This window comes from Carassius gibelio, chromosome A14 (genome assembly GCF_023724105.1).
Source record: "Carassius gibelio isolate Cgi1373 ecotype wild population from Czech Republic chromosome A14, carGib1.2-hapl.c, whole genome shotgun sequence".
In the NCBI taxonomy this organism is placed as follows: Eukaryota; Metazoa; Chordata; class Actinopteri; order Cypriniformes; family Cyprinidae; genus Carassius; species Carassius gibelio.
Genome location: NC_068384.1, coordinates 5,336,349 through 5,396,069, shown reverse-complemented (window position 1 = coordinate 5,396,069; position 59,721 = coordinate 5,336,349). Strand labels below are relative to the sequence as shown.

General features: G+C 37.5%; 2 protein-coding genes across 3 annotated transcripts; one reads left to right on the top strand and one right to left on the bottom strand.

Moving 5' to 3' along the window:
* Positions 1-690: 690 nt before the first annotated feature.
* Positions 691-33,141, top strand: LOC128027318 (arf-GAP with Rho-GAP domain, ANK repeat and PH domain-containing protein 3). 2 transcript variants are annotated; one of them, XM_052614845.1, is made up of 34 exons: positions 691-836; positions 9,647-10,635; positions 10,732-10,778; positions 13,491-13,573; positions 13,677-13,738; positions 15,508-15,723; positions 15,983-16,052; positions 17,056-17,176; positions 17,488-17,672; positions 17,885-17,991; positions 19,053-19,252; positions 19,553-19,638; positions 19,769-19,951; positions 21,032-21,173; positions 21,440-21,544; positions 22,575-22,731; positions 23,116-23,218; positions 23,314-23,512; positions 23,619-23,682; positions 24,457-24,620; positions 24,719-24,931; positions 25,647-25,752; positions 25,861-26,008; positions 26,276-26,344; positions 26,423-26,497; positions 26,795-26,912; positions 27,047-27,175; positions 27,934-28,070; positions 28,171-28,253; positions 28,335-28,370; positions 28,822-28,885; positions 28,959-29,102; positions 29,198-29,236; positions 31,936-33,141. In XM_052614845.1, the coding sequence occupies exons 2-34, from the start codon at positions 9,719-9,721 to the stop codon at positions 32,335-32,337; spliced, it is 4,974 nt and encodes a 1,657-aa protein (XP_052470805.1). In that variant the 5' UTR covers positions 691-836; positions 9,647-9,718; the 3' UTR covers positions 32,338-33,141. The 2 variants fall into 2 exon arrangements, with proteins under 2 accessions (XP_052470805.1, XP_052470804.1); XM_052614844.1 differs by having other exon boundaries at positions 707-836; positions 22,578-22,731.
* Positions 33,142-39,618: 6,477 nt separating this feature from the next.
* Positions 39,619-51,160, bottom strand: LOC128026838 (uncharacterized). Its single transcript, XM_052614072.1, has 9 exons — positions 50,926-51,160; positions 47,314-47,357; positions 44,106-44,293; positions 43,685-43,796; positions 43,406-43,524; positions 42,937-43,107; positions 42,592-42,815; positions 42,296-42,455; positions 39,619-39,821 (listed from the first exon to the last, which is right to left on the bottom strand). The coding sequence occupies exons 3-9, from the start codon at positions 44,290-44,292 to the stop codon at positions 39,673-39,675; spliced, it is 1,122 nt and encodes a 373-aa protein (XP_052470032.1). The 5' UTR covers position 44,293; positions 47,314-47,357; positions 50,926-51,160; the 3' UTR covers positions 39,619-39,672.
* Positions 51,161-59,721: the final 8,561 nt, after the last annotated feature.

Sequence of the window (59,721 nt, the reverse complement as noted above, 5' to 3'; positions counted from 1 at the left end):
TTTATAGCTATGAAGTTAGTGTAGATTTGTTTGCAAGGTGATCTCTCAATGAATACATGCCAGTTAAAGCATGCTTTGGATGATATATGAGATATCCTCTGCATGTGATGTGCCACATTTCAAGCCTTAAATTAAGCAAAATACGCACAAATAGTGTTAAAAGATTAAATATTATTTAGAATATGCAAGACAGCTGAAACTAGCATTTATAGAGGATTAAAATGATTACCAAACACTACCATAAAGACTTTGTGGTGAAAATACTCACTTCATGAAAACAAAAAATGACAAATACGATTTTTAAAAATAGCCATCTTTATCTGGAAAGCCTTTGTTGTGTACAGATGTCTGACAGACGTCTTTAAGACGTCAGTTTTACATACATGCCGTGTCATAAACATCTTAAAGACATCTTCTAAACGTCTATTTGACCTAATAGGAAACATTATATGGTGGTATCGCAAAAAACATCCTGCAGATGTAAATGTAGATGTTAAATAGACATCTCCAAGATGTGTGTTTGCTATCAGGAGGCTGCTAATTTAAAGCGTAGGCTACTTCTTTATTGAAGATTATTTTAAACCATTCTTAACATGGTTAATTGCGTGTGTGCTTTTTTATATAACTGCTATAGTTAGGTTTTTGTGGTCTGACCAGCGCTATGACTGAATGGAGATCAGTTAAACTCTCGACACTCGTCTCTGTCCCTTTAAGAGGTCATTCAGTGCTCCGCAGCAGAGAAACCTCCGGCACAACAAACACAGCCATCAGCAGCTCAACACTCATCTCACATTACTGCAGTTTAAAACTGGAATGTGTGACGCGAATCAATTACGGTAAGATGCGGTTTTTACATTCAAACTGACATTTGATGACATCTAACATGCGGTTGAATCAGTAGTGTGCAGTTGTATTATATATCCGAAGGCTGTTTAGTTTGTAAAGTGTATAAAGTTTAATGCTCCATCGGTTATTATTATAGCTCGTTTTTATTAATGGTCTGAAATTGTCCCAGACCTTGTGAAAAAGGTTGAAGCGCTGTCAGGTAAAGCTTACTTTTTAGTTAAGGTCGTGAGTTGAACTATTACCCAGCAGAGTGTTGACTGTTCAGAAGAATTCCATTGAGTCTCAGTCAGGATCAGCAGCAGTGCACTGAATCTGTAACATGTAAGATCTGCTCTGTCATGTGTTACTCACTGAGGAATCCCATATCCACAGGATTTACAGTTTAGTTTGAACTGACTCAGAGATAATTTGCCAGTTCCTTACAGACACAACAACTGTGGGAGTCACTGGGGAATTTGCAAGAATAACATACCATTTTGGAGGCCTTTTCTTTCAGCAAGTTTAGCCTGATAGGCAGAGGCTCAACAATTTGTAGAAATCATTACTTTTAAAGTATAAAAGCATGTACTTTTAAAATTTTTCTTAGACCCGTGTGTATGCCATATGTCTAACTGAGCAGATTCCTAAATGCAGCTTAAGTTCTCACAACACGGGCGAGTGTATTAATTGTGATAAATCTCTTGTTGCATAATCTGACCTGTATTTCCCTCGCTGCTCTTCACGACACTTGGGAGGATGGGACATATTTTCAGATCTGGCAGGGATTCGATCTTTGGAAAGATGCGTGTGTAAGGGTTCTGGATGTGGTTTTTAATTCTGAGTTTACAATCTAATCCCGTGTTTTTATTTTTGTACAGTTATTCTTGAAATATTGCAGACATTTAGTTAATCTATTTATTCTGATTCTGAAGCTCTGCTCATATCCTGTACAGTTTAATTTTATTTTATCGGTTTATAACAGAAACACTCTTGCTACATAATATAATATAATATAATATAATATAATATAATATAATATTACATAACATTCAAAAGTTTGGGGTTGTTAATTTTTTTTAATTAAAATAAAAAAAATGCATTTATTTGATTAAAAAAATACAATAAAAAACACTAATATTATGAAATTTAAAAGCAAATGGTTTCCTATTTTTAATATATTTCAAAATATAAATTATTATTGTAAGGGCAAAGCTGTTTTTTTTTGTCTTCATAACTCAGTCCTCAGTGTCCCATGATCCTATAGAGATCTTTCTATGATTTTAATATGCTTATTATTATTGTCAATGTTAAAAAAAGTTGCGCTTCTTAATATTTATGTGGAAACGGTCATACATTTCAGGATTCTTTAATGAATGTAATTAAAATAGAATAAAATATAATATAACATAATATAATATAATATACAAGTAGAGCAAGCAAAACTAAATAATATTACCAATAGGCCTGTCGCAATAGTCAATGTATCGACTTTTCGCGCAATTTATGTTCATGACCTCAATAATTTTTGTTGACACAATATATTGCCCATTATATTCACTTAAAAATCAATGTAACCATGTTTTTTACATTTATTTTGTGCCTGTGTCTTTTGCAGCTTCTCGTAAATAACATGTAGTCATGAGGTGCTAGTTCAAATGTAAAAAAAAAAAAAAAGTTTTATCTGCAGATATGATCTTGTTTAGGGTTCTGTGCCTTAGTGCATACGGACTGCTAAGTAGTGATTGTGTTTTTTAGCAATTGTGTGCAGCCTCAATTTGGAGAAGTATCTGCAGATAGAAAAATCTCCATAGGAGTTCTTTGTGCATTTTTCTTTTTTTGGACTTTACTTTGCACTTTTTGTTAGAAAGTGTTTCTTTACTATTTGTTGAAGTTTTTTAAGGTATCTAGTATTTTGATACTTAATTTCCACGATCTAAATATTCTTGCAAATTAAAAGCTTGTTGTCATTTGGAAGTGTGAAGGCCTTCTTGCATTATTATGCTGTTACATTATGATTATATATTCATGGGCATAAAATGGTCTTTAAAGTGTCAATAATATCCCTGATCGCAATTATTTCTGGAGCAATTTATCGCACAACAAAAAGTTGTTATCGTGACAGGCCTAATTACCCATATCAAATATACTGCAATGCAGGAAAGTTTTTGTTGAAATTTATGTTCTCATGTGTTTTTATGTGTGCATGCATTGGCTGCTTCAATATTTGTGCTTTAGTTTCAATTCTCTCTCTTTTATTAGCCGGTTTTTTTTTTTTTGGCATTAAGTGATCAGATTAAATGTGAAAGCGTAGGTTATCTTGCAGCAGTGTGTTTTCAATCCAGCTCTGAGATCTCAATATGTGTTTGAGAAAGCATCCAGCATATTAATACACAAGTGTGTTCTGTCATCTCAGCTACGCGGCCGCCACCAGTTGTGAACAATGATGTATTGTGTCACACAATAGTGCTTCACTGTTATTTATACACCCCCCAACCCCCCGCCCCCAGCACACTGCATCCCAGAAGCCTCCTTGATTCCTGCGTTTTACAAATTGCTTTTGACTCGTCAGCTTCCACTAATTGTTCGTTCTGGTTGCCCAGGGATGTTTGAGTAGGATATGAGAGGGAAAGATGTTTAGAGATGTTTTTCTCCTTTGGCTCCATCACAAACCACAGAGCAGTGCGATCAATAGGTCATGAAGCATGCTTTTCTATTAATAAATAAAAGGTAGAAATAATCAATGAAAAAATAACAACAAACAAAGAAATAAAAAAAATGTAAATAAAGTTACTCATTTAAACTGCGTTCTCACTGTCCTCCCATGAGACTGAATTACATTAGCCAAGGCTTGATTTAATTTATGTGTACACTAAGTCTGTGCCTGTGCAATTTATTGAATGCTCTGCTAATGTCTTCACTTCCTGTTGCATGTACTGCCTAGAAGTACAGAACCTTCCAAGTTGTGCTGTTTGAATCTCTTGAGAGTATGAAACATCATTTCTTGCAAGCTATTTTCCTGCTAACAAGTAATTTTCCTGCTGATACAGATTACTGTTCAGATAGCAATGCAAAATCACTTGGGGATCATTCTGTTACAGAAGTGTTTTCCTTCCCATTAAGTTCTGGGGAACTATAGTTCATTTCATTCCATTACGGTTTGAGATAGTGTTGTTTTTCACATGAATTATAGCAGGAATTGACAGCTTTTTAGGTTGTTGCCAAAAAGGTCTCAAAGCATGATTTCTATCACAGTTGACTAATGGACTATCCAATATAAAAAAATGTAAATAAGCAAGCATGAACAACGTAAGTAATTGAAAATTCAAAACATGTTTTGCTCGAGTTACTTGATATTTGGGAGACCTGACAAAAAAGGTTGCGAAAATACCAGATTATGTGAGCTTCAAGTGTTAGTTCACCCAAAAATGAATCTTCTGTCATCAACTATCATTGTGTCATTCCAAACCAAGACATTTGTTCATTTTTAAAACACAAATTAGGGTGTTTTTAGAAGGAACTTGAAAGATTTCTGCCCATTGAAAAGCCATGCAAACCAAAACTTTGATAGAAAAAACATCACAAAAGTAATCCTATATGAATGGAACGGTTTGATTGAAGTCTTCTGATAATAATAATAATGATATTTATTGCATGTTTGATATGCTCTTTTTATTTGCATTGATCTGTGTCTATAAATGCTTAAATTTAATGTTCATAAAGTGATCCTTTCTCTTCAGAAGACTTGGATTGATTCATATCGGCTTACTCTTACAATGTCTTTTTGTACTTTTTTAGAAGCATGAAAATTTAGGCTGTCTTGACTTTAAATACAAAAATGATGGAAGAATATTACAAATATTTTCCAAAGATGAACAAAAGCCTCATTGGTTAGAAATGACACGAGGGTGAGTAAGTGAAGATAGAATTAACATTTTTGGGTGAGTGTCCCTTTAAAAAGGAAGTATCACAGGAAGGACACTCTAAGCGCTGAAAAAGTGTATGTGTGTCCTGGTTTAACTGCTTTTCATTTTTACATTTTAAACAAAACTGTGAATTGCATGCAAAGGAAACAGTTGTACTGCAAATGAAAAATGTGTGGTAATATGCACGTCGTTTTCTATAACTACAGAGTGCTTGGTTAGTATGACGTTATGAGTTCATATTAACGCAAGTCTTGTTTACTAACTTCATTGCTAATAAACATGCATCACCATTGGCTTCGTTTGGTAATCCGGTTGTGAAAGGTACAGGAAATGTGTGTGAAGACACAGCCAGTTGGCTCTTTAAAATGAGTGGCTCTTTTATTGTGTAAACTCAATGTGATTGACCATGAAAGACTTATTCTGTTAGTTGCATTTACATTTAGTTATTTTAGAAATTGAATTGTTTTATGGCAGTTTAAAAAAATCAGAGGAGCTTGAAAAGGGCACAGCTTATAGACTGTGTGAACGTGCTTTTTTGAGGTTTTATGTGTGCCACCTCATTCAAATCAGTTTGATTTTATGCAACATTATCAATGTGTCAACCCTCTTTGTGGTTTTCAGATCTGCAGTTCATCTGTGTATCTTGCACCGTATCTCTTTTCCTCTAGCGCGGGAGAGGAGGAGGGTTTTGTTTGAGGGACAGCTGTATCCTGTGTATTCAGTTCGGAGAAAACCCAGATCGGCCATCAAGATAAATATAGTCGGGGCGGAGCAGACAGAGCAGAGCAGGGCACAGTTTTCCCAGCAAAATACATGCTGATTGTTGTTTGAGATGGTCAGCATCTTGATCTGTGATTGAAGATGTGGAGGATGATTTGAAGATGCTGCTTTTTTTAAGTGTCCTGCTGGTTCCAGCCACCATCTTTACCTTGTCTAGACCTTCATCTGCGAGAACAGACCTGCCTGAGACCTTATCTGCAAGTGTCCCTTCCCCTGGGGGGATCCCTAGAGGGAATGCGCTCATTAGACAAACACAACCCCGTCTGTAGTATATCATTCCAATTCATCTATTGTTTGCATGGTTTGAGGTATTGGTAATTGGTAATAACACACTGTGCAGGTTAAGTTGAATATTTAGGCTTGTTAGTTGGTGCAAATTCTTAACCCTGAATAAAGGCTATAATATTAATATCAATAAAGATAATAAACAGATGGAGGTTTACTGTGCTGTCTGTTGTTGAGTAGTAAATCAGTTGACTAATGCACTGTGTGCTGTAAAATGTAGAAATTGTGGTTTTGACCTTTCTTGGCTTCCATTTTCTTTGCAAAATAGTTGCTGAATTAGCCACAAAATTATAACTGTGGTGCATGTGGTGGCAAACTGAAACAAACTCTGGGAGTCTGCATGTCAACCTGATCAAATGTAAATGCAGTAATGTGAGAAAAGTGAGAAATCATACAGTCAGTTTAGAAAGGCAGATCCACAGTTAGATGAAGAGAAAGCCATAAATGAATAGAAAGTTCAGAAGTACAGCATTTATTTGAAATAGAATATTTTGTAACATCATAAGTGTCTTTACTGCAGCCTTCGATCAGTTTAATACATCTTTGGAGGAAATGTTTTTCTGTTTTATTGCTTCAGTGTACTAAAGAGTGTTCTTTAGGATATCTCAGTTTGCTTCAGTATGCTTGAGTTTTCAATGAACTGAGAGATAACAGGAAATGTATGTGTGTGTGTGTGTGTGTGTGTGCAAGACAAGTGTTAGAGACAGAAATTACATTTTAGTTTCTTAATGTCCTAGATACTTAGAAAATGATTTGCATTCAATTCTTAGAAATGCATCTGGAGGACATAGTTAGGTATCTTAAATGGACATATATGTTGAATATGCATCATGATTGGATGAGATCAAAGCATCCACATTTGATGAAGGCATAAATATATAATATTTCCTGCCTTTTGTCTCACTGAAATTGCCACGACAACACCCTTTCCTGAATAAAAGTGTTCATTTCTTTCAAAGAACACATTTTCAGCTGTAGTGTAAATGCTGATTCAGAGTCATTTTGTCATTTACTGCATTTTGTCATTACTGTGCAAACAGATGTAGGAGAGAAGACTAGTTGCAATACAGTCAGCAAATATTACCATGACATCTTCACTACCAGTGAAGTTACAAGCTCTTGGTGCATGAAGAAGATCTGTAAAGTTGCAAAGATTAAAGTCTCAAATCCAAAGAGACATTCTTTATCAAAGTTAAGACTCTGCCACGCCCCCACATGTTTATGTCACTATGTGGAAATATTTGCGTAATGCCACCCAAATGTTCACGCAAAGGAATAAGGTGTGGTTTCAGTAACCTCAGTTAGTGTTGAAGCAGACATGTCAGAGAGATCCAGTGTGTATCTAGGATTTATTTGGCCTTTCTGGAAGTAGATGCATTTAGGAATCTTTAAGATTAACGTTACTTACAACAGTTAAATTTCCGACGAGTGCTTGCAGTGTTCGGCCAATCACAATGCACTGGGTCAGTTGGCCAAATACACAAAATAACGATCTTTAAAAAAGCATCATATGACCCCTTTGATTCAAAATGTAAACATTTACAAGAAGCAAAAACAGGCACAATACTCGAGACTGCAATTATCTACAGAACAAATCTGAATTGAGTCTGTAAATTAAGGGCTTCAGGGTGAATTCTTTGACGGTGAAGGGAGCTTTTTTTTGCATTGCTGCTGGGGGAAAAAGACAACACCCGGACCCGTTTCTCTCCTTTCCTCAGGTCACATTTTATCAGTCCGCCTCACAAGCTTCCTGCCTCCCCCTCACCGTGGGATCCAGTGAAACAGAGTGGTCAAACCAAAGGTTAGCATCCAGAGTCCAGACAAAGGATATGACTCATCAGCCCTTTTTTAACGGCCTTCCAGCGTCTGCTTTTCTACTCAGACCGAGTGTTGTGGAGTGCAACAGACCCTGTTGACATCATCATAGCTTTATAACACATTTCTGACTTTTTGTTGTGATTCATGATTGCTGTGGAGCAATTGTGATGTCTGCCGCAAATAGAAAGTGTGCTCATAATTACCTCCAATTTGAGATGTCCTTGAGAGAGAACACTGTTTATCTTTTGTGGGTTTGAGATGTACACCCTGAGATGAGCGTTTATCCAATCATCACTCGCACCCGTCAGGCTCCGCCCCTCCTGGAGGTCATGAAAACTACCAGCTCTGTTCCTGGGTTTGGCCGTATGCCGCTCGTAGCCTTGAGATTCCTCTTAGTCCACGGTTCACAAGTTCTGTCAGTCTTTTGGACAGGCAGTCAGGAAAGTGTCAGGAATGTTTGTTTATAGAAAGCGTTCACACTGGGTCGCTCCCAAAGTCATGCCATCCCCACCCATGTGGATTTTCTCCCAGGCCCACCCTAGCGGAGTCTTTTTTTCTCGGCTAGTTCTCTCATGTTTTCAACAGCTTTCCTTCAACGAACGTAGGGTACTAAAACTAGTTTGAAGAAATATGGCCGTATTATCATTCCTTGCATGTTCACAGCTTATGATGCTTTGTGATATTGTAATATTCCCATTTGTGTCCACTCTGAATGCTCTTTTTCAAAAAGAACAAAGATTTGTTTTTTTGTTCGGTCAGTGACTGTTTTGTTCCAATTCGGTGGTTTTAAGTGTCATAAATGGGGTCATGCCGTCATCTGCAAATGTCTGGGTGATTCAGTCTCAGTTGGAAAATGCTCTCTGTCATAAATGACCATTAACCTCCCTGCAACTATCAGCCATGTCTTTTGTTTGTCAAATTTAGAAGTGGACAATACCATTTTTTTTAAGATTTGTCTTTGCATTTAGGCACAATTCTAGTATAATAGCTAAATAAATAAATACAATTATTATTATTAATATTAAATGCATTATGAATAAAATAGTTTGTCGTTTTTATTATTGTTGTTGTGTTTTTTTTATTTTATTAAATTGCTAATTGTACAACACAGGGAACATCCAACAACACAAGACACAACCAATGTGATGAACACAAAGTAAATAATAATAAATAAAAAAAAAATGTTACCATCACCACCCTAAATACCATCAAATATCTTACATGTCACTTAAAATATAAGTTTTCTTTTCCATTGACATATTTGTAACCATTTCTTTCAGGCAAAGTCATATAATTGGTGCATAAATGCATTTTCATTTTAAAGTGATAAGCTGTTTTACTTGCAGGATGTACGTTTAGAAATATACATTTTCTACTTTTTAAAAATAATCTCCTGATAAATGAACTAAAAAAGTAAAAGTGAAATGTTAACATCAAGGAATCATTAACTTCTTTACACTCTCATATGTTATGATATAGCGTGCCTTTAAATGTACAACATTTTAAACGAGTATCATGGACATTTATTATATGCAATATATTTATGCAAGACAGTTGGAGTTATGCAAGTTCACATATTAACTATGTGTATTAAAGCAATTTCAGTGTTCATTGTTACTAACTGTGTTTTTTTTTTTACAAACTTCCATTAGTCTGTTTGTATAATGTAGTGTATTTACATATTATTATTTATTTACTGCACTGAGGGCAGATTGAATTATTGGTGGATTAAAGGAATAGTTCACACAAAAAATGGAAATTCTTTGATTATTTACTCACAGTTTTTCCAAAACTATATGAGTTTCTTTCTTCTGTTGTTGAAGAATAATGAATAATATTGGTAACCAAACAGTTGACTGTAGCCATTGACCTCCGTAATATCAAAAAAAAAAAAATACAATGGAAATCAATGACTACTGTCAACTATTTGATGCAAATGATGACAGAATTTTCATTTTTGTGGTATAGATGTCTCTTTATTGCAATGAAACCTATTTTCTTTGTTGTTTTCTCAGATGAATGACTGGTGTCGTCTTTTACTCTTGGCTGGAACTGCTGCTGTTTTGCATGCAGCCGAATGAGCACCCATGCACACTATGGCAACAATCGGTCCATGCTCAGATGCAGAGGACCTGTTGGCTTCCGTCCACCTCGAGAGGTATCTGGACCATTTCCGTCAGGCAGGCTTTCTCCTCGCCCGAGACTTCTGCCATGTGGACAATGTGGCTCTGAACAGGGTGGGAGTCACTGCCACCGGCCACAGGAAGCGTATCCTCAAACTAGTCGAGCACATTCAGCTGATCTGTCAACAGCCCTCGCTAGATCGCTGTAATTCAGACTCTGCTATTCAGGAAGTGACCCCTGTCAAAGCTCAGCCTCATTCTCCTTCAAAAAGTCCTGGCAGTTCCTTAGAAGCCTTACGTAACAGCTCGGCCCCGAATCTTTGTTCACAAGTGAAGCGCTCGCTCTCAGAGCGTAGCAACAGTGTTGTAAAGCCGGTACCAAAACCAAGAACTGTCTTCCACAGACTGAGAGCAGAGGAAACTTCTTTACCAATGCAACATGATGCACAACTTCATCAGAAATCATCTCAGGATTCACTTTTAAAAGTTTCAGAGGGTTCCAGTACAGACACTGTTGAGATATCTACTGAATCAAAAAAGGACCATTGTGAACCAGGTTTGAGGAATAGTTATCCGTTACCCCCAGTGCCCCCTAGGTTAAATCGAGGAATTCCCCCATCCACATGCAGGAGTATGTCACAGCAGGAGCGTCTGAGCACCCCACCCCTCTGCACCCCTCCTGAGTCCCCCTCGAGTTATCAGTGCTCTCCCTTCACTAACCCACCCGGTTCACCTCCAAGTCCACCCTGCTCAGGGCTAGAGATGGTCTCTAATGAAATCTACTGTGGCACTTTACCAGACACTCCACATGTGTTTTGGAGTCGCTCTGTACCTGTCCCCCCTCCACGCCAGAAGGTCAGCCCATCCACTGATAATCACAGGTAAACTCTTGTCATTCTGCTGCATTGTGGTTCTTCGACTATGGCAAAGTTTTTTGTTTATCCCCATACAACTAACTAAAGTTTCTCCTCCTATAGCACTTTAGAAAAGTCCAACTCAACTGAATCACCTAAAAGAACATCTGGTAAGTTTATAACCACCACTTATCTTAAACTTTGTTGTGGAAAATGATATTATTTACTCACCCTAATACGCCTCCTAATATTTATAACTTTATTTTTTTACATTGAATGAATAATGTAAAATATTCTCTGCAAGGAAACTGTGCAATATAATGGGAATGGGTTTATATTCTGTATTCTCTAGTGCTTTAATGTATGGGGTCAGGACAATTTATTTTTTGAAAGAAATTAATATTTTTATTCCACAAGGATGCATTAAATTGATCAAAAAGACATTTGTCATGTTACAAATAAAAGCTGTGCTTTTGAGATTTCTATTTGTCAAGGAAACTTCACAATTTCCTGTTTTTAACATTGATAATGATAAGAAATCAGCATATTAGAATGATTGTTGAAGATTATTGATGCTGAAAATTCAGCTTTGCGTCAAATGCCTTTTAACAATAAATTCAAATAGAACTAGTTATTTTAAATTGTAATAATATTTAACAGAACTATTTATTTTACTGCACTTTCTATAAATGCAGCATTGTTCAGCAAAAGAGACTTAGGGCCCTATCTTGCACCCAGCGCAATTGACTTTGTACACCGACGCATGTGTCATTCCTATTTTGCACCTGCGCAAAGCGCGCTTTTCCCTCCACAGAAGCACGTCGCTAAACTAGTGAATGAACTTGCGCTCCCTGGGCGGTTCAGCGCAAAAAAGGAGGCGTGTTCCGGCGCAAACAATCCCTGGTGCTATTTTGCTGTTCCATTAAACAATTGCGCCACTGACCAGAAAAAACCTAGTCTAAAGTCAGTGGCGCGTTGCGCGTTGTTCATTCTGCTATTTTAAGGGCGCATGCTTGACCATAATGTATAGCGTGCACAACGCGCATACACTTTGCTCATGTAATCTACACAGATGCAACAGTTGCAAATCATAAATTGTTACACTAAAAAATATTAACACGTGAGATGACGGAAATCATTGTGGTGTGCCACGAAGATGTGAAAAAATAGGCATAAATCTAGCTTACAAATTATTCAGGCTAATTTTAATAGGCTAATTAAGGATCAGACCTGTTGGCCAAATAGTGGCAAGACATGTGTATATAAGGACATCTGACAAATTGTGGCTATTTCCTCCCACGCCTGTTTAACCGACGCTATTTTGGGTGGGTTTCTCCCATCCCCATACAACACAACTTCTCTGTCTTTCACTGCTCTTACAAGAACATCAGTCTCCTCGGCTGTGAACCGCTCCTGGCGTGCGCCTGGTAAAAACGCCATAATAATAGCAATAGCTACATAATGGAACTTGCGCACCTGCTTTTAAAGGGAATGTTGGATGAAGTTCTGATTGGTTTATTTCACGTTACGCCCAAACCACACCTATGAATAATGAAGCTACTTCAGACCAACCCACTTTAGATTTGCGCCGGGCGCAAGAGCCATTTATCCCGCCGGGAAAATAGCAACAGCGCCGAGACCCGCCCACAAACTTACTTGCGCTTCGCGCTTTGACACTTGCGTTTCAGATCGTTAAAATAGGGCCCTTAGGCCCAATCCCAATTCTATTTTATCCCCCTTCCCCTACCCCTCCGCCTAGCCCTTCCCTATGTCCCTTAAAACAGAGTGTCAAGGGGTAGGGGAGAAGATATTCCCCTAAGGATTGGGACACCACTACCATGACATCACACGTCATCAGCATTCGTCGTCTAGCTCTTACAATACACACATATACTGGTGTGCATTAGAGCCTTTAATTATCGTCCTGTATTAATGAGCCGCTTACTGACACACACACACATATCGGAAATCGCGCAGCTCACACATCCAGGAGAAAATAAACTTGTCAACACTGCCCCACGATTTTTATTAAATACAGTTTAAATACTGAATCGCTACATTATATTTTCCAGCGACGAGAGGATACAATCGCTGTTTTTAAGTAAACTCACTCTAAAAAGATAAATGAACAGACGCAATACACGGAACCTCCATTTCTCTCTCTCTCTCTCGAATAGGCAATTTTTGAGAAAATGGTTTAGTGATTTCTAATTATTGGGGGAGTGATCGCCCTGGTCAGACGTATGACGTGGCACTATTATGCAGTCTGTAATGATATGACGTTAGCAAATATTAGCGATTTTTTGCAAACATTTCTTTGAGTAACATGAATATGATTATGAATATGAACGTTAATATGAACTCACAATTGAATGTAACGTAAAATAAATGCTTACTTTTTGTTAAAATCTTTATTTATGCCAAAAAAACTTTCATTTATGTGTTTTTTTGTTCGCTGTAGCAGCCATGTTGCTGAGATAATTCATACCCCTTCGTTTGAAGTGTGGTCCCGAAAAATCTTCGTTTGAAGGGCTGTCTGGCCCTTCCCCTTCCCCCTTCCCCCTTCCCCTCCAACCAAAAGAAAATCTAGACACCGAAGGGGAAGGGCTAAGGGGTAGAAGTGGGATTGGGCCTTATTTCACAAACAAGTTTTGAACAATAGTGAAATGCACCAAAAACTTGCTATCCATCATGAATATACTGTCTCACTTGTGCATATTTGCCTTTTTATGTTATGCTTTGAGCACTATGCTGGGTGGGACAATTTGGCTTAAGTGAGCTTTACACTCTATGCTGTCATTTCTAAAATTTTTAGCACTTAATATTTACATTTTATCTTACAAATTTATGTTATGCTGCAATTTTCTGTTTAACTGGCATAGTATCTACTGAGGAAGAAGATGAAATGATCAACCCGTACTGTGAAACTGTTTTCCACAGCAGGCGACAATATCAAGATTCACAGGTAAGATACTTAAAGTAAAAATTCTCTCTAAAATAAAGTTTTGTCTCACTTACTCCAAGAGTTTTCCAATAGTTGCAGTTTATTTATGGTTGAATGTGTTTAGGTTGAGAGGACCAAAAGTGAGGAAAAGACTACAAATAATGAAGATAAACAAAGAGAACATGGGTAAGTCCAAGTATTACCATTAGAGTTCTTTAACAAAAGACAGCCGAATGTTTGTCGTGCCCACAGTGTTAAATCCAGCTGTTAATCACATAGTGGCACCTAAAACAATGGGATAAAGAGTCAGTGTGTTTACTTGGATGAGCTTTTGTGTCTTCCAGCCTCTGTAGTGTCTGTCAATGAATGTGTAAGTCTAGATCCTCCAATGTAAGATGGATATATACCCTAAAATAAAAATTCACTCACCCTCACGCCATCCCAGATGTGAATGACTTTCTATCCTCAGATGAACACAAACGAAGATTTTTAGAAAATAGGGTGACCATACATGCTCTTTTCCCCAGATACATCAATATATTGTCTAAAATATCCAGGTTTTGGCTTTGCTTTCCTGTTTTCATACTTGCTTTTGACTTGAAGCAGCGCTGCGCAGACCGATCTGTGTTTGACATCAACGTCCTGTGAGAGCTACAGAGAGCAGATGCTATTTATGCCACAATTGGTTGATTATGTCCTGTATGTTTTTGCCAAAACTGCTTTTCAGTCATTACCTTCAGCAAGTATGAAAATAGAAAAAAAAGCCAAATCCAATGTAAAAAAAAAAAAAAAAAGCATTTACAGTATGGTCACCCTATAGAAAAACACTCCATCTCTGGATTGGCAGAGATATAATGCAAGTGGATGATACCCTCAAAGCAGACATCTCTAATTCCACATGATAGTTATCCATACAACCCCAGTCTATGGATTACACTAACATTTTAAAGTCTGAAATGATAAACCCTTGCTTCCGACCAGTTGTCAGACACAGGTTCACTATAGCTTGGTGAAGCGTGCACAGCCGCACGTTGTGAAGTGAAAGTGAAGTGAAAGTGACATACAGCCAAGTATGGTGACCCATACTCAGAATTCGTGCTCTGCATTTAACCCATCCAAAGTGCAGACACACACACAGCAGTGAACAGACACACACACTGTGAACACACACCCGGAGCAGTGGGCATCATTTATGCTGCGGCACTAAGGGGGCAGTTGGAGGTTCAGTGCCTTGCTCAAGTACACCTAAGTCATGTTATTGCCGGCCCGAGACTCGAACCCACCACCCTAGGGTTAGGAGTCAAAGTCTCTGAACACTAGGCCATGACTTCCCCTTCCCCTTCCCCTACAGAAGCATGATGCAAGTGCATCCTGAAGCTTACGCAAGAAGTGATGTAGAAGCAGTTTCTGATGTTTATTTCAAGTGTGAACTCATTTGCATTTTGAAATGTTTGTATTCTTCTCACACACCACTATTGTTTACTTCAGAAGAAAACCACTGCAATCTTTAGCTTTCCATTTATACTTGAGATTAATTGAAATTCTACACTAATAATAATAATAATAATTTAGAAAATGCTTGAATGGTTAATTTCTCAAAAAAAAAAAAAAAAAAAAAAAAAATTCAGGAAACATTTCTTGAACTGTTCATTTGACTATAATTATATTATATGATATATTATTACAATAACTTTTTTTTTTATTGCTGACAGTTTTGCTGTTTTTAGTGTAAATCTCACTAAATTTTCCTTTATTCTTAATACAAAAAAAAAGTGGCTTAAGAAAAATGTTAAGAAAGTTAGTTAAAAATGCATTTCATCTTCGTATTATTTGTTGTTTGCTTGTTGGCTTGTTTTCAGGATTTTTACATATCTTTACTGGAACATAAACCTGATTTTTGTTTCGTGTAGTAATATTACTGTACAGTTTATATTTTTAACTTCCTCCCCCCACAGGCAGCACAATCACTCGTGGCTCAAGCGTCTTGATTCTCCAGGATACTGCACTGTGGGTGAACCGTCCCCGGCCTCTCACTCATTCTCTCTCCCTCACAACCTCGGCTCCACTGAAACGGATGAGGACCACATCTCCCCCTACGCCAGCTTCACCTCGCTGTCCGAGCGGGCGGCACCCATCCTCAGCGGCTGGCTGGACAAGCTCTCTCCTCAAGGGTACGCCCCGTCGGGGCTGCTGCTCTCATCTCATCTCTGCGTCTTCTGTATGCTCCTCAGTGGCTGTTTCTGCTCCCTGTCTGTCCTCTCCGGCCGGTTTGTCATTACTTCTCCTGCTGTTTGTTCCCGTCCTCTGCTTAACGTCTTCCAGTGTCTAGATTCATTTCCTCCTTGAAGAATTTCAGACAGCACTATATTAAATGTGACCTTTGTAGTGCAGTTGTTTTTCTCTGATGTCATCTTTGTTCCTCTGTTATAGAAACTATGTGTTCCAGAAACGATATGTGAAGTTCGATGGGAAGAACTTGATGTACTTTGGTAGTGAAAAGGTAGGATTACATGTGAACAATTCTGAACAAACATCCTGATGTTTTATTATTGAAGGGGTCATATCATGCATTTATCACTCATTTCATATCATATGAAAAGATTGGGGTCAGTATGATTTTTGAAATAATTATCTTATGCTCACCAGGGCTACATTTATTGAATCAAAAATAAATGAAAAACTGTTATACTGTGAAATATTATTACATTTTAAAATAACTGTTTTCTATTTGAAGATATTTTTTTAAGTATGTTGCATTCCTGTGATGCAAAGCTGAATTTAATGTTTTTGTGGAAACTGTGACTTTTCGTCAATGTAATGCATCTTTATTGAATAAGAATATTAATTTCTTTAAAAAAGAATGTTATTGACCCCAAACCGTTGAATGCTAGTGCAGTTTTCCCACCCTCTTTCCATTGCTGTGGCATAAATCCCATCTTTGCATGTGTTTGGGCAGATCTGTAGCTCTGCCATATTGTGAACATTGAATAGTCTGTTAAACAGGTGAACAACGCTGAATAGATGCTGTTGACATGTAAAGGCCCTTTCACACCAAATGCAATACAAGAAATCTTGACAAATCACTGGTGAATGGTCTATTCATACAAAGAGTGAAATTAATATCCATTGGGCTGAATGAAAAGCATATTGCACAAACAATAGTTGATGCTAATCGACAACCAAATTCACGTGTGTGTTGAACCTTTCAGCACAGCTGGTCTGGGAAATGTTATGTTACACTATTTAGTCATTTAAGGTTTGCAAGTTAGTCTTTTTGGGCTGGGCAGGATGTTCGTGTTCCCAAAGTTACACTGCAGGGTGTTTTCATAGTACAATCAACCGATTCATCATGATATATGATGATATATAACCCATTTAAGCACTTCAGGCTTCCTGAAGACCTTCAGAATCCAAAGCATTCCTACATTCACTTGCGTTTTCCTGCAGACGTCACGTAAGTTGAAACACTGTTATTCCTAACACAAATGGTGTTTTTTCCTCAGGATGCTTATCCCAAAGGTGTGATCCCCTTAGCTGCCATACAGATGGTCCGCGTAGCCAAAGACAATAAATTTGAGGTTGTCACAAGTCACAGGACATTTGTCTTCAGAGCTGATAATGATGGTAAGCACAGCATTTTTAGCAGATAACGACATTTTTCTAAATTTACATTTATGCATTTGATGCTCAAAAGCGACTTTACAATGCATTTAAATTAAAAGTTCATGCATTCCCTGGCAATTGAAACCCATGATTAAAAATATATTTTTCATGGCAGATAATATATTATTGACATAACCTGGATTCCTGGAATCTTAAAGCATTTATTATGGCACAATATTCCAAAATAATGTTTTGAAAAGTGTTTTACCTTCTTATTTAATTTTTACTTGGTCAAACGAAACCTTAAGATGTCTCTTTATTTCTTTTCATAGTTCAGAGGAGCACATGGTGCAGCACGTTGCAGGAGCGGGTCAAAGAACAGCTGGTTTTCGGCCGCCCACGTTTTGGCCCTGGCAGTCACTGCCAAAAGAGCAGCTTCCTGGAGCTCAAAGGAACCAAGTCAAAGATCTACACAGCTATTATGATGGAGCAGATCTGGTTGTACAAGAATGAGCAGGTGATTAGTTAATCACGTTATAGCCATACTACGCTAGATTTAGTACTAATGATTTACTTTTACTTTTTTCTCTCAGTGTGATGCCATTTGATGAGTTTTTTAAACTTCTAATAGCATATGTGCAATTCATTCAAAAATAGTCTTAAATGATATGCGTCATGGAGGTTTAATTCTTAGTTAAAGGCTGGCTCTTTGTGATATGTGTTCTGCAGTGCTTTAAAAATGGACTTGGAATTACTGTAATCGAGGCCAGAGGTGCTACGATTCGTGATGGGAAGGGCAAGAGCTTTGATCTCATTACACCTTATAAAACCTTCAGGTAAACCGTTCAAGTCACGCTATGCTTCTGTTAAGTAGCTTGTACGAGTGTACCCTTTTAAGTCATTTCAAACTCTGCTAAAACTTTGTTTAATCGGTGATTTGATGATTTCCAATTTATAAATATATCTAGAGCTGAGTTTATTTTTCATAGCCCTTGGTTTAAAACAAGAAAAAAGAATTGGTCAATAAGGCAATTTCTTTAAAAACAAGTCCTATTATACATCATATCACACGACTTGAATTCTCAAATAAAAGACAAAGACAAATATGCAGATTTAAAAATAGATAATACATAATATTTAATATAGTTCTGTATTTTAAAATAAAAACTGTAATTATGGTTAAAGGTTTTTTTTTATATGCTACCTTTTATAAGGTTGAGATTTTTTTTTATCTCTTATGCCTATTTATTTGAAGATTGATTTCTGAAGATTGTATTAATTTCTGTGATGACTAAGCTACATTTTCTGCGGCTATTACTGCCGCTCAAGAAATATTTCTTATTGTTGTCAGTGTTGGAAACAGCTGTGCAGCTTAGTATTTCTGAGGCATCCCTGATACAGTTTTATCAGCACTCTTTGATGAACAGAGCGTTCAAAAGAACAGGATTTATTTGGAATTGTCATTTTTTGTAACATTATGAATGTCTTAACTATCACTTTTTATCAATTTAATGTGTCCTCACTGAATAAAAGTACAAATTTATTGGGGAAAAAAACATTTACAGACCCTAAACGTTTGAATGCTAGTGTATATTTTGTAATACACACACACACACACACACACAGTCTGGTTTACTATCCTTGTGGGCACTCTTCATAAGCGTAATGGATTTATACTGTATGAACTGTCTTTTCTATCTGGTTTTAAGTCCCCACCAGTATAGAAATAGTACACACAAACAAACACACACACATAGACGTTATTGAAATAAAGTCTAAATTTAACTACACACTTAAAGAAAGTAGAGAAGTCATACAGAGGTCTGTTCCCACAAAGAAAGCATGCCAGACCAGAGACATTTAATAGGCATTAAGAGGGTTGTGTGCATCCATGCAGCTTCACAGCAGAGTCAGAGCGAGAGAAGAGGGAATGGATGGAGGCCCTGCAGGAGTCTATAGCAGAAACACTATCTGATTACGAGGTGGCGGAGAAGATCTGGTCCAACAGGTCCAACAAGATCTGTGCAGACTGCAAAGCCATCAATCCGGACTGGGCATCCATCAATCTGTGTGTGGTCATCTGCAAGAACTGTGCAGGTGTGTGGCGGTCACTTATCACCTCGATGACGTTCAGCATTATAAATTGTGAATTAGACCAGAAATTGGTTTTCCCTTTTCCAAATAGTCACTAGCTTGCATGGTTTATGGCAGTGTTGAGTCTTGGTTGATACTGATGGTGCTGAGAGTTTCTAAGCTCATTTAAGAGTTCATGTGAGGTCCGTACACTACAGATAAAAGTGGCTCAGAGGCACCGTATCAGGAAGTCTTAGTGGGACAAACCGAATGAATGGTGCGCGGAGAGTGATGTGGTGCCTCTTTTGTTCCGTCTGCCTACAGGCCAGCATCGAGGTCTCGGCACAATGGTGTCGAAAGTGCAGAGTCTGAAACTAGACACCAGCGTGTGGAGCAATGAGATCGTCCAGGTAGGGGTTGCCGTGGGGTCTGAGTTTTTTTTTGTTTTGTTTTTTGCAAACTTATATTCCAGTTATCAGGATTCCTGTGATTTTTCCACAAGGTCTTTTACAAATGGGGCATTATGTTTATGTGTTCTAGCTCTTCATAATGCTTGGCAATGATAGAGCCAATGAATTCTGGGCGGCCAGACTTCCTGTGACTGAGGAGCTGGACTGTGATGTCTCACCAGAGCAGCGGAGAGAGTTTATCACACACAAATACAGAGAAGGCAGATATCGCCACCCTCAACCCAGATTTAGCACTCAAGAGGAACTTCTTAAGGTAAAAGATAAGCCTTTTACAGCTACAGGGGACAGATCATGCAAACCAGTGATAACTTGTGTAACAGGCATTAAGATTTTTCATTAAGTATTTAAGATTATTTATAGTTTTCAAAATACAGTAGTAAATAAAATAAAAATGCTTCAGAAGCGTTGTGTTTCATTTTAAATCACACAGTAAAACAAATAAAAATAAAAAATATCAGGGAATTTTAAAATTGAGTTTTCAGGCCTGGAAGATTTATGGAAGTAAAATAATAATAATCTGGTGTGTATATATATATATATATATATATATATATATATATATAATGCCCAATTATTTAATACTACTAATTATTACTTTATTAGTTTTAAATGCACAATTACATAGGTGGTAAAATAAAGAATAAATAAGTTAATTATAATAACTATTAATATTGTTATTATTACTAATATTATTATTTTGTAAATGCACAATTAAAATAAATAAAATAATAATCTAAAACTTGAATAATATGACTGACTGAAACCTTTGTGGAAACCTTGTGAAGATGTATATAATCCTTTCGCTTTGATAATGATGAGTTAATATTGCTCTCAGTTATCTTCAGAGCCAAATAACTTTTAGCACCTTTGCTCAATAAATGCATTTCCCTTTTCTCTTCTGCAACACACTTAATTTTGAAATACCCTGAATACTTCCTCAAATGAGAAGTGCAATGCACTATCGCAGGAGTAACAGCTTTGCTTCAAAAGAAAACTTTTAGATCAGTCTGCGCTGGGCCAGTGAGGACATCCTGTCTTAATATAGCTAGAGCCATCTAAGTATTATGCCAGCGGTCAAGCCAAGATTAGTGTGTATTATTCATTCTCAGGACTTTACCAAGGCTATCATTTGTGTGTCCAGGCTACCTATGAACCCCTGAATAAGCCGATGGCTGTGTCGTGAATTGAAAATAATTAAGAGCGATAATAAAAGACTGCAATGAATAGAAGGACTTCTGGAAGAAGCTTTTAATGTCCTTTGGCAAAATATGCAATTAGCGATGCATTTGTTGAAGTGTGTATACGTTTGTGTGTGTGTGTGGTCACCCTGCAGGCGCTGTGCACCGCTGTGACTGAGCAGAACCTGCTGAAGACAGTCACTCAGATTTTTGCGGAGGCCGAAGCCGTGCGACTCGCTGACGCTAACGGAAACGATAAGCGTGCATCCCCGCATTACTCATACACACAGTCAGCAGGTATGATCCAGTACTTCACTACAGACATGTTGCTTAAAGGGGAATATTTCATTTGACAGGCACCATGTCGGAAACGGGAAAAATAAACTCAATCACAGTTCCTTTAAAATTCAACATCTTGAACATTATGAAAAAAAAAATGTATTGATGTTTTTGCAACTCTCTTTGTTTCTCTGTACTACAACTACAATACAATTACACACTGTGGTGGATATGTCATCCTAAAGTGAGGTGTGAAGTATCTTATCGTAGTTTTCTGGATTCAGATTCCTGTGTTTATGATGAGATCATGCAGCCCGTCCTGTACTCCGGCTACCTCTACAAGTCAAGCTCCTTGAACAAAGGGACATTATCCCGCAGAACCAGAGACGGTAGGCGACTTTAGGAGCAGAATGAACCTATTCAGTAAAAATAAAGCTACTCAGAACTACTTCATACTCCTGCATGGAAATGCATTACAAGTTATGTAATCAGATTACTTTTTCAAGTAACTAGTAAAGTAACGCACTACTTTTAAATTAAGTAAATTAAATTGACAAATAAGTAACACAAGTACTTTTTTCCCATTTATTAACTGATATCTCTTCCGTCTCTATGTTAAGTAAAAAATTAACTATTGTGTTTTTTGTTATTAAAAAACAATAAGCATTCCCATCCCGGGTGATAAAAAGTAACATTACTTTCCAATCAATGCAATGAATGCTTTTTATGGAGTAATGCAGTTTTGTAATGCATTACTTTTACAATTAACTGCTCATCAGATTGTGTATTTATTAAATGAAATGGGTATTTTACCTAAAAAACATTAAAAAATTAAAATGCATTCAAAAGTTGGTGTTCAATAATAATTTTTTTAAGAAATGTTTAAAATGCATTCAGTTGATCGAAAGTGACACTAAAAACTGTTCTTTAAACTTTCTGTTCATCAAAGAATCCTATAAAAATGTATCATGGTTTCCACCAAAAAGTTAAGCAAACGTTTTCAACATTGTTAATGACCAGAAATGTTTCTTCAATAGTAAATCAGCATATTCGAATGATTATGTGACGCTGAAGACTAGAGTAATGATGCTGAAAATTCAGCTGCACATTACATGAATAAATTACATTTGAAAATATATTCAAACAGAAAGCAGTGATTTTAAATTCTAATAATATTCCACAATATTACTTTTTTTTTACAAAATAAATACAGCCTTAGTGACCTTAAAAGAGACTGTAAAACTACATTCAGACGAGTGTAAAACATGAGCATCTGATTACTGCTCAGTTCAAAACATCAGCGGTCTTGGACTTTATACTGACATCTGATACGAAACAGCACTGTAGTTTGATTGTTTTTGTGTTTGTGTGTGTGTGTGTGTGTTTTCTTTAATTACATGTTTGATTTGATTTATTCAGCAGATTTTCAGAAGTACTGGTGTTCGGTGGAGAAGTCCATTCTCTTCTATGAGTCTGACAGATGTCATGAGCCCAGTATGAAGATCGATGTGAAAGACATCATCTGTTTAGGAGTTAGCCGACCAGACTCCAGCAACAACAGCGGCTTTATTGACAAGTGGGTTTCAGTGAATAACCCAACATCCTATAGGACATATGTGACCCAGGACCACAAAACCATCATCTAAAAGCTGGATAAATAATCTTTCCATTCATTTATGGTTTGTTAGGATAGGATAATATTTGGCCGAGATACAACTATTTAAAAATCTGGAATCTGAGCGTGCAAAAATTCTAAATACTGAGAAAATCCCCTTTAAATCTATGCAAATGAATTTATTGTAATGCATATTACTTATCAAAAATTAAGTTTTGATATATTTATTGTAGGAAATGTACAAAATATCTTCATGGAACACAATCTTTACTTAATATCAGGGTCACATAAGTCATAGTATCTTAATCATAACATAACAATATGATTCTTCATTGTTCCTCTCAGATTTCGATACACATTTGAACTGTACCTAACATCTGATAAACTGATGCAGTTTGGCTTGGAGACTCCAGATGCGTTGCACAGTTGGGCGAGAGCAATAGGGAAGGTAAATATTCATCAGTCACGCTGTTCTCTGTGTAGACGGGAAATAGTTTGTCACATCAGTGCACTGGTTCTGACCTGGGTTTTGATCTCTGGCAGGCCACCACACCTCTCAGCTGTCACTGTCTGCTGGCGCGAGAGTTCGAGCGAGTGGGCGTCCTGCACTACAAGGCCATGCTAGACCCACAGCAGTGGAAAGAAGGCTTCTTTGTTCTGCAGAAGTCCAACCTGTTCATATGCCCTGGAAATGATGGAGCCGCAGAGGATATTATAAACCTGAAACGCCTACAGGAGCTCAGTGAGTCCGTTAGCTCAATCACTGTGAAACTGCTGCTAAATATACCCTCAGGGATTAATAAATGAGCTATGTACTTATCAGTCTTTGTCTTGGGTTAAAAATAAAGGCATTGCATCGGAAACAGAGAACCATGAGAAGAAGGACATCCTGGTTCTTGTTGAGAAAGGAAGGTGGGTCTTTGACTTCTTTTAATGTGTATGTTTAAGCCAAAATGAAACCTGTTTGCTTTCTTAAAGGAATAGCTCTCCCCAAAAATGTATTTTGCTTAAAAAATACCATAAGGCCGTTCAAGATGAAGTAATTTTCTTCATCAGAACAGATTTGGAGTGGATGCTCTGCAGTGAATGGGTGCCGTCAGAATGAGAGTCCAAACAGCTGATAAAAACATCACAGTAATCCAAACCACTCCAGTCCATCAATTGTGAAGCAAAAAACTGTGTTTGTTCAACAAATCCATCATTAAGATGTTTTTAACTTCAAACCGTTGTATCCGGCTAGAATCCATAATTCATAATTCTCCAGTGAAAAAGTCATCTCATTTGCATCGGGAGAGAAATATGCATAGAAGTGAAAACAGTTTTAAACAAATACATCAGTGGGTTAAAGTTAAAACACCTTTATGGTTTTATTTCATTTCACTTCATAAGATGTTAACTGATGGACTGGAGAGGTGTGGATTATTGTGATGTTTTTATCAGCTGTTTGGACTCTATTTCTGACGGCACCCATTCACTGCAGCAAGTGATGTAATACTAACTTTCCAAAATGAAGAAACAAACTCTCATCTTGGCCTGAGGGTGAGAACATTTTCAACAAATTTTCATTTTGGGGTGAACTATTCCTTTAATACACTTCCATGTTCTTATTGCAAATGATTGCATTTCATTACAACAAAGAAAAAGTCCCATTATTCTGTGAACAAAATATAATGCGTCTGTCTGCAGGACTCTGCATCTGCAGGGCATGGGCAGGACCGATTTCTCCCTGTGGTACGCAGACATTCAGAAGGCAGCGGGAGGGAAAGGAAACACCCTGAAAGACCAGCAGCTCAGCAGAAATGACATCCCCATCATCGTCGACAGCTGCATTGCCTTTATAACTCAGTATGGTGAGAAATCCCTGTGCTTTGTACTGAAGACATTCCACCCGGCCTAAATAATTATTAAATGAATTAACATTGAAGTCCAAATGCTCTCTCTTACACAGGTCTGGGCCATGAGGGGATATACAGGAAAAATGGTGCGAAGTCCAGAATCAAGCTTTTGATGGAGGAGTTTCGTAAGGACGCCCGCAATGTGAAACTCCGTATTGGAGATAACTTCATCGAGGACGTGACGGATGTACTGAAAAGGTTCTTTCGGGAGATTGATGATCCTATATTCATGGCAGATCTCCACCCCTTCTGGAGGGAAGCTGCCAGTTAGTACCGTACACTTTCTTTGAAATGCCATTTAAAAATTGTTTTTTATAGAACACATAAACTAGCATTCCAAAGTTTGGAGTTTTTATGTGGAAGTCTCTTATGCTCACCAAAGCTGCATTTATTTGATCAAAATACAGTAAAAACCAATAATTCAGTGACATTTTATTACAATTAGAATTTTCTATTTGAATACATTTTAAAAAGTAATGTTTTCCTGAATTTACAAATCTTTTATAACATTATAAAAGTCTTTACTGTTATTTTTGATAAATTCAATGCATCCTACCTCAAACTTTTGAAATGGTAGTGCATTTTTTTGTTAAAACAAAATACTGTAATATATTCTTAATCACAATCACAGTTGAGCAGTCCTACTAATGAATTAATAAAATTGCATAATTTTTGAAAGTACAAAAATTGCATCGGTAACACAAACAGATACCCAAAAAAGACTAATTAGACAACTTGTTTGCAAACTTTTCTTCAGTTAATTTTACGGAGTAATTTTAAGTGGTTTAAAAGGAATACAGTAAGATTCACTCTGTACATTAAATGCATATAAATGCTTATTAAATGCATATTTAAAAAAGTGGATTTTACAACCATAAACTTGAAGTTTTGAACAACCCAGAACATTTGTATAACTGACAACAAACATACTGGATTTTGCCTAGTTTGAGTTGTCTCAGTGATTTCTCATACTACATGCAGAGATCCCTCAAAAGCCACAGCGTTTGGACCGATACAAAGAGCTGATTCGAGGGTTACCTCGGGTCAACAGAATGACTTTAGCAGCTCTCATCAGTCATCTCTTCAGGTGAGTCTTTCTTCTGAATCTGCTTCAGCCACGTCTGGTCTGTGTTCATTTCTAGCAGCTCTCACATGTCTTTCTCTTCCTCTCTCTCTCTCTCTCTCTCTCTCTTAGGGTGCAGAAGTGTGCTGATCTCAATCAGATGTGCACTAAGAACCTGTCCCTGCTTTTCGCTCCTAGCCTGTTTCAGACTGATGGCAAAGGGGAACATGAGGTTAAAATCATACAAGACCTCATCGATAACTACTTGTATATATTTGATGTAAGTAAATAACTTCATTGCATGATATTATAGCAAAAGTATAGCAGCCCCATAGCGAAGAGGGACAGTACTTATAAATACCATGGAACAAATTAATCAATTCATTCTGAATATCATGCAAATTTTTGAATGCTATAGAACCCCAGTGGTATAAAAATACAAAAAACATAGTAGTACCATTTTTTAAAAAATTTTGTGGAATGCAGTTTTGTGTAAATGTGAATAATTTTGATGCTTTTTAAAGGTTTATTTTTTGTGTTTGGTCAGATCGATGAAGAACATCAAACTCAGATTGAACTGGAAATCAGTTTGATAACCACCTGGAGAGACACACAGGTAGAGTAAAAAAAATAAAAAATAAAATAAAATTATATATAGTATTATATTTGAATAAGTTTCATATGTTTCTTCCAGCTCTCACAGGCAGGGGACTTGATTATTGAAGTATATTTAGAAGAAAAGTTACCAGACTGTTGCATCACTTTGAAAGTAAGTAATCATATTTGAAAAAAGAAAAAAGAAATATATATATATATATATATATATATATATATATATATATATATATGCAATTTTCTGAAACACAAAAATGTGTATAAAATTATGTGTATATACATCCCTAGGCAGGATTTGATTTCAACATTTATTATTATGCTAGCATATAGATGGCCTCAAAGCTAACATACATAAAATAATATTGTGAAAAAAAGCATAAATTTTTATTTTATGTTGCTGTTGCACAGCAGTACCACACGGTGGCAGACTCAAACCATTACTCTCCCACAGGTGTCTCCCACAATGTGTGCTGAGGAGCTGACCAATCAGGTGCTGTATATGAGAAATATTCCTGCCGGGGAAAAAGAGGTGTGGATGACCTTTGAGGCCATCGAGGAAGGAGAGCTTGGTAAAAACAAAATGCACACTATTCAACACAATTTCACTTCAGTCACTACTGAAGTTTATCAGACACTGCAGTGCAAGCAATGTTTTTTAAGGCCGGGAGAAACAATAGATAAATGCAGGATGTCATTTCTGCAGAGCGACCTCTTCACCCCAAAGAGTTGGTTCTGGAACAAGCGCTACAGTGGTGTAAAATGGCCGATCCCAGCTCGGCGTATCTGGTGGTGAAGAAGGTGCCTAGAGGAGAAGCTATTGACATCTTCACAGGTGAATGCATTCTCATTTCATTAGATTAAATGACTTTCAGAAAGTATAGTGACGTGTTGAATATTTTCTTGAGTATTTGATCCAAAAATGTTTATAAGTACAAATATTCCATTTAGTCTCTCCACTAACTTGAGGAAAGAAAATGCATAAAAATTGCAATGCTTTTCAAAAGTTTGAGATTTTTGTTGTTTTTAAATAAGGTAGTGTATGCTCTATTATGCATGCATTAAAAAAAAAGGAAGTAATCTTGTGAAATATTATTAACATTTCAGACAACAGATTAATATTTATTTTCAAATGTAATTTATTCCTGTGATCAAAGCTGTATTTTCAGCATCATTACTCCATTCTTCAGTGTCACATGATCTTCAGAAATCAATCTAATGTGATTATTTGCTGCTCAAAAACATTTCTTATATGGAAAGCTTTTGAAAATAGTCATGCTGCTTAATATTTATTAATATATCCTTGCTAAATAAAAGTGTTAATTTCTTTAAAAAAAAAACTCCAAACTTGTGAACAGTAGAGTATACAAAAATTATATATATTAAAAAAAAAAGAGTAGAAAGAAAATATATCACATTGTCACATTGAATTATTACTACACACAACTATTACTATACATCTCTGAAGCCGTATTTTGTCACATGTAAAAAAAGAAAAAAACGATTTACCTCGTTACAAAATTGTACAAAATGCTACAGCTGTGTTGTTGTTGACCTTGTGTCTGTTGTATCTGTGTGTGTTGTGGGCTGCAGCCTATAAGAGTGAGATAGTGAAGTCTGGAGTGCTGAAGTGTCGGGAAGAGCCGCCCAAACTCTTGCAAGGAAACAAATTCCAGGAGCGATCATTTCAAATTAAAGACCACAGATTGCTCCTGTTGAAGGACAAAAAAGTATGTATAGAGTTCACCACCATCTTCTACTTTACAGCATGTCAGAAGATTCTGTATGAATGAGAAGACTAAAAATAAAAGCATCTTTCCTACATCACAGAGCCACAGACCTGAGAAAGAGTGGCAACTGAAAACCTTGAAGATTTACATGGGGATCAGAAAGAAGTTAAAACCACCTACAAAGTGAGATGCACATCCAGCAATACGCTTCTTTTCATCAGTGAACTTGATGGAACTTTAAATAACAAACATGTTTACTTGCAGATGGGGATTAACAGTGATGCTGGACAAACACCAGTTGTAAGTTGTTGTTTTTATATACATACATTATATACATACACACACACATATCTATATATACACACATGTTATATACTGTACTATAAGTTCCAGTTCTCACAATTAAAATTAGCATGCATATTACTTGCATACTGGCTGTTTATTAGTACTTATAAAGCACATAATAATGCTTTATTCTGTATGTCCATATTCTAAAGCCCTTAATCCAAAACTTAACAACTACCTTGCTGACTATTAACTTGCCGAAAATTTGGAGTTTTAGGCAAAATCATAGTTAATAGAATTAGTCCCCAAACTGAAGTGTGACCATAATAGTGTGTATTATAGGACATAAGTATGCATGCATTCAAAAGCATTATATATTACTTTGCAATGCATTGCACAAGCTTGACAGAAAGTGTCTTATGTATAGCATCATAGTGAACAGTAATCACTCTCCTTGACCTCACAGGTACCTCAGCTGTTCCTGTGAGACCGAATTATGGGACTGGATGACGAATTTACTAAAAGCACAGGTACAGCATGTTTTAAATTGAACGTTTATCGACATTTCAGAGCTGTGTCTTAACATTAACATCCCTCCCTCAGAATGATGATTTGCGTCCACCTGTGATGAGACGGCACTCTTCCTCTGACATTTCCAAGCAGAAGTTTGGCACCATGCCGCTTGTGCCCATCAGAGGAGAGGAGAGCAATACCAACTCCACCATGCTCTCCGCCAATCAGACTCTGGTACGACACACAGGCGTCCTCCAGTGGTTCAGTGCATGTAATGCTCACTTGGTCTTTGCTTTGAGACTTAACTTTTTGTCTGTGTATTTTTGCAGAGGAAGCTCCACACGAGAAGGGCTCTCTCAATGTTCTTTGTAAGTATTTCTCTTGTATCTGCAGATTAATCCAATGCTTTTTATATAACAATTATTTTAAAGGAATAGTTTAACCTAAAATGAAAATTTGCTGAATATTTACTCACCTCCAGGCAATCCAAGATGTAGATGAGTAAATTTGAAGAAATTTTGCATTACGTCACTTACTTGCTCACCGATGAATCCTCTGCAGTGAATGGGTGCCGTCAGAATGAGAGTCCAAACAGCTGATGAAAACATCACAATAATCCACACCACTCCACTCCATCAGTTAACATCTGGTGAAGTGAAAAAAAGCTGCGTGTTTAACATTTTTAACTTCAAATCATTACTAGTTGTCGATCCATAACATTGCGTTCTCCTGTGAAAAAGTATTCTTTTCTGAATCAGGAGAGAAATATGCATAAATCAGACACAGTTTACAAGCAGCTCAAAACAGATCTTGGTGGATTTTGATGTAAGAGGAGAATAGGAGGTGGACTTTTTCATTGGAGGAAGAGTTATTATAGATTATAGACTTTGGACAGAAGTGATCATTTAAAGTTATAATTATGGATTTTATTATTACAAATACACAAATTTTGACTTCAGAAGACATGGAGGTTCGATGGACTGGAGTGGTGTGGATTACTTTTTAATCAGCTTTTATCAGCTGTTCGGACTCTAATTCTGACGGCACCCATTCACTTTCAGAGCATCCATCGCTGAGCAAGTGACATAATGCAGATGAAGAAACAAGCTCATCTTGGATGGTCTGAGGGTGCATACATTTTCAGCAAATTGTCATTTTGGGGTGAACTATTCCTTTGATGTTCAGTTTCACACCTTTGCATACAAGTTTTGTTGCCATTTCTTCAACACAATCAGTCACAATTACTCTGATTACAGTGGCTGGTCGAAATGTAAAAGTAGGAGGTTTGGAATGTATCAAATGACTTTTGCGTCTAAAAGCGCTCAGAAATTTAGGAGTGTGTTTTACAAAAGAAGCCTATACTTAATGTAGGAATTCCCTTTGACTTCCTCGGCCCTTCCCCCCATTCCTGTTGGGAAGCAGGGTTTCCTGATATGACAGGATGCATTTGGAGGAAGAAAGCTTCTACTGCATTGTTCTGCAACTGTAGCCTTGAGGGAGGGCAGGGAGCTCGCTTCACCTCTTGTGTTTAGGGGAAAAGACACAGCTTCTGGTGTATCCCGGCCCAAAAGCTTGCACAAGCAAATTGTCTGCGGGCTGCATGCTTTTGTCCTCAATGAATCTGGCAATTATCTTGATGATGTCTCTCTGATACTGAGACAAAAGTTTCAACTCAGAAAAAGGAAGTAATTTGTTTTTAACATTGTTGAGGGTCGAATCCCTTTCTGCGTATGTCCCGCTAACCACAAATACCTCTTTTGTTCGCATAATGGTAGATCATCTAATTAGACATCAGGTATTCTCATGAGATAACAGTCCCCAGTGTGTTCAGAACCTATCACCTGTATGGTTAAGATCTAGTTTTATTATCTTCGTTCACGATACTGATTTGCTTTGGATGTACACATCTGTGTACGCAAGCTCATATGCTTGTATTTTCTAAACCGATAGCTTCATAGTTTGGTCTGATTGGTTGAGCTTTAAATTCAAAGCTGTTGTAAAATAGCAGATAGTAGATAGTATGTATGCATGTATTCATTTATTTCTTTATTAAACAATATTTATAACATATATATATATTGTTGTTTATTTTCTATGTAAATTTAAATGTAATGTCATACTTCAACAACAACAATTATAACAATAAACGCATAACATAGTAATAGTAGTTTAAAAAATTATTATTATAAGGTTCTTATAATAGTATATTCTAGTATATTCACTATAATATATTTATGACTAATTTTGTTTATATATATATATATATATATATATATATATATATATATATACATACACACACTCATTTATATATTAAGAAAATTCAAAGATAAAACATTATTTAATAATAATTTAATTATAATAATATACTTTAGTTATTTTATAGTAGTTTGTAGTATAAGGTTTATGTAATGGTATATTCACTATATTAGGGCTGATTTAATAGTTAATAAAAACAAATGTCATAAAACAACGACAATAATAAAATAATAATAATAATAATAATACTTATTATTACAAAGTGTGTGTAATATTTTAAGATTCATTTAAAAAGTCTTGCTTCATATAGTTGCATAAATATATAAGGTCCTACAACAACAAAAACAATAATAATAATAATTATCATTATTATTATTGTATACCACAACTATTATTATAATAATAAAACACAATATGATTGTAGTATACAATAATAATAATAATCATATTAGCAATAATAATCATAATAAAATATTGCTGTTATAACTATTGATCTTTTTATTATTATTTTTAAGGTTCAAATTTCATTATTTCTGATAAGAATTGAATATGATCATTATCCCTAGATTTATTTATTGAACATTGGGTTCTCTTATCATCATATTGCTGTGGTTTTGATTTGAATTCAATCTTTGTGTAGAGTTTTTCAAAACTATTTCAGAACTATGTTTAAAGTGCCTGTAGTGGATGGCCTTTCATTGGTTTAAAGGCTTGGGCCCATACAATTAACTGATTTGAAATGCACTACAGATATCTTTTTGACCAACTGGTATGTCTTCCCATTGTCTTTTTTGTTTTTCCTACTCAGCCCATGAAGGTGCAGCAGGACTCGTTTGAGGAGCGCATTGAAAGCTCGGAGCCTTTGTACGAGGAGGTGGGCGACTTCGGTCTGCAGGTGCTCAAGTCTTTGGAAACTAGCTTCCTGTCCAGTGCTCACACAGAGACACAGGAGGTGCCAGCACGGCCCGTCAGCCTCGGACAGAGGAAGGCCTTCTCCCTGGAACGCATGGTTGGATCAAACCCTGTTCACTCTCTCTTATCCTCTGGCGAGTCTATAGACACTTTGGGCCAGGAGGACTCTCTACGCGTCCCAGGTAAACACAGGTCCCACAGATCATGTAGCCCCCAACAGGAACTGCTGTTACAGGAACTCTCCACGATGTTCAGCAAGAAACCAGAGTCTGAAGAGCAGCGTGACAACCTCACCTGAGCTCCGAGACCAAATCAATCTCAAGAGCAATTTGCTTTCGAACTAGATATCACTGTTAATATATATATTCCCATGTGTGAGTGTTGTCTGAAATTGGCTAGTAAGAATCCAGTATTAAATTGATTTCATTTTTATAAACATAAAGTATTGTGCCAAAGCAGTCAGTGAAATTAAAATATGAGTCTGTGAATCTGTGCTAGAAATTATTTTGTATGAATTGGATAAATCTGTTTTGTGCATTTGTTGACTTGTTACACTGAAACTGACCGACCTCTCGAAATTTCTTAAAAATGTCACATGATATTTTATTCTATTATTTGTACCTAAAGGTTAAATTACATTTCAGCTCACTTTCATAACTGTTTTTTAAAACACATTTCTTGGCTCAGTAACATTGTTCTCTGTATAACAGTTAGAAATGCAAGTAAAGCAAAGCATATGCAGTCTGTAACATATAATCAGTGGTCTTATCAGCAGAGAAAAAACATTTAGAGTGATATTCCTGAACTGCAGACTGATTAAATGACTACTGTATGGGTGCATTTCACTTAATCTAGACGTATACAGTGTATTATATTTATTAATTTATTTATATAGACTATTTGGTTTTTTTCTCAGTGTTTGAAGGAACATTATCAGAAGTTTTGACAGTAACAGTAGAGGGCAGTATAGATACAGCTCATGATGTCCTGACAATCTAAAGCTTTTTTTTAACTGCTGATTTTCACTCCTCTTTACAAGCGTTTATTAAAGGCATGTACAGTTCTATAAATTCATAACAAAATAAATCTGTTCTCATCCTGATTTTTTTTTTTTGTTCTTTTGTATTTTAATAACATTTTTGATTGTTTCTCCAATTAATAAAGTATCAGTTGTTTTTAACCCTATTTTTAAAGAAGATCATACATATATGAAGCACTGCTACTGTAATGAATTATTTACTGCTATATTATTCCTGTATAATTTCCTGTTATATTTAATACTAAAATGTTTTTCTATTGTTATGGCATGTTTTCGGTCAATATCGGATACTTTGATATGCATCAATTTTTTTATATAATTTTTTTTTTTATAGTTTATTGCATAAAAAGTCTCGCATTTTGATTAATTTAATTCATGTGTGCTTAAGTATTTTGAATTGTCTTTATGTTTTTAGCTGCTGAGATCTTAATAAATGCAGAGGCATCAATATCAAGATTGTTGGTGGTCAAATAATGTGTTTAGGGTAGAACTAATATAAATAGGTTTGAGGTGTTGACTTGAATCTTCAGATGCGGTTAAGGAATCCGTTTGAGTAAAATAGGATTATTTTTGGTTATAAGATCAAGCATGTAGACCTGGCTGAGGATCAGTCAATCACAAGTGACTTCTGGGAAGATTTGACTTTAAGAGTAATCTTATTATCCATGCTGTTAACAGGACACTTCTGAAGTAACGCTGTCATGAAGGAGATGCCTCTCATTTCCTTTTAGATAATCCTTCTCTATGTCCAAATCAGTCAAATATTAGTTATATTTGTAGCAAATAATTGTTCCATTTAGGATAAATAAAAAAAAAGTAAATTATTGTCATCATGATGTCTGATGATATGAATTTGATTTAGTTTTTGAGAAATGGAGGAGACTTATAAAAAAGATTTTGAATGACATATTCCCGCGTAACAAAAAAACTGAAGCTGGGGTTTTCATGAAGTTGTAAGACACTGAACCCTTTTATGAGAATACTAACAATTAAATGTCACCGATTTCATGGAAAATACAATCTTTGAGATATTTGAAAGTTCCTATAAATCAAACACTTGACTGAGATTTGGCAATATGAGGCACTTTCCATGACCTAGTTTTTTTTTCTTTTACCATTAGATGCATAAATGCCATATATTTGTTACAATAATTTATATATGTTAGATACTGTATATTTTCAGTAACATTTTATTTTAAGGACCAAACTCTCACTATTAACTTGTATGCATATTATTAGAATATTGTCTGTTTATAATTACTTATAAAGCACATATTAATGCCTTATTCTGCATGACCATACTTTAGATCCTATTAACAAGCAGCAAATTTGAATTTTTGTAAGGCAAATTTTGTAAATAAGAGTTAAAGTGTATAAATGTCTATTCTGATGCATGTTTTCTGATTTTGATAAAGTAACACAAGCATAAATCAGGGTTCTAATATTATAGAGGAACTATATTTAAACATGTCCCAAGTTTGGTAAACCTTTTGAGGTTAATAATCAAAAGCTGTATTTGTGGAAATTATGTATGTTAAGTTTGGACCATTTTTTCCAGCATTGGTTTTCTAATGTTGCCACTTCCAAATCCGACAGAAAAAAATGCAGCTGCAAGCTCATTCCCCAAACAGTTGGCAAAATGCACAGATATGTTCCAGGAGTTTTTTTTTTTTTCATGAGCATTCAGAAGGCTCAGAGTGGGAGCTCTTGTTTGAGTTGCTTTGTACATTCGGGGTCTTTTCTAGGGAAGAAGGGACAGCAAAGACAAGCCCCGACAAGAGCTTAGGGGATTAAGTTCATTCTCACTGCCAATTGGTCACCTTCCCTGTGCCCTCTGCTAGTGCTCTCAATGTGCTGCAGTGTTTTGTGGAGGCTGATTCACTTCAGTGAACAATTATAAGAAACATCAGCTCCTCAAAAAGCAGGAGGAAAAATATCCTCTGGGTTTTAGTCCTTCATCGAGTACAAGAGGACAAAAAAAAAAGCTCTAAATCATGAAGTTGTATGCAAGCTGCTCGGCCCGCTAGACTCCAACAATGTAGGAGTCTAGAAGATCCTTTGTTCCAGAGTGTCACTTCTGTACATTTTCTGTACAAGAAAAGCAGATTATGAGGATTTGTTGTCAAGATTGTCAATCTAATGCTCATGTAACCAAAAAATCATGTTAATATGTCTATATCTGCATGAATAAGTCAACCGAGGAAGATCAAATCGTTTGTATTTTCAAGTGTTTCTTTCTCTTCTGGCCTGTTGAATCGCTTTGAAAGCAAATGTTGAGATGATGGACAGTTGTGGAGTGATGGCACGGCTCGGTCTTCTTGCACTGGGGACCCTCTTGTGAGCAAACACGTTTTGTTGAGTCTGTCTGTGTATGAGTACCCCACTCTGAAAGGATTCATTGAGTCCACGGATGAGTAACCTCGGGCCGCTCATTCTTCAAAAGGATCCTCTAGTGTGTCTTTGAAAGCAGACTCCTTCAGTGTGAATCTGAAGGGGGACTCTACACCTATTTAACAGTGTTTTTGAAGTAAGCTTCGCACTCTGGGTGTCTGACCCAATGGAGAGATAGAAGCTACAAAAAGGTGAAAAAACAGTAGGCTTACCGCAGAATGGGATCTCGTTTCAGTCTTGAGGACACGTTGCCTGTTTCCGAGCCCCAGGAGAACTGGGTGTAATTGGGACTTTTGTCTGAGTACCATTTCTTCAAAGAGAAGGGAGCCTCTTGGATAACCGCCATTATAATTGTCCTTTGGCCTGGCAATTAGGATTTGATTTAGATGGTCATAAACCAAACCCTTAACACTCGTTTAATATGACCCTGGAGTACAGTCGGACTGCTTTTGGGTGACAGTGATCATTACAACAAAATGCAATGGGGTCCATAATTCTGATGCTTTTATTTTGAAATGTTTCATTTCAAATTATGGTAACACTTTACAACAAGGTCCCATTAGATACATTTAATTAATGCTTTAAGTAACTAAGTAACAATGAGTAAATACATTGTTGTTTTTATTGCCAGTATTTATATATATATATATATATATATATATATATATATATATATGTGTGTGTGTGTGATTGCCTTGTGTGTGTGTGTGTGTATAATTTATTATTTCTATCTTTGTTAACTTTACATAATAAAAATACAACTGTTAATTGTTGATTCATTTGATGTCAGGTCCATAGAAACAGACAAAACTTTGGATTTTAACAATGTATGCTACGGTGTAGGTTTGATTTTGATCAAAATAACCAAATGTTTTTGCATTTATGATAGATTTTTGACCACAGTTTCATGTCATCTATTTTAAGTCTTTATTGCTATGATAGCTACCATACTCATAATTCATGAAGAGAGCTATTTTGTTAACATTAATCAGGCAATATTTTCAAAATTTTGATTCTGTATAACCAACAACATTCCTCTCCAAAGTTGATGATTTAAAAATACACAATCCAATTGGAGCGATTCGATACAGTGACTCGTTTTGCGACGCAATGGTTTAACTGATATCAACATGTAACAAGTTATAACAAGCGATATCGAAACTCGAAAATGAAAGGCTCCTTTGAGCTGTTTTTTGCTTGTGAATCGAGTTTGAGTTTGAATCACTCGGAGCGCTTCCAGCTTAAGTGACTCGCTCAGTTGAATCAGTTTGTCTGTTCCTCCACTTTTTGCGCCTTCAGCCATGTTTACGAAACACTGGCAGCACTTCTACTGGCTTAGCTCGCTTTTTATGACATTAACGGAAATAAGAGAAAAAAGTATAATGTTTACAAATGAAAAATCCATATTTCCATTCCGAAGATAACTTCTTTCCATGTCTAAACATCCAACATGTCTACAAACATACTCAGGTGAGGTAACGTTAACCGCTTTACTGCTTATAGTGGCGTAGCCACGGGTGTGCCAGGGTGTGCCTGTGCCACCCACAGTGGCAGCTGGCACACCTAAAAATAGATGCAGAATTATTTTTTATAGTCTGAATAAAAAATGTTTACTAAACTTGGGCTATTGTTGTTTACTTAGAATATATATATATATATATATATATATATATATATATATATATATATTTGTTCGCGACTCGGTTGATTCAGATCGGCACTTCGGAGCCTGTTCGCGACTCGGTTGATTCAGATCGGCACTTCGGAGCCTGTTCGCGACTCGGTTGATTCAGATCGGCACTTCTGGGCCTGTTCGCGACTCGGTTGATTCAGATCGGCACTTCGGGGCCTGTTCGCGACTCGGTTGATTCAGATCGGCACTTCGGGGCCTGTTCGCGACTCGGTTGATTCAGATCGGCACTTCGGGGCCTGTTCGCGACTCGGTTGATTCAGATCGGCACTTCGGGGCCTGTTCGCGACTCCGTTGATTCAGATCGGCACTTCGGAGCCTGTTCGCGACTCGGTTGATTCAGATCGGCACTTCGGAGCCTGTTCGCGACTCGGTTGATTCAGATCGGCACTTCTGGGCCTGTTCGCGACTCGGTTGATTCAGATCGGCACTTCGGGGCCTGTTCGCGACTCGGTTGATTCAGATCGGCACTTCGGGGCCTGTTCGCGACTCCGTTGATTCAGATCGGCACTTCGGAGCCTGTTCGCGACTCGGTTGATTCAGATCGGCACTTCGGAGCCTGTTCGCGACTCGGTTGATTCAGATCGGCACTTCGGGGCCTGTTCGCGACTCGGTTGATTCAGATCGGCACTTCGGGGCCTGTTCGCGACTCGGTTGATTCAGATCGGCACTTCGGGGCCTGTTCGCGACTCCGTTGATTCAGATCGGCACTTCGGAGCCTGTTCGCGACTCGGTTGATTCAGATCGGCACTTCGGGGCCTGTTCGCGACTCGGTTGATTCAGATCGGCACTTCGGGGCCTGTTCGCGACTCCGTTGATTCAGATCGGCACTTCGGGGCCTGTTCGCGACTCCGTTGATTCAGATCGGCACTTCGGAGCCTGTTCGCGACTCGGTTGATTCAGATCGGCACTTCGGAGCCTGTTCGCGACTCGGTTGATTCAGATCGGCACTTCGGAGCCTGTTCGCGACTCGGTTGATTCAGATCGGCACTTCGGAGCCTGTTCGCGACTCGGTTGATTCAGATCGGCACTTCGGAGCCTGTTCGCGACTCGGTTGATTCAGATCGGCACTTCGGAGCCTGTTCGCGACTCCGTTGATTCAGATCGGCACTTCGGAGCCTGTTCGCGACTCGGTTGATTCAGATCGGCACTTCGGGGCCTGTTCGCGACTCCGTTGATTCAGATCGGCACTTCGGAACCTGTTCGCGACTCGGTTGATTCAGATCGGCACTTCGGAGCCTGTTCGCGACTCGGTTGATTCAGATCGGCACTTCGGAGCCTGTTCGGAAATGAATATTTGGACTTGAGGCTTTTTTTTTTTACCTGTCGATTCAGCATGTACATGGACCCACACACAAAGGTGGACACACTCTAGACGGGTGTGCCAGGTAGGGTGACCACCCGTCCCTCGGAGCGCGTGCGCGCACACCCAGACAGCAAACTGACTACGAAACGCATCCGCCGCGGAGGTACAGTGAACTCCGTAACGGATCCAGAAAGCGGATCCGAAACTGCGTCCACTTGCACACCGCGGCGGATACGCCTCGGTGGCGGCTCGCGGATCCGGCCCGACACCGCTGCGGTCCCTTTGCGTATCCGTACATAAATGGGTACATCCGCCCCGGCTTCGCTTTGGATCCGCGAATGAGCCGCATATCCGCTCCGGGTCCGTTTTGGACCCGGTCATATGAGCATCGTATCCGGCCCGGGTCCGTTTTGGACCCGTTCATAAAATTCTGTCTGCAATGCCACTTTTTTCCACCACACTGCCTGATAACATCCTCCTCATCCAAAATTCATGCAGTGAATCCAGTGTGTGAACGTGATTGAACTGTGCCTTGTTAAAGATGTCAGGAGAAGAAATAGCTGTGAAATCCGAGGCTTGAAGTGTCTCTGGGTTTTGGTATGTGATACATTAGGCTGCATTACATTTGGCTGACGCATTTTTAACCAAAGCGACTAACATGCTAGCCTACACAGTTTTCTTTTTAAGGCAATTCTCTCAACAAATATATATATATATATATATATATATATATATATATATAAAATGTAGAGTACAAAAAGAGCATCAGTGAGTGCTGTTTTTAAACAGAGTGTCAGTTCTAAGTGCTAGGATCAGGAAGACTAGTTGTAAGTACTACAAGAGGAGATGTTTTCTGATTATAATGAAATTCTGGGAAATGGGAATGTGTTTTATATCTGTTAAGTTGTATGTAACCATTTACAGTTGACATGAGACATAAGTAGCAAACATACGTTTTTTTTTTTTGTATTGGAATGCAAGTCGGATTATTGAAAAGGAGCAGTAAGTTAGTTGTATTCTATCTTGCAGTTGATCGTGGGTGGGGTTTAAACACACTGGGCTCCAGGCCAATGGAATTTGTAAAGGGCATGGTCTCTGAATTGGAAAACAACATGTAGCCTGCGACAGACTATTTAAATTAAAACTGAAACAATTTGAAACAAATAAAACATTTTATTTAACAAAAGAAAACATGACCATAAGTAGCCTAATCATCTGCCTCAGCCTGGTTAGACCGGTTGGTCAGGCGCCTCCTTGCCGCACCACGGTCTGCAGCCAAGTTAAACCATCTTATGGCATAACGTTGAATGTCTGTGTCTGTGGCTGTGCGACACAAACTATTTGCACGTACAGCACCTGTAGACACAAAATGAGGTTTTAAATTCAGCATGCATTTGGTAGGCTACTTATGACTTAAGCATGGGCTGCCCAGTTATTGGCTGGAATTAATCAGTGTTGCCAGATAGGGCATCTTTTGACTTCATCGGCTGGGGAAAATAAGCCGGTGTTACAATATATTCGGTTCCCGAAATATTTGGTTCCAATGGGTGGAGCTATCATGAATACTCACGAGACCATAGCATGGGCTGGGCGACAAATACAAGTGAGTGGAACAGAAATTATTAGCGTGAGCGCCTAGTTTTGTTTTATGGATTATTTATTTCAAACTGGTATTAAAGTTGAACGAAGTTAAGCTTAACTACTCAGACATCCCAAATCTCCCGGAAGTTCCCGGAGTCTCCCGCATATTGAAAGCGGCTCCCTGAGACCCGCAAATTAGTTAAAATCTCCCAGAATCTAGACCGAGCGAGCAAAAGCGCGCATGCGAAACAGATACTGTGTTTCAAACCGTGTAGCGCGCGCACGGCAGAGAGGGAGCGAGAGACCTTGCGTGTGTGTGCTAATGTGCGTGTGTGCGAAGCGCATGTCAGACAGAGAGCATCCTGATTGGCCTGTTTCTGCAAATCAACCAATCAATTGTCAGTGTGGGCGGGCTTTTAACTCTTCTCCCGAACAAAATTAATCAATTATGTCTATCTAGAAACAGGAGCACCATGGCAGAGGGAGAGTGCCACAAAAAAAAAAAAAAGTACCCGTCTTATAGATGTAAAACATAATTACAGTCTTGCTCTAGCATTGCCCATGGCAGGTTAAATGATTGCAAAAGGCATGTTGAGGTGAGTTGACAAGTTTCATTTCATCTGCATATTATTCAGGCTAGTTGCCAAGGCTACATGAAAACAAAAATACCTCCCTGAAATGACTTTTTGCAGGTTGGGATGTCTGAGTTTACCTGAAGAATTACAGACCTGATCCTGTAGGAAGCGTTGGAAGACCTACATTAGAGGTTTAAGGTTAAATTTCTCCAAATTTTCCAAATGAGTTGTTGCTGACATTCTATGATATAGAACTGTTCATTTCTCATGAATGACAGATTAGTATTTTTAAAAGGTGTGTGATTGCTGTTTAAATAAATATTAAATTCTTGTGTCTTTATTCTGTCTCCCAAAGTTTTCTGCATATTATTAAAATAGCCTTTAAATTATAGGCTGATTGTTTAAGTCAACATAAGACCTTGGAGTTGCATGTTGCATGCTTTGGATGTTGCTTTATACTGACTCAACTGAAAATCTTTTTGATACACAACCTTTACTTTATCAAAGGTTGTCATAAATGTTAAGCTTTCAGATGCATTAACAGTTGTTTTCTCTAGCAATGCTTTAGAACGTTGGTCAAATTAATTGATAATAATGACTAACCATTAATCATAAAAATTAGGCCTACATCTTATCAGTTTAGTAATGTTATCATTCTTATGTAATCTTTTTGTAAACAAGTGAACACAAAAACACTGGTGTAGAAGGCATGGGTATACAAAAATTAAGGAAAGGTACATTTATAAATACATATTTGAATAATATAGTAAATATTTTATTGGTCCTGCTTTATTAATTTTGTCCTTGATCCCATGTTTTTCTCTTGTCTAACACTCTCGTTTTTACAGATGAATATGAAAAAAATATGTAATTTTAAGACACTGTATCTTACTTTAAAAGTAATTTCGAGTTAATGAATGAATGCTTTAAAAAAAATCAATTTTTACACAGAAATATGTTGAGGCAGATGTTTTTGTTTATCAATTTTAAACAATCTAGATCGTATTTAGGACAGGTATAACTTCATGCATATTGTTTTACATTATAAAAATTATATATATTATATTCTTTAAATGAGAATACTTTTTAATTTGTCTTGAGCTATCATCCTATTATATAAAAGCTATTTCAATAATAGCCTACAGACAACTTTGGGAGACAGAATCAAAACACAAGAACATATTTGTAAATATTTATTTAAACATGCAATAATAGACATTTAAAAAGCTTAATCTCAGTCATTCGTGAGAAACGAACAGTTAGAAGTAGTTTAGAACAAAACACCATCTAAAGTGCTAATAATGTGTTCCACTCGCTTGTATTTGTCGCCCCGCCACGCTATGGTGTTGTGAATATTCATGGTAGCTCCACCCATTGGAATCAGATATTCCAGGAACCGAATATATTGTAACACCGGCTTAGGCGGGCAGATAAAGTTAAATTGCAGGGCAGATTGGAGTTAAATTGTTTATCTGTGACAGAATCGTTGTTGGGGCGGATTTTTTGATGAAGGGGGCGGGTTTTCGATCATGATTGGGCGTAAATCACTCAACCCAATCTGGCAACACCGTTTACAGTTTCAGCCGACCCCAGCATTGCACCGCACGCAGCTGTGTGTGGGAGCCGTTACACTTCCCTTCCCTTCCCTGCAGCTGAATACTTAAAGTGACTTACGGTACATTAGTGTCTTTGATGACATGTGACTGAATGCCCTCTTGCCATTTGCTCCCTTCCAGCTTATGGTCTTGGCCACTTCTTCTGTGAACATCCGAGAGAGGATGTTCCACGCCACTCTCTTCACATCTTGGCCACCAATCGTGGCCAAAGAAGAAATCTAAAAGTAAGTCACAAAACATCTTAAAATACAGACAAGGTATAAAGCCCTGATGTAATAACTTGTACGACAATCTTTGCCCCACCTCCACCCCAGCACTTTACCAATTAGAGTTGAGTGACTGGCAGGAGCATACCATTCTTTGTTTGGCTGCTGCATTGGCAGCGTCTTTCAGGAATGCTTCAAGCTCATCCACCGCTTCCAGTGAATCGATGGGCAGCTGAATGCATTCAGGACACTCTGGCTCTTGAGGTGTTGAGGTGTTGAGCACCCTGCTGCTCAGGTGATTGACCTTGGCCACCAGCTGGTCCTGCTGCTGCTTAATGTGCTCCAGCAGGCTTAAAATGTGGACCTGAGCAGCTGTTGAATACATAGTATTATAGAATAGTTATTCCCCCTCCATTCCATGCACTTAAGTCCCCCCGTGTCCCCCGTGGTTAAAGCCAAGGTATTATAGCTTGTAGTTACAGTTATTTCTTACCAGAGCAGGGAATGGTTTCTGGGCCATGTCTCCCACCTCTCCAGGTAGGTCTGTAGACCTGGCTTGGCTCCTCTGGCCCCCGTTGTTGCTGGTTGCAATGTGCAGGTTGAGAGAGGAGTGTTTGTGGTGGTAGTGGTGGTGGTGGTTGGGGAGGGGCAGTTCTGCCAAACACTGTGTTGTTGTTGGGGGGGGGGGGGGGTTATATTGGTGTCAATCTTATACAACATACACAACACAGTCACACAGACTTAAGAAACATTCACAGAGGACAACTGTAAGATGACTACATATTCAGTATGCATAGAGCAGATAAAGCTAAAAACTTGCTCTTCCGTGTAGTGAGTGGGGGTCATTTTGTGGTTTGTGTATTTGTTTTTTTGTTGTGGAGAAATAGAAACACATTTAATTTATATGTATATTTTTTTCTTATTTAAAAATTATTAGGACATGAAAACTCTCTGACTCTTACTTTGACAGAGCTCTGGACTATTTGCAGGGAGTTGGTGACTTGTCCCAGCAGATGACCCGAATTTGGAAATCTTTGGGGGTCGGTAGTCCTCCTCTGTATCGGTGTCACCAAAGAAATGTCTGTTTAAATTGAAAAAAAAAAAGATCTTTATCTACATGCAAATCAACATTTAACGCAGACAGAGAATGGTTGAACATGGCATTGATCTCTGTTCTGTCTTTTTAATAAAAGTATATGGTGTTAGTGTTTGTATGTGTAACATGAAGGAAAAACACTGACTTCGCTGTTGTTCTCCTTCTCCCAGGCCGTTCCTGTTCATCCTCAGTTTGGAGGTCCGAGGTGCTACATGTCAGAGCCTTCTTCAGGATTTGACGTGCCTCAATGTAAGTATCTGAAAGGTAAACATGGAGCTTGACATGAGTCTTAAAGGAACATGCCACCATTTTATGAAATTAATTATTCATGGTCTCCTCTACAGTTAGATAAGTGCGCAAAAACATTTTTGTCTCCGTGCATGCATTGTCTTAGTCCGGCAGGTGACAAAAGTTTTTGCTCACTTATCTTACTCAAGGGGAGACAGTGAATAACCCAATTCCATAAAACGGTGGCATATTCTTTTAAACAGTGGTGGCAGTGGATTTGTAGGTGTAGGATTTGTAAAAACCACTTTGCCAAGAAACAACTTTGAGATTTGGCATACCAGATGATTTGATGATTCTGACATCATGTGTCTGCCAGTCTTCCTGTGGCTCCTCTCCATGTTTTACTGCCCTATTTATTCTTTCGTCACTGTTATAAGTTGGCCACGATGCACAACCATCCTCGTACCAGCTTTGGGGCACCACTGCTACGGATTTATTGGTGACAAATTCAACTACATGGAACATCCTTAATGGAGAAGACAAGAAAAGAAACAAGTGTGAATGCGCAGTTATTGTGAGTCAGAGTAAGAAGATCTAGTTGAAAAAGCTTTGAAATTTTGTTTTTATTGATTTTGATAATATAGGGGCTCATATGAAGTGTCAACTTGCACAACACTGATACTGACAGTTTACACCTGAAAGATGATTAACTTCAGCAAAGTACTTACAGCAACTTATCAGCCCGTTTTCTGATGCAGCCACTGCCAGCAAGTCAAACTTTGGTCAGTCCTGAGACCCTGATCTAAACTAGTCATGCTATGATTATGATTGGTACTAAAACAATGAACAAAAACTATCAATTAATGTTAATGTAATGAAGTAATTAACTAATTAATGTCTGAACTAATAAACTGATTGAAATGCATTTTTTGCATGTTAATGCAGGAGAGGAAAGGCCACAAAACCTTCCCTGTGGGGCAGGGCGACACATTTCCCATCCAGCTCTGAAACATTGGCAGCCTTGATGATCTCAGATTTTTCTGAAATGATGTAAATATTCAGTGTATCCGAGCTAAATGGGTAGCTAAAGAACAATGACTTCCTTCTATATTCCTTATATATTGCATAAATGCCCCCCCCAATGCATTCCACAATATTTTGTATGCAGACAATGTCATTTCCAAGCCTGAAGATGTTATCACCAGTCGATGTTCTGAGAGTCCACTTCTCAGTGGACATCTCACCATACTGTGCCTTGATGGCCATCCCCCCAACAATAGGGCCCACAAAATGCTGCCGTCTTAAAGTGCTGCCAGGTAATGTAACCTCCCGAATTTTTACTTCTGACAGACGACGAATGATCTGTGCTAAAGGATATTCTGGTTTTCTAACCAGTTTTTTTATCTTCTGCAGATAATTTTCATATGGGAAGGCAGAGAAGGAGTCAAGGTGACCATGCTGCTGAACTTCACCTGCCAGATGGGTTATGCAGTGTACATTATACACAACGTTGTGTCTCCCATAAAGTGTAGCAAAGTGCTGCACAAAGACTTCAGTAAAGTGTCAGCGTAATCAGTGAGGTAGGAAAATGTTGGGCTTGCTAAGATGGAGATACCAGAGAAGAGAAGCATAAAATTCTGATACAGGTCTTTGTCCAGAAAACTGGCCAGCATTACAGGTCCAGTGTACAAAAGAAACTGCCTTAGCTCAGTAGCCTTCCAGCGATCCAATTCTCTAAGAGATCGCGGCTTTCTGGCAAACTCTACCGGAATATAAGGCCTCATGGATACCAATTTAGCGGACATTTGTTCAACTATAGTTGCAGGGACACGGACAGTCAGAGGACCACGAAGCCACATATTGAGCAAGCGCCTAACGATACCTAAGCACACAAGGTGCATGTAATCTAGGGGAAACTGTGACACCATGCCAACCCCAGTACCCTCAAATGCATGTGGCCCCTCATGGTGATGTATCTCATCTAACCTGTCATTGAAAGACTCATCCGTCCTTAGTGCATAATCTTTACATGGAAAACTCATTCGGCTCTGTTCATGTCTACCAGGGTTTGTGCATTTATCGCAGGCGTGGTAGGCATTGTGACTTTTGGTGTGTTTCACAAATGCTCTTGCCGGTGTGTCACAAATTACTGTATCAAGTTTAAGGGTCAAAGTCTTTCCCTCGAAACAGAAACCCTTTTCCAGATGAACTAATTCTCTGGTGAAGTCTTCGAGGAATTCTTTTGCTGATGAAGGTTTTTTTTCTCCAGAGTATAATGCGATCACTACAGGCTCTTTCATAGGGACACTGAGCAGGAGACCCAGGATGGGCCACAGCTGAACACTTGAGCTTTTAAATAATGGTAGCCCATCTATGTTTATTTGTAGCCTCAAGGTTAAGCCATCAGTTAGCGTGTGTGCATACCCGCGGAGTGTAGCACTAAGTGAATGGATGATGCCAAAATAGTAGTATTTTCCCCCTGCCTTCTCTTGAATGGAATATTTAGTTGTTGTCCTAAGGAGGGTCCTGCCATCCTTTGGAAGATCAGGATGGGAGAGGCAAAGGATGCCTAGTAGGGCAGTCAGAGCAACCAATGAAATTCCAAAGTGTCTGGCCCAGTCCGCAATCTTGTCAGATAAGTACATCTCATAGATCTCATCTTCAGGTTCGGAACTATCACTGCCACTAGCTAAGAGACCCTCAGTATAGTCTGACTCAAACTCCATGCCACCTTCCTCTTCATGAAAGACTGTTCCTGCTTCAATACCTGAGGTATCATTTGCACAACTGAGACAATCTTCTAACAATTCTACACTGTCATTGTCATTTTCATGCCTGTCATTTAGCCCTGTATCTGTGTCCATGTCAGTCAGACTGAGATAGTCATTCTCATCCCTAATTTGTTCAAGTCGTTTTCCCACATCTACACGTGTCCTCCGTCTTATGGTGGAGCTGGAAACTGGCACAGTCTTTCTGTTCATTTCCTCTAAAGAAACATTTCAGACAACAACCAGTGAGGGGTTAAACAACCAGATTTTTAAATGCTGCTTCAAGTAATTTGGAGTCCATCAGCCCATATCCCTGTTCTTTGAAGCTACCGAGTGCTGCCGGTAGATAGAAGAACAACAGCATTTGGTACAACGTAAACCGAATTTTGCAAACTGCCAGCTAACGCTAACAGATGGGGGCATAAGAAAACTTTACTTTCTTGCTCTACATTACTAGTCAGAGCATCATCAAACTGGTGTTGTCATTAACTAGACAAGACATGAGGATTCTGTAAAAAAAAAACCCAGTCCAATAGACCATTTCAAGAGAGTTGCATTATCAGCATAGTTGTTCCCACAAGGCTTCTGTTTTAACATTCCATATGTTATCTTAATGCAGAGGAAGTAGATTGGGAACAAAATAGAACATTCAAGCATTGTTTTTGTTTATCTTGTTGAAAGGGTCTATATCAACACCTTAGCATTTAACCGTGATGTCACTATTTATGCTTCTACAATGAAACAATGCAACTGGTGATATATCCTAAATGTAACTTACTTCACACAGGTGGAACAGTCCTCAGCCCAAGATCCAATAACAAGCTGCAAAGAAAACAGAATTATGTTATGTCAATAAATAGAAAATAATAATAAAGACTGCAAGTGACATCACTAGCGGAAGCACAAGTGTCTTGGAGTGCAAGTATGAGAATGCATTGGAATTTGGAGAAAGAAAATGTAATAACAAAATACTTGGAAGTGTGTTTAAAGAAAAATTATTCTATGATATCAAAAAGCCAACAAAAATAAAGATAACAGATAATCAAGTTACATTAACAAAGACTAGTTGTAGCTATCTTAAATGGCCAATTTTACCCAAGGTAAAAGAAATTCAGTTCAAATTAATAAATAATATTTATCCTGCTGCTGAAACCCTAAGGAAAAGGTTTAATTTTGAAGTTAATCTGTGTGTTTTTTGTATGACAGAACACGAAACAATTGAACACCTTTTTTTCTCTTGTTCAGTCACAATGGGGTTTTGGAAGGATGTTTATCGATGGTTAAATATTGGGATCAATAACTCTTTATTTAACAAATTTCGGATGGTTTGTCAAAAAAGGTATCTAAAATGGTGAACATTATTTCATGATGGGAAAGTATCATATACACAAAAATAAATGGAATAACAGCAAGCCCAACATAAACTGTTTTAAGAACGAAATTAAAAATTATATAGCATCTCTAAAGGTGTTATTGGAAGAAAACCAGTCCATAAACGAGTTATATGAAACTATGTCAGAGTCTCTTGCTCTTTGAGTTTACAGTCCTATGTTCTTAAACACGCTTGGAGCATTTATGTTGTTTTGTCAGCCCCTATAATTATTTTTTATTTTATTTTTATTTGTATTTTTTATTTTTCTTACTTTATATGATGTGAGTTTGTACTGTTTTAAATACAGAAACACCGGCAATGGCGTTCGTGGTCGGGAAAAAAAACCTTGGGAATATTCCCAGACCCTTTCAGCGCACGATGACTGCTAGATAAACCCGACATTAGAAGAAATGCTAAATCCCATTTACATCGAGTGGAGAATATCATCACCTTCCTAAAATAATTGCCCAAGTCATTTTTTCAGGTTTCTCAGAAAACACAAAAAAACTTCAGAGGCCGAGTAGATTTTCGTTCTTCTTGATGCAACTGCCATCTTTGGTCCGTGTATCTTTTGGTCATTCGATTTTCTATTTAAAAATAAATAAAGATAAATGAGAAACGGTTTGATTTTCGTTTTTTGTTTTGTTTACGGAAAACTAACGGAAAACGAAAATTTAGCTGGATTTTTCGTATTTTTGTTTGTGGGTAAAAAATGAGATTATGCTTTAATATTTGTCTGAATGTGTGGGCGGCGCCGAAACGCCCCTTTCATCCCTTCTGTACTGCACCGACAAGCAGCAACCGCAAACTGAGAGAAGCAGCAGACAGCAGAGTTGATTAATCCTGCGAATTCTTTGCTAGTGGTGCTTGCAAGCTTATATATATATATATATATATATATATATATATATATATATATATATATATATATATATATATATATATATATATATATATATATATATATATATATATATATATATATGAATGGTAAATGTTTTTTTTTTTTTTTTTGACCAAACAGAAATTAATTTATTCAATGACATTTGAATTTTACTGTAAGATCTACAATGACATGAAATGTGCAGATTTTATTTAGCCTTCTAATTTTATTCTATGCCTGTTTTCATTTGCTATACAAACAACAGCAACTGAAGCTTTATCTTGTAGAGTGTAGTCTGCACTTCTCCGATCGGCGGATCCTGATCCACAGCTTCCATCCCGATAACAAGAGAAAAGAGCTTCAGCTCCGTCAGTTTGGGTCGTAAGACACCCTAAATAACATGTAAACTCAACAGGATTTGCTTTCTGCCATCTCGGTCTACATTAACTTCTTTCTGAAACGTCAGAAATGAACCAGGCTCATGCATCAGACGAACCATGTCTAGCTGGACATGTCTACTTTTAAAATAAGCCATTTAAATAGAATAATAATAACAATAATTTTATATTTAGGCCTATGTAATTCAAATGAAACCAACCAGAGGTGCTGTGTTTCCCGTCTGAACTCATTATCTGTAATGATGTCACACCATATTCGGTCATCTACAGAATTCGTGAATTCAGTTCATAATTCTAAGTAGCCTGTAGCCTATAATTAAAACATTTAAAGTAGACTAATTACGGGGAAAACTTAACTTATTTTAATATACATTTTATTATAAATGTGGGGTTGGATTTTTCCCATTTAATTTATTTTTATGAATGGCCTAGAATAAAATAAGTAGGCAAAAAATTTGTAGTAGGCATATATTTTATTCCATGTCATTGTAGATCACAGGCTAAAGTAAAATTCAAATGGTGTTTTATGAATAAAGTTGTCAAGTCTGCTTTGTCAATAACATGCAGCAGCCGGAAAAATATAATATTATTTTATTATTAATTTAATTATTAATTTATTTATTTATTATTATTATTATTTTATCTTGCAAGCACCCCTAGCAAATAATTTGCAGGATTAATAAACTCTGCTGTCTGCCGCTTCTCTCCTGGTGAAAATGAACTGAGCTGGCGGTTGCCGCTTGTCGGTGCAGTACAGAAGGGATGAAAGGGGCGTTTCAGCGCCGCCCACACATTCAAAAACATATTAAAGCATAATCTCATTTTTTACCCACAAACAAAAATACGAAAAATCCAGCTAAATTTTCGTTTTCCGTTTCTTAAACAAAACGAAAAAAACGAAAATCAAACCGTTTCTCATTTATCTTTATTTATTTTTAAATAGAAAATCGAATGACCAAAAGATACACGGACCCATCTTGAAAAGCTTGTAAAATTGCTTAAGTCTCTGTCTTTTGACTTAGGCAAAATAAAACGGCACACAAAAGTCACACTTTTGACATAGGCGATTATACTACAGGGGTAGAATTGCACGATCTGTTCAACTGAGGATGTGGGCAATTTTACATCATGAGAAGATGTCTTATGCAAAAAAAAAAAAACATTTTTGTCAAAAAAATGACGTAGGCAATTATTTTAGGAAGGTGATGATATGTGTTTGTACACTAATAAACCACGAAAAAACACATGGAAGCTGCAAAACCATATAGAGAAGTAGTTGGTAAGCAGGAAAGAGTGCAAAATTTTGACAAACTAACATTAATAGCCTAACGTTATGTGGTAAAGATCCGAATGAGCTCTAGCTCTTACTGCAATTCTTCCTTCTATTTATTATCCCGATATAGGCTACGTTCAGATTGTCCGTCCAAAAGAACTAACGTTAGCACCAAGCTAGCACCAAGTTACTGCAATGAATTAGACTACATACTTTCCCAAATTAAAACAAATTAACATAGGACGCCGCGATAGAGCTCGAATATGGGTAATGGGAATTAAAATCAGGCATGGGCTACTTTATGCTACACAAGCTATTCTGAAGCCTACTGCAACGGCTTATAAAATGGCAACCAAAATCCACGAACATTTTACCAAACCCTTCGACAAAGCAGGTTACACCGATAGATTATATTTCAATGACAGATATAACATTAATAAAATATATCTTAACGTTACACTTACTTGGCAGCCGAACTTCACTAGAAGGAGATCCCGACTAATTCCCACACGGCGTACGTTATCGAAGGCGCGTCCGAAGTGCGGATCCGTATGTGATTCGTTCTGGGTCCGCTGATTAAAAGCGCAGGCGGGGCCGATCTTGGAGGCGGGGCCGATCCTGTTAGCGCAGCGAAAACGAATCTGACAGTCAGGCGGATCTGGCGGCTTGAGGGCGGGTCCGCCACGGACTCCTTTGCTGTGTGGGCAGCGTTTGTTAATCAATCAATTACAGGCCTAAAACAATCATGCCCTAGCAGACGAATATTAGTAGCTACATCTCATCACACCTCATCACACCGTGCGCGCGCAGTCAGCGGAAGCTCGCACCTCCCGAAACAGACGAGACATTTATACTTGACACAACTGTTTTAGACTGAAAACCAGACCATACAACTGATTTAGACGCGGGTGCCGGTGTGATGAGATGTAATAATATCCGTCTGCTCGGGCATGATTGTTTTAGGCCTGTAATTGATTGATTATAGGGATGGCACGGTTTGCTGAAATAAAAAAAAAACATCCCGTTCGGTTCACCACACGCGGTTCGGCACGCGCTTCAACTTAAATCTGACAAAGCATCTGTAATATGGCTTGCTATAAATGGCACGTAAAAAAACATGGTTCAGCTAATAAATGTTTCTGTTGATGCATGCGCATTCTGGCTTCCCAGACATTACAAAAACATGAAAAAAAAGATCTATATTGAGCAACTACAATTCATTTTAATCCTATAATTATATATTATAATTTATTTAAAGTGAATAAATTGTAATGAAAAATAAACAAAATGAAATAGCTAAAGTTCAAAATTATCGTATTTAGAAGAAAATTATTACATTTAACACTTAACTACATTTTGACACAACCTGCAAATTAACACTAGGAGTATGGTTGGACGGAAGTATTGTGACAAAAATACTATCCCATAACTTTGCACAGTAATCTGACAATAAATGTGGCACACCCAGATTTTCATATGCACACCCAGAGTCTCTTTTCTGGCTACACTACTGGTGAAAACACTCTAAAATGACGAGCTGCACCTCCAAATATATGTTAGATGGAAACATTGTGCGTTATGATCGAGTTTGTAGCTTAATTCACTATATTTTAAATAGTTTGACCACTGTAGCCTTTTTCAGTTGGTGACAGTTCAATGGGAAATCATTTGAAACTATCCAGTCATCTCGTACCATTGAAGTGAATGTTCGATTTATCAGAACTGTAATACATATTTGAAAATGTATTGTTGTATCTGATTGTATTAGTCTATAGAGTGATAGTCAGAGGGAAAAGGCCAATGGGAAAAGCAGATGAACACAAAACAGCTAACTTGATTTTGACAACACTCCCTCCCCATCCAACTACCTCAAATTTTTTTCATTTATGATTAAGACTTTTCACCACAGTTTCACGTCATCTAAATTGTATTGCTATTGCAGCCAATATAGCCTAAATTTGTGCCGAATTTACAGCAGTGGTTACATATACATATATTTAATTGCTAGGGACAGTGTAGTTGCTTTATATTGGAAAGGACATCTCCCTTGTGTCCCTAAATTCTAAGCCCTTGAGAAAATTTTGAAATTAATTAAGTAATTAAGATTAATGAATGTTTTAGAAATATGTTTCATTGTTAGTTTGTGACATGTTAACTATAGTAATCCATTTATGTTAACAAATGGAAACTTATTGTAAAATGTTACCTCATCACTAAATTATATTATTAGCAAATCAGTTTGAGTGAAATGTTGAATTAAAACATTTTCAGAATGTCTTTTTAGTATTGGGTTGCTACCCTTTTTGTTTAATGACAGCTACACAGCCGTCATTAAAACAAAAATGTATCATTATATATATTGTATTGTAATTTATCAATAAATACTGTATATATTGAGCTGAATTAACTCCACAAGTTTGTGTAAAACCAGATGATCATGCTTTCAAATACTAAAGCTTCCTTTTTTTTGGTCCCAGATTTTGAATGTGGTCTTATGTTTTTTTGGATAACATAATATAATGGAGCTTCAAGAGATGCCACAGTGATTTCATGTTTCAACCAATTGTTAAATTGTTAAAACAATTTGATAGAAGAAAAATCTCTGAGAAACTCAGAAGTCACCTTGAACTTTTACTGACACCTACTGGAGTGGATGTAGCATTGAGCAAAAGCAAAAGTTATCAGTTACTGTATCACTATTACCATTGTAGAAAAACAGAAGTATAGCAGTCAGACATGATTGAATTCTATGAGCAAAAGTGTTTAATAAGGTGTTCATGAGATAAAGTAAGTAGTACTTGTGGTCATGTGATCTCAAAATGCAAGATGACCTGGATGTAAATTAAAACAGTTTTTTTAGGGTACTGACTACTGATCATCAACACAGGATTTTAAACATAATTTTCCATGTACTTTTCTTTCTATTTTTTTATTGGCAAAACTCTTGATGATGACAATACTGAATGCACCCACAGTATAACAGTAATGCAGTTTAAGAAGTAAAAGTAACATGTATAAAGCAAAGTTCACACTACACTTTTTTTGCTCAATTCACTTTCATTCATATGCATGCAAACTCTTGTAATAATGCAAGTTCATGTGAAGAAGTGTCACAATTTGCTGTATTCCAAAGTTCAAGTTTGGTGAACTCTGACCTTTCAAATTTGTATCAACCTCTTAGCCGAATTACTATATATATATATATATATATATATATATATATATATATATATATATATATATATATATTACTCAGAAATTGCTAGGAAGTTTCACAAAAAAATACGAAGAACCAGCAATTAACATACTGAATTAAACAAGAAATTTTAAAGTAGACCATTTCACGACCATTTCTCGTGTGACTGCCCCTTAACAAATAAGTGAAATTGTTCCTGTGTGACCTTGAAAAAGTATCGGAGCACCTGCACATTTTTTATGATCACGGCATGTGTGCATGTTAATTAGAGTACGATTTGTTTTTAGTTATCTGAAGACCAAACGTCCCCCACAAAACAATGGCATCCTGTTAGTTGCCCCAGTTATTTAAAACAACTTGAGCCTGTTTAGATGCGCTCAAGTTATGCAAATCTGCATGCGGATGGCATTGTTGCACACATACATCCCTGGAGGGATGAGCCTGTAAACACCACCTCGGCCCGAATTTCCCCCTCAGCACCCAGTCGATAAATAAAGGCAACGTTAAAGGGGTCTAATCCCAGGGATGACCCCGCTTTGTCACGTCACCCTCTCCAGAGCTGAAGGGGGACGGGTGGGGAGAAAAATGGGAGAAAACGCTCCACATTAAATCCACAACAGTGCACGTCTAAGCTGTCACCTCTGTAAATGACCTCAGGCCTCGAATGGGGAAGACAGCAGAAAAGGACACACTTTATAACTCGGGTTCAATTCAGCCCCGAAGGCCCCACCTCTTATTTTGGCTGCACAAAGTGTTGTTGCCGGCTTCTCCGTACATTAATCTTCAACCCCCCACTCCGTCCCCCCTCTCCACTTGGACGGCTCCCTCTATTGTAGCCCGGCTCATTGTAATGTGAGCCTGACTTCATCTCTATGCACCGGCAGGCAGGACTGTCTTTTCCTCTGTCCTGCTCTCCCCCCTCCTTCGCCTCGTACCCCTGCCTTAATTGCCTCAGACCACCAGTATGTTGCGGCTGCAGATGTCTCTCTCCTTAATTTGTGTAGGGAGCACAATCAGCCCCATCTGCTGCAGTTTTTCCTTTCCACCGGCAGCCCCCCTACCCGAAGAAATCACCTCTGCTCTCCCTTAAGTCTCTGTGGTAAGCCCCCCTACCCCAGAGCCAAAAAAAGCCACAACTCTTACTCCTCCTAAAGAAAAACCTTGTCAGTGGGGCTGGGATTGAAAGCCTATCAAAAAGCTATAGAAGAGTGCTTTGCTTCGGAAGGGCACAATCGAGGGTTGGTGTGAAATGAGGGCCCCCTACCAGCTTACTTTTCTCCAGTGCTACTCCCTGTCAGGACTCTGAAAGAGACTCGGGCTGCAGAATCGCGGACAGATGGGAGGACTTTAGGGAGGAATAATCAGAACGCGCCATGGCCGATAAAGGTAGTGCGTAGCGCCGTTGTTTATACAAAACAAAATAAAGTACACAAGCATAAATCCTCTCAATGGGCCGTGTGACACTCGGCCAAAGGCGAGCAGGCGGGCGGGTGGATGGCAACCCCCTGGACTTGCGCTGATTCCATGTAGTAGGGGAGCAAATGCAGATGGTGTGTAACAAGGTGGGCTTTTCATTTTTTTTTACTTTTTTTTCAGAGATAACATATTAAAAAGTTACCAAAGCGAATTCAAAAATAGACAAAAAGGGCAATTACTCTTAAAGTGACAGATGAACAGAATGGGCATTTCGACTGACATCTCCACTCCCAAATGCACATTGCATCGCATTGGTATGGACACACAAGAGTTGGGAATGATTGATGGTGCGTTGGAAGACAAGGGAACTCCCTTTTTTGTGCATTTTCATAATTTTCAGAGACGACTTTTGTTGCATCAAACAAAGCTCTATCTATTATTTTTTTATTCAGCTAAAATGAGGGTGTGAGATGAGTGAAGCCAGTGTCACCCGTGCAAACCCTTATTATGAAGGGTTCAGTGAGCATTTGTGTCAGTTCATGTGTGCAAATGATTCTCTTTTCATCGTTTTATTTCAACTCTAATTCAAAAGATATTGAGGACGTTTGCACAGATTTGTGCAAATGATCGGTTTAAATCATGTCTGAGGTTTTGAGCCGTTCTGCTTGTGGATTTGTGTACGTCTGGACAGTTTGTATGTAAAACAAACTTGTTGTACAGCATGTGTCACACAAAGCAGTTCCTGAAATCATATGCAAAAATATATGCATACTAATAAATCATATAGGTAACACTTAATTTAAAAGTCCACCTTAAACATTCTAAGAAACTATGTCAGCTAACTCTCAGTAGAGTATTAGTAGACTGTCAGCTTAATATCTGCAAACACTTTATTTTGCTGGTCCCCAACAGAGATTCTACTGACTTTAAGTTTGCAACTATGTCAACTTATTCTACTAACCCTAACCATAATACTAACTAATAAGTATAACTTAATGAAAGTTAGTTGACATGAAGTTGGAAAGTTACTTATAGTCACTAGAATGTCTAAGGTGGACAGTGCTGGGAACATTACTTTTCTATTTGTAATTGTAGTCCATTACTGATTCAAAATTACATGACAAAAATGCTAGTAACATAATCCATTACACATTTTAGGTAATATAATCAGACTTTACTTTTCACTTAACTTGTTTATCACATTGAATTAATTTGGATAATCTTGTACCATATATAAAAATACAAGGAGAAGATTACATTTTAGTTTACCTGCATGTCATGTGACCATTTACCAATGTCAGAGATCTGTGCAAATCATTAAGTTTTTACATGATGAAACTAAACAGATAAAGCAGAATAAACATAAGACCTTAAGTGGATGCAGTAGACTAATCAAGTAATTCTAACTCAAAATCATTAGTTCACATCATTTATTATTGGGTTAATTATTAACCTATTAAATTTCCAGGGGTACTTCAATTAAATATATTATATGAAAGAGGTTCGGCTGAGACTTTTGTGTAATTAAAGCCACCTGACTAGTGACTGGTCTTTGTGTGAATATCCATGGAACACTTTCTGAAAGCGATAGGATATTTTTTGGAAAGGAAAATTAAAGATGAAATAGAAGAATTAAGGAGAATCAATAAATGATGAATAAATTATTTTGCTATTTTGTGAATAATCTTTAATCATGTAATCAATATAAACGAACCGTAGACTTATTATGAATATTTTAAAATGTAGTAAAATGTAATTATTAGTATTAACATTTTGGAATCTAATTACATAATCCAGATTACCCAGCACTGAATGTGGACTATTGAAATGCACACTTCAAACTTTTACCCATTTTTCACACTTTTGGAACATTATGTTCATGTAAAACTCAAAAAATAGAATCTTGTTGGTGGTTGCCAGGGCATTACTATGTGGTTGTTAAGGTGTTGTGAGAGGGTTGTAGTGTTTCCTCGGATGTTCCGGGTGGTTGCTAGGTGGTTGGTTACTAACCATGTCAAAACAGCAATGGTGCCTCTGTACTTCCTTGTGATTCCAGCCACACATGCAGGAACTGGAGCTCAGCCCTGCGTCATGGTCGCTTCCAAACCAGTGACAGTTTGTTCTCAATTAGATGGTTTTGCATAATGTTGAATGGCTGTTTTGCAATCTTCCTCTCTGCCATGGGTTTTCATATGTTTCATTTCATTTCATTATTTCAATGAACAGCTTCTTTTTTCTGCAGTTGAAGATTTTTGAAAAAATACTTACTGTGTGTATTAACTACATGGTAAATCAATCTGAATACGTCCAGATGTCTTCATACATCATTAGCTATTTTTAGCTGCACTTCAGACATGCCAGTGCATATGCTTATCTCTGGTCACATGACTCTTTTCTGGCATATTTGTGATTTTCACCACTCTGGAACCAGCACCAGATGGCACAGTCTGGTCCCCTGACATTGGTTAGATAATGTAATTGACAAATAAAAGCTTCATAGCTATATACTACCCGCATGCACAACCCCCACAGGTAGCATCGTAATCTCTTTAAATGGTGATATGATAGAAGGACTGATGTGATATAAGCTGCCTAAGGCTAGATAATGACATATGTGTTTGTTCCTCAACTTACTAAGAGCTGAATGCAGTTTTGATTAAATATAAACCCTGAAACGAATGCAATTCGTAGCTAATAAAAGAGAACCTGTAGCTAATAAAAATAGCTTCAATATAATTAGCTTCTTTGTAAGTATAGCATCATCACATTAATGTACAGCTACCCCAAAAAGTATTTAGACACATAAGACATAATTCCTATGTTCAACTTTTTTATTTTTATTTTGTTGTACACTACTGTTAGAAGTCTCTGCTCAACAAAGCCACATTTAATTAATCAGAAATACAGTAATAAAAAACAGTAAAATTGTGAAAAATTATTACAATTTAACAAAATTATCTGTTTTGTAAATGTCAATGTAAATTATTCCTGTGATCCAAAGTAGCAGTGGCGTAGCCACGGGTGTGCCAGGGTGTGCCTGTGCTGCCACAGTGGCATCTGGCACACCTAAAAATAGATGCAGAATTAATTTTTATAGTCTCAATAAAAAATGTTTACTAAACTTGGGCTATTATTGTTTACTTAGAATATATATATATATATATATATATATATATATATATATATATATATATATATATATATATATATATATATATATATATATATATATATTTTTTTTTTTTTTTTTTTTTTTTTTTTTTTTTTTTTTTTCGCGACTCGGTTGATTCAGATCGGCACTTCGGAGCCTGTTCGGGACTCGGTTGATTCAGATCGGCACTTCGGAGCCTGTTCGGGACTCGGTTGATTCAGATCGGCACTTCGGAGCCTGTTCGGGACTCGGTTGATTCAGATCGGCACTTCGGAGCCTGTTCGGGACTCGGTTGATTCAGATCGGCACTTCGGAGCCTGTTCGCGACTCGGTTGATTCAGATCGGCACTTCGGAGCCTGTTCGCGACTCAGTTGATTCAGATCGGCACTTCGGAGCCTGTTCGGGACTCGGTTGATTCAGATCGGCACTTCGGAGCCTGTTCGCGACTCAGTTGATTCAGATCGGCACTTCGGAGCCTGTTCGGGACTCGGTTGATTCAGATCGGCACTTCGGAGCCTGTTCGCGACTCGGTTGATTCAGATCGGGACTTCGGAGCATGTTTGAGATTTTTTTAAATCAAATCTGGACATCGAAGTAGGAAGTGTTTGTCAAACAGTTAATTGGTGATAAAATGAAATTTTGGACTTGAGGCTTTTTTTTTTACCTGTCGATTCAGCATGTACATGGACCCACACACAAAGGTGGACACACTCTAGACGGGTGTGCCAGGTAGGGTGACCACCCGTCCCTCGTAGTGCGTGCGCGCACAGCGTTTGAAGCCCAATACATGCGTCCCACAAATTGAGACTGTGTCACGCATAATCAATGCTTGCTCAGAAATGGTTGGTCGCTATATCTGGAGTCACCAACCCGTCGATCGCGGTCGACAAGTCGATATTGGAAGCATTTTAAGTCGATCGCGAAGATTTTTCAATAGCTGAGAACAGGGGCGATTCTAGGATTTTTTCAACTGGGGGGCACAAGAGGGGCCACGATTAATACAGAGGGGCCAATCTTGTGTTGTTTGAACTGTATATCCAAATCATTTCAAGAGTTCAGTAACCTTTAAAATCAGTAATAAACAGTGATACCCTATTATATTTTAATAGCAGTTATTCACTGCTCTAAATAAAAAAAAAATCAAATACAATTTGTATTAACTTTTCACTTTACAAAAGTGAAAGAAAAACTGTAATAAATAAAATAATCCAATGTATGAATAGTGTACAACTCACAAATAATAATAATATAATTTATTTATAATAGCCTTATATAATATATATATATATATAATAGCCTTATTTATATAAATGCAGAATAACATTAATAATTCATAGAAATAAATACACAATTAATTAATTAATATAACTAATATAAATTTAATATAATTTCATAATGTTTTTGTTTATTATCCACATCCCATTCAATTTGCATAGCAGCAGTTGCAGTAAATTTGCATTGATGAATAAACAAAATCTACTTATGTCAAGGCTAAT

Excerpts from the sequence above, each read along its gene's own strand:
- LOC128027318 (XM_052614845.1), top strand. The coding sequence starts at position 9,719 with ATGCACACTATGGCAACAATCGGTCCATGCTCAGATGCAGAGGACCTG. Across the intron at positions 23,513-23,618 it reads GAAACGCCTACAGGAGCTCA|GCATTGCATCGGAAACAGAG; the intron begins GTGAGTCCGTTA and ends TTAAAAATAAAG. Across the intron at positions 25,753-25,860 it reads CTCATCAGTCATCTCTTCAG|GGTGCAGAAGTGTGCTGATC; the intron begins GTGAGTCTTTCT and ends TCTCTCTCTTAG.
- LOC128026838 (XM_052614072.1), bottom strand. The coding sequence starts at position 44,292 with ATGTTCCATGTAGTTGAATTTGTCACCAATAAATCCGTAGCAGTGGTG. Across the intron at positions 42,456-42,591 it reads CAGCAGCCAAACAAAGAATG|ATTTCTTCTTTGGCCACGAT; the intron begins GTATGCTCCTGC and ends ACTTACTTTTAG. Across the intron at positions 39,822-42,295 it reads ATCAAAGACACTAATGTACC|GTGCTGTACGTGCAAATAGT; the intron begins GTAAGTCACTTT and ends TTGTGTCTACAG.